The sequence below is a fragment of the Diadema antillarum genome, unplaced genomic scaffold (genome assembly GCF_040938485.1).
Source record: "Diadema antillarum isolate AM-2024a unplaced genomic scaffold, OU_Dant_1.0 scf00000071, whole genome shotgun sequence".
Classification (NCBI taxonomy): Eukaryota; Metazoa; Echinodermata; class Echinoidea; order Diadematoida; family Diadematidae; genus Diadema; species Diadema antillarum.
The window spans coordinates 765,779-837,867 of record NW_027270960.1 but is presented as its reverse complement, the minus strand read 5'-3'; the positions used below and the strand labels follow the sequence as shown (position 1 = coordinate 837,867).

Below are 72,089 nucleotides of genomic sequence, written 5' to 3'. Positions count from 1 at the left end.
AGAGTCTATATATGCTACTCGGCAACGAAATCTCCCAATCGTTATTCAAACGGTGTTTTCGTTTATGGCAAACTATGTCAAATTGTACCTTTTTTAGTAGTAATGTCATGCACTTCTTGTATTCTCAATGTCAATATTTTACATATACATCGAATCCTTTCAACCGGTAGGCTATTTCTTGCGTATGTTACATGAGTGGAAACCATGCCTCGTTTGTCTCTCCGTTTATTTACTGGTAACTCTTTCTCTCCCACTAGTTGTAACCTAATTCACAATGGCAGATGACGCTAATATAAACTCTGTATTCGTGACTGAGACTACAGAATGTGCTGACACCTCTGAGTTTTTACAGTCACTTTGCACGGCCACACCAGAGCTGCAATTTGATTTTGATCACAATGATAGGTTAGTTTATAACATCACCAATAACTATCATTCCGTGAATGAAATGATTCAAATAGCGCAAAAGGATTCTGTTGGCCAACTTCTTCTTTTGCAGTATAATTCAAGAAGTCTTAATGAGAAAATTGATCAGTTGAAAATATTTTTAAATTAGGTGAAATCTGATTGTTCCGTCATTGGTGTCTCAGAGACTTGGATAAACAGCCTTGCGTCCTCATTTTTTTTTTTCTATTCCCGGATATGCCTTTTATTCAAATAATAGACTGAGTAGGAGAGGAGATGGCGTAGGGGATTTTTTTTGTCACAGATAACATGAGAGTTAAAATACTGAAAGATTTAGTTAAAATGTGTGATAGTTTGGAAAGTATTGTTATTGAAAACGAAAGGCCGAAACGAAAGAATATTGTGGTTGGTGAAATTTATAAGCCACCGTGTTCCAATTTCCAGGATTTTTCCTTGAAACATTTTCCTATTTGTTGTTAGTACGTTTCCTAATCAAAAGACTATTTTCATTATGGGGGACTTCAATTTGAATTTGCTTCATTACATCGATAATGTCCATTGTCAAGAATTTTTAGATTTGATGTTATCAAAATATCTTATACCATTAATCAGAAAACCTACCCGTGTGACTGATACATCATACACGTTGATAGACAAAATATTTCCTAACGATATTTCGTCTGTATCATCCGGTGTAATAGAATCTCATATATCTTATCATTTTCCGATATATGCCAAGTTTCCTTTTGTGAAAAACAGTTGTTTGAAGGCTCTAACATTTACATTCCGTGATTTTTCTGAACATAATCGATAGACTCAGGGAGAGATTATTGACTGCTAACTGGGAAGAAGTTTTTGCTATTGATGATGATGTAAAAACTGCTTTTAATAATTTTTTGAAGTATTTATTATACAATATGATGAAACTATTCCTTTACGGCAGTCCATTCGATCTACTTATAAAACAGCACCAAGAATGCCTTGGATCACCAAATCTCTCTTTAAGTCTAACAATCGTAAAAATGAATTACTAAATATAAGTGGAATCCAAATGAAAATAAGAAGAGCATACATGTTCGTTATCGCAATATTCTTACAACTTCTTTGAGATTTGCTAAGAAGAGCTATTTCACGATCGAGGCAGTTTGATCCCTACAAAAATGATCCCAAGAGTACGTGGAAGGTGATTAATGAAGTTCTCTGGTAAAATTTACTTTAGTAATTACATTAGTAAATGCCGAACGGCATCTGTAAGATGATTTAAGATGGGTATGGTTCATTAAGTTTTATAGTCGATCTTAATCCCTTATCGCTCTTTTTGTTTTGTTGTTGTGAGGCAAAGGGGAGCATTATTTACTATTATGTTGATGACTTGCTGAAAGAAACAAGTGCTAACCATAATACTAGATTGTCCAAAGTATCAGGAAGGTCGGAAGGGATGAGAGAAACAATACTCATAGCAGATCATACCTGAGAATTTGAACTTCTCTTGGGTTGAGTTGTCACAGCCTGGCCGGATTTACTGCCGCTGTTGGTTTCCTCATCGCCTCCTGTTTTGGTGGCGTCTTCCATTTCTATTGCCTTGTGATGGGGTGCGTAGAACACTATATAGCTGCAGCCCTGTGTCACAATTTAATGTCAGACCATCATTTGATAAAACGTCATCATAGTGCTCTGTAATCGTCAGGTCAACACTGCAAGCTCAAGAGATACAATTTTTCTTTTCAGGAGGAAGTTGAATGGTATCTGTCTCCAGGATGCAACTATAAGTATAGATAACAATGCGATAATTTTGAATATGCCTCGGGCTAATCTCTAAAAGTAGCAAATTTTTGGCGAGTGTGCCCGCAACATATAATAGATATATGCGGTAATAAAATGAAATAATGGAGATGAAGATACAGAAACTGACATAGGAACAGGGACAGACACGTTTACATTTCCGGTGACATGAATATGAACTTATATAAACATAACCAGGAAGACGTGCATGAAAATGTAAGAGGAAATGAGGGTGGAAAGCAGCTATTAGGCAAGAAAACAATGCATACAACTATAATAGAGTGACAAGAAGAAAATAAAATATATCCATACAGGAGACCAAAAAAAATTGTCATAGGAAATAGCAAACAGTGGTTGTGATAGAAGATGTTTCTTAAACTTTGTTTTGAAATTGTTTATTTATGAGAAGTAGAAAGTCACTCCAAATTTTCGGGCCAGTGAATCTGACATTATGTTGGCATAATAAAGGAGCTATCCTGTGACGTAATATTATGCAGGCGAGAAGATAAAGACGAACGGGTACAAACTGGTACGGTATTGATAATGAAAAATAGTGCGAATAATCTACATTGGAAAATTAGCAGAAGGCCGTCGTTCCAATAATTAATACAGATACCCAGTTGATACTGAATAAGCTCAGTAAGATTAAGAAGCTTCAGTTCATGATGGAACGGGTTAACATGAAATCGCGGATGCGCTCTTGTAGCAATTCGAATTGCTTTGATTTGGATTGGTATAGATTCGTATTTAATTTTGTTGCGGATGTATTTGCCCGTACCAAGTTACAATGCAATAGAAATGGAAAAATTAGAATGCGATCTAAAATCCGTCAGATATTTCACGGCAAAATTTGTGAGAGTTTACTTAAAATAATGCTTTGAAATTCTCCTTTGAACCTCGTTTATGTGGTATTTCCACGATAACCTTGAATCAAAACGTATTCCATAAAAACTTTGTTGCAGTAGCACATGGAAGATTAAAATTATTAACAATAAGTTCGGCAGATCTTATAGACGATTACTCAGTTGTCGATATCAATAGACAGTCTATTGGTATGGAACCACTCAATCACATTAGATAAATCGTACTACTTTACCACGTAATGAGAGTAAATCATGATCAGAACATGCAGAGGAGAAGGTCTGTTGACTGTGTATCGAACATACAGAGATGAAGAGAATTAAATCAGTGGCATTTCTGGTGTTACTGATCTGAATCATGAGGATTAGTGGTCCTTGTAAGGGTCCATGTGAGGCGCTACAATTTCTGTAAGATCCGATGAACTCGACATTTCGTAAAATTATCCATTTTCGTTTTGTTATAAGCCTTCAAATTCATGCGTATCAATCATGCATTTTTAATCATGAATTTCCAAATAAATACAGTATATGCATTCAAATTAGTGCGATGGACGGGGAATGCATTTCGAAACACTTTCAATTTCGTTTTTGAGCGATCGATTCTCACAACTGAGCATTCACCTTCGTAATACACAAACTTTCTTTCTTTTTATCAATACTTTGTGATCTTCAATGTAAGTCATTCTCTTCATCACGGGTCATTACATTATTTTTAGGATCTTCAAGTATAGCATCTGTACTTTCATCATCATGTGTGATCCAAATAGTTCTATTAAAAGTCGATATTCATCCATCTATGAGTTAGACACAACAACGCCGCTGCCATCACCCAAGAGAAATGTGACCGATGGTACCGGCATACCCAGGCCTATACATGGCGAGGTGCTTGGCACGCCAACGCCAAAGTAAAATGAAGATCACTAAAACAACATGATGATCATAATGAAAATAAAGATGCAAAATTAAGATGACTAACACGATACGTTGATCATGATGAAACTAAAGATCACATGAACAATGTAATGCTTACAACTGAATGTTTACATCCGAATTTGAAATTTGTAAGTTTTAACACGGTTGCCTATAAAAGACGAATTTAAAAGCACTAAGCATGAAATCATTCGACTAAAGTCACTCAGCTGCTTGAAACACAGAAATGTGTATGCACATGAAACGAAAATGGTTGATTATTTTACAAAATTGGCTGGGAAAATGTATAGTATATCAAATAATATTCACTGAGATGATTCTGTTGCGAATTTTTGATACAAAATCGTGATGTCAAGGACAGAACAAGTATAGTGGGCGACCAAAAAAGTGGAACTCAAGACTAGACCTACTTAATCACACATCAGGGTGGCAGAATCGCAGACTCTACACATTTTGCAGCAGTACTGCCACAATCGAATGATTCCAGCCCTCGCAAATCTCGTAAGGTCTGGTGATAATCACGAATCTTTTTTTTTTTTTTTTGATAATCAAAATTAGTTTGATATCAGCAACATGTCATTCTGATGAAAAAGTAGCATGTAGACCATATCTCAATGAAACCTTTAATACTTTGAATTTACGTTGACCACTGTATTAAATAAATGCTTTTGCTGTAATTCTACGTAAGTTTAAGGTCATTTTTATTCAGTTGTATTTATAATAGACCAAGCCGAAAAAAAAAAATAACCAGCTTGTTGATTTGTATCCGTCACATCCTGCCTATAGGGCACCGATTCTACAATTGAGCTAAAGCCATATAGTGCCTTGCAGTTAAGTTGGAGCATATCTTCGACTGTCTCCAACTCTATTCTAGTCTTCGTCGTCACTAGATACGTCTCTAGGAATACAAGTGACTTGGATTAAGAAGAACAATGCTAATCCCATCTCTTGTGACGGACAGCATTGTGATACGTTGAAACAAAACCCACGGGTAATGAGGAGGAATATAACTTACTTTCCCAGAGTGACTCCACCAAACTTCTGTAGCTTAACTGTGTCGAGAGCCCAAATCATGAGGCCGAATGGTGGGAGTTAGCGTTTGCAGACTAAGTAGTCAATTTAAAAGTATATCATTGCTCAATGCAAAAAAATTTGATACTAGTTTCACTTTCTCCTTCTTTGTTTGCCTGTCCCTTTGTACCATTCCAAACCATCCCTCACTTGGGATATGGTACTTTCCCAGCAACCACAAAGCAACATCCTCTTCAACCTCACATGATCATCAATTTCATGAATATATCACACACTGCGATTTATACAACAATCCTGCTTAAGCAAGATGGGTAATTCACCAACCTTGCCTCAATAGACAAGACCGTTTAAGGCCAAATTAAGAATAATTCAATTTCTGTTTTTCGCTAATACATCGTCACACGTCATCCTATTTTCATCAACATTTCATTATTATTAAAGGAACCGGGTAGTTTGAACTTTATACTCTTAGAGAGATCTTTCGTTCTGATATACTTGTTTTCGAAACATGTAAAACTTCATCTGATCAATTCAATTCAATTCAATTCAACTTTATTTTCACTTCCATCAAAATCAAAGAAATATTTGTAATACTTGCAGAACATAATTTGACAAGGTACATAAATATGAAAATAAGAAGCAGATGCGATTACATCTTTGTTGATATATACATAAAGCGTATAATACAAGTCAACTAAGGATGAGGATGGAAGTGGAGGGTCCCACTAAGAAGCAGAGCTTGTACGATATGGGACCCTCAGAAAATACACAAAATAGCAATATAAAACAAAATAAACGAACCGATGTCAACTGACATCAAGATGATTTGGAAGGGAAAAAGAAAGAAAAGGAAAAAAAGAGAGAAAAAAGGGGGAGAAAAAGGGGGGAAAATACAGCACGTGCCATCATGGACGCAAGCAATCTAGATTCCATAATGTAAAATAAGTGATGAAATACAAGCTGGATTGAATGTAATGCAAAACATTTTTTATACGTAATTATGTTGGTAAAAATGCAGGAGAAAGAGAGAGTAAACACATCGTTATATTTAAAACACAGACAGGGACTTAATTAGAAAAAGGACTTATGTAAAAAGGAATGATGACTTGACTGAGATGATAAAAGCAAACTAACTCGGTTGGATATTATAAAATTTCAATGAAAAAAAATGATTTTAATTTATTCTTGAAGGAATTCGGAGATTGAGCTGTTGTAATATTGTTGGGAAGTGAATTCCAATACTTTGGCCCATCGTAGATGAATGTGTTTTGAGCCAACAAAGTTCTCAGAAATGGCAAATGGAAATCATTTGATCGCCGTGTTGGATAATTATGAACGGATTGATTTCTTTGAAACATTGTTTCAAATATATTTGGGAGATTTTTTTTCACTTCGCTTGACTCGAAATGACAGCCTTTGCTTGTTAGCAGCATCAGTAGAATAAAAATCTTTGTTTTATCTTCCTCCATTATGATGAGGGATGCTAGGATATCATATCTATTTACAACGGTATTCACAGCAGATTTCTCTTCGTTGTCTGGCAGATATTGAATCAAGTTAAACTGAAAGGTAAAATTTTATAACTTTACAATATAATCGGTATTCAGTGGAACTGGTACTGAGATGCAATGATATATCTTATCAATATTAGCCATGCTAGCAAATAAAGAAATAAAAAAAACAGTAACACCACAATGGTTCTTGTACTCAGCAGGACGAAAATATCGTCACGTTGAAAAGAGCGTAAATGTCACGGTATTTAAGACACCAATGAATAAAACTGTTCAATCTGAAAGGGGGAAGAGCGAACGAAACCAAAAGCTTGACACAACGGAAATCGCGAAATACATTTCCTGCTTGTTAAATTTGCTTTTCATGTCTTGTTCTTACATTTTTGCCTGCACCCAGTTACGGTTTGTGCGTGCGTGTATGTGTGTGTGTGTGTGTGTGTGTGTGTGTGTGTGTGTGTGTGTGTGTGTGTGTGTGTGTGTGTGTGTGTGTTTCGAAATATTCTACATTCGTATTTATGGTGCAATACACATTCACTTTTTGTTTTTAATTCTCTTTTAATCCTACCCACCTGCGGAGGTTATCGCGGTTATGGGTACATTAACACAGAACTCGCAAGAGCGGCTTCACGAAGCTTCGAAATTTAATGATAGTCCTTACATTCTAGATTACGACGCTCTCGCTTTGCTGGCCCTCACTTAAAGGGGCAAATCTCTGTTACAACAACTTGTCATGCCATAATACATAACTTTATACACTTATATTTTCATGCGGCAAATGGAAGATTAGATTTGCGACAGAACCAAATTGCACGCTCATCACTGTTTGTGATTAACTCTCTTTTAATCCTACCCATCTGCGGAGGTTATCGCATCCATAGGTACATTAATACAGAACTCGCAAGAGCGGCTTCACAAAGCTTCAAGACTTAATGCTGCTCACCAATGTCTACCAGTAACGTTCCTTAGGCCGTATCCAACTCCAGGGGTCATGAGCAGTGGAAAACAGAACTTGCTGGAGCGGTTTTATCAATTCAATGTTGCTCGTTCAAGGGGTTCACGAAAATCACATTGCACGCCTTGCACGACTTGGCTTTAATACTTTGTGTTCTGCCACAATTATTGCCATTCATATGAAAATGATATATGGTACATAGCGTACCTAGCAACGCCTAGGGTAATAATAATAATGGCAGGGCCCTCTAATAGAACAGTGACAACACTGAAGAGGCCACCGTGGACGATATAATGTTCTGGCAGCTTAAAGACATCTCCAGCAGCGCCAGCTATACTCGAGCGACTGTCAGTTTAATTGTAACAATCACTCACAACATAATAAAGTTAGATGGTGATAGATTTAGCGTCATTGGTTTACTGAGTTTACCCACATTTTTTGGACAGTGAAACGCTATACAACTGACTCTAATAATTTCACATCAAAATTTAGATGTTAGGATTCGGTCGCTGGTCCCTTCATAGACTTTCTCAACGCTGAACCTGTTCAGTCCGACTGCTGTCTAATACCAGAAGACTGATCCATAATTCTAGCTGTGATAAAAACAGGCCCGTTATGCATCAACCAGGGATTTTTCAAGGGGGAGGGTGCGTAAATAAAAAAAAAAACGAACCTTTTATATAATTTGGGGTATAAGAGGCCAATATCATACTACCTCAGTTTATAATGTATAGGACTACATGTTGAGTGTATCAGCTGGTGTATGCCTTAAATTCCAACATTTGTATGTTTGAATAATGTCTCTCACTAACATAAAAGAAATTTGAAGTATTTTACCTTGTGATGATCAGATACCTTCTATTAACATAGTAGCATTAACATAACGATTTATCAGATGGGATGTAAATGAAGAATACAAGAATGGAGTTCTACTTTGCCGCACCTTGTTAACCGCAACAAGGTGTAAGTCCAAACAATCTCCTTACTCAATACAAGTCGTACATTAAATACTGGGGCTTTTTTGGCGTGCCTGCGTACATTATAATATACGCTTCAAAAATCATAAGTGAGAATGTAGGCCTACTCTGGCTTCGGCTCAAACAAAAATGTCAATCAAAGTATCGTAACATAGAGAAAAGTAAAACAAACTTAGAATATATCGAGAGAGGCAGATGATCATCTTGAACATGATGACTATAGTAATACACACCGGGGAAGCATTTCCAAGGAGCGACTTTCATGGCTTTAAAGAGTATCTACTCCCTACCTCCCCTCCCCCCCCCCCCCCCCCCATTACATCCATTCCTCTTTCATGTCTTTGCTCAGTCACCAATAATAATTTGAAGATAAAGGCACTCCGGTGCCCCAAGATGATCTGCAGTATTTGCATTTTGGCCAGTTGCTCTCAAATTCGGTACAACATTGGCACGAAATTAATAGCCATTTATATTGCAACCGTGTATACGGAATCGAGTGGGAGTTTGTGGTGCACTTTTTCGGTCGGTTACAGTTCGTTAATCCGAAGGTTTGTTTATGAGAAAATAACATAAGGTTCGTTATTCCAAAGGTTTGTTATCCCGAAAATAAAAAATAAGGTCGTTATTTCGAACGTTTGTTGATCAAAAACGAAAAGTTGTTCGTAATTCCGCAAGTTTGTTGATACGCACCTTTCTTTTATTTTTGAATGAACGAACCTTCGAAAAAACGAACGCCGTTTCATTTTCGAATTAACGAATATCTAGGTATAGGGAATTCGTCAACCATAGCTCGTCGTAACGTTCCTCACGATTTTTATTTGGTACGCACAATGTTTAAATATTTTGTATAAAGTGTCGCTATTTACCGATATTCAACAATATACTGGCAAGAACGACGGATTTAAACTACTTCTGTATCTGTAATCATTGGCGATATCCAAACCAAACAAGTAAAGTTGGTCAAGTCTATTCCATTATGTTTCTATGTCCCGGTACTAATTCTTCAAATATCTAGTAACACTAGAGATGCCGTCATTTTTTCATCAGCTGCGAACGGGGGGGGGGGGGGGGGAGGAGGGACCCTATGAGCTCGTTGATACGTGCGACAATCGCAAATCAGAGTTCAGGATGTGGGATAACATGTCAAAATATCCTTAGTTTTCTATTCATTCTGTTTTATTTTAACAGGGTAGCCCGTTCAGTTAGGGAACTGACAGACAAAGGGACCTTGCATAAGAACATAGCAAAATATATACAAGGTTACATACAAAATACAGTTAAATAATCACCACATAATCACAAACTTAATGCGAATTAAGATTAAGATAAAGACATGTACTTGGTTAAGTATCGGAATTAACAGAAAAGTAAAGTGAGTGTGCATGTGGATAGGATTCAACTGGTTGGGCAGTAGGACCTATGCATAATTATGTTACTGAAGCAAAAATATATGATTATAGCCAATCAACGGTGGAAAGGATTTTGCATCTTATCTTAAGTGAAGAAAATGATAGCGCACTTCTGACATTAAGGGTATGGTACCATGGCACTGAAAATACTTTTTCATAATCATAACCATAATTATACTCAGTTCTGGGTTTAGGGACGCACAACGGTTATAATACAGCAAGTTACAACATATCTTTGCAACTATCTGAACAATCTGAACATGAACAAGTCAAATTGGTATCTTAAAATCTCTAAGACACAGACTGCCAGCTTAATTCCCTTATAAATACGATACATGGGGAGTGTAAAAATATATATCCCAAACTAACCAGCCTTGCATTCTTAATTTGAAGGTGTTGTAGTTAAGTCATAAAGTACTGTTAAGATACTCTCCATATTAGCAAAAGAATAGTCAGTATGTGGTATAGTATGAGACCATTTTACAGCATAATCAAGACATTTCCTTGTAAGTATTGTTTTATCTTAATTTAGCAACTAATGGAATTTGAGATTTTACAAGTTTTATTTTTCCTAGTGTGTTTGTCAAAGTTGTGAAGATTATGAAAATTAACATGAAGACATTAAAAATGATAAACTTGATCAATTTTATGAACTTCATTTTGAATCAAAGTTGGTTTTGTATGAACCCTCTTGCGAGTGCCAAAGAGCATTGCCTGACACTGTCTTGTACTCATATTCAATTGTAATTCATTTAATCCTCGCACCCATTGCTCTATCTTATTAAATTCACATTGCAAACTCGTCTGAAGGGATACATCATCGGCTCCTTTACAAAATAGTGCCAGGTCATCAGTGTAAACACAGCTTAGCCTGTTCATAATAATTCAACTCACATATGTCATTAATGAAGTACTGTGGGGGCGCTGTGGCATAGTGGATAAGACTCTCGACTCCCGATCGGAGGACCCGAGTTCGAATCCCGCCCAGTGCTGACGTACTTGGACAAAATATTTTACCCACAATGTCCCTCTCGACCCAGGTGTATAAATGGGCACCTGGCAACGCTAGGGTAATAATAATGGCAGGGCCCTCTGGTAGAGCAGTGGTAACACTGAAGAGGCTACCCTGGGTAAATAAGACCTCATAGTTTATTGTATTATTATTATTATTATGAAAATGACCAAAAAAACAAGTATTGACCCTCTTGGAGATTCCAACAACTATATTACGGAAAGTTGACAACTTTTCATCGTCAGATACACACTATGAGCGATCCATTGAAAAATTTTGAAACTATTTATGCTAATTCAGAACCATTAACATCATAATAATGCCAATTTGTCCAGCAGAATACTGTGTTTTACCGAATCAAATGTCCCTTTAAAATAAAAGAGAGCCAATATGTTATTCCCATGATCAAAGTTCTTATAACCGTAATCACTGTAATACATCAATCAAGGCAGTTGTGTTTGAAAATACTGGTCGAAAGTTAAACTGACAATTGCTTGATATGATTGTTATCAGATAAGAGATGTCCATTAAGTTGCTTATGTGTGGCTCTTGCCATTATTTTCATGTGATGACACAACACAGATACGGGCCTGTAATTGCTAGCAAAGCCTTTGTCACCGTCCTGCACAGAGGGCAGCCTTCTGGTTCTGTCTGACTAAAGAGTTAAGCGGGATAATTCATGTTTGCTTGCTGATAAATATTTGAATTATCGACAGTCACACGCGCGCGCACACACACACAAAATCAGCATGTAGTTCAATTTGCCTTTTTTGTTTATGTTTATAAGATGATATTTTTCGTTTGATATGCAAGAGTTGAATGGTTGCATGAGATGAATATATGGGTTTATCTGTATAGATATGTGGATGTGGATGTGATGTGCATGTGTACGTGTGTGTATGTGTATGTGTATGTGTGTATGCGTGTGTGTTCGTGTGCGTGCGTACGTGTACGTTGATAACTTGATGGTTATCATTTCAAAGTTATATATTTTGTATGATAATTGGAATGAACTGTTCATCGTTTTGATATGATGCTGTATATTTGTTATGTAATCGGTATTCGTCATTGTTGAAATGTTCACACAATGTATGTTGTTTGATGTAATTGATATGTTTTTCAATGTGATGCATTATGAGTTAGCCTTCGGGCTACTACTTTGCATGTTTGTTTCAATAAACCATTATCAAATCAAATCAAATCAAGAATTAAAAATAAAACTGTCACGGACACAAGAACTTGAAAATCATAAGATGTATCCACATGTTGAAAATCATCGATGGGTATCACCATCTGCTGACAAGACAATTAGGACTCGGCCATGTGTCCGGACTTTTTCAAACGTTTCTGCTTGATCTTCTCCACGCATGGTTGACTATTTCCTGTCGCTTCGTGGTGAGGTCCTCCTCGATGAAAGTCTTGGATTCTCGAAGCTTAGACTTGGCCTTGTACACTGACATCCTCGCGTAATAGCGGGGAAATCTCCAGGAATCAACAAAAGTAGTATCAGCGATGGATAACTCCAAGAATAGTGAAAAACATACGGTGGTAGGAAGCAAAAGACAAGACTTTACCTCGATTCGTGGGAGGAGCAGTATAAAGCTTTCCCGAGCTGATGAAGCGCCCTCTGTAAGGTATGAACAAACATTTAAGGTTATAGATGTTTGTACTGGACTTTTTCTTATTCAGGTCTTTGAATTCTTTTTTTTTAAATTCAGGGTTATAGGATTGAATACCTTTATTAGAAGAACACCTTTGAAATGTGATCTTTTTTGAAAGAATCAAAACCCCTGATCTTGACAACAAATAACTTTTACCAAAATTGTTTTATTACACAAGTCCCTTTGTATCCGTTCGTGCGTGTGCGTGTGTACGTGTGTCTGTCTGTGTGTGTGTGTGTGTGTGTGTTTGAGTTTTTGTTTTCCCCTCCTGTCTTGGTGCATGTCAGGTACGCGTACAGTCACACCAATGTGGAACAATTTCCCAGCTAGTGTTATGTGTAAATATAATTTGTAATCTATCTACATTGATAGTGTGTGAGTGAGTGAGTGAGCGAGTGTTAGACTATAACGTCAGTTAAAATAATCATCTGCTTACAACTCTATAATTGGTCAGCAATATCTTTTTGCATGTTTGGTTATCGTTCTCTTTCCATTTCTACTACACGAACTTCATGTTGCAGAAACAAATTTCATCCTCAAGTCGCAATGGTTACAGAACAGGTGAGTTACAATCATGCCAGGGATAACGAATTTCATCTTTGCGCCAGTGTTTATTAAAATTAAACGTGATACAAACCGCTGTAGATACAAGCGACTGCTACATGGTATCTTTATGTACACTATCAACATTTACGGATGTATCTGATATATATATATATATATATATATATATATATATATATATCATCCAATAGTTTGTGTATGTATCATCCATTAAAAAAAAAAACAAATTGGGAACCAACATGTCAATCTCGAGAAAACTTTAAATGTTTGAAAATATTCTATTGAGATCTGGCTCTAAATGGATCTTACATATCTAGTAATGATGACCACACCGGTAGAATCATGATTTTTCGTAACTTAATACTCAACAACACTAAGCAATCCTACCACGATATTAATATTGCTTTCGCAATTAACCACTTTATCATAAACAAGAAGATTTTAAAGTATTCAACGTTGTTCCTATGATCATAACGTATATCTTCTTTGAACTTACATACTCCTTTTGATCGTTTAGATGAAAAGATACCTGCGAGAAAGGCTATACTTGCACAGAAACGTGCCTGAGACATTAAGAACATTTCAAGTTTGTCCATCTCGCAGTTGTTGTGTGCCCATTACTCTCATGGTCCTTCCAGTTTTCAAGAATTAAGCAATCGTTTCGACGTGTTTTCGAAGGATTTCCGCCGAGAATATTTCTTCTCAGTCACCCCCCCCCCCCCCCGTAGAACATCACCACAAAATATATAGGCCTAAATACAATATCTAGCTATCGCAATAACTTTGAAGAGAATTGTGTAGAAAGCAGATATTGGTAAACAGCACACTGCTCAGTATCGTAGAAATGAACCCTGTACCCACAAGAGTAGTAATCCAATAATCAGAGAATGGGATGCTTTAACTTCAAGCAATATAATATTCAAATGTATACTCAATTTTTGTGAACCTAACCATGTTTTTTGATAAGCATTCGTTTGTTTTTAAATACTTAAATGAAATTGGCTATCAGTCTTTATATGCCACCCGTGCATTGTCTTTTTCTTTTTAGAATTTCTCATTGAAACAACGACAAAAAAGTAGTTCTTAGTAAACAAATTGTATTTGTCCGTCATTTTCTTGTGCAAAATACAATGAATTATGGTCATTACCTAATTTAGACCTCATACAGTATATACCCTTCCTCTTAATACGTACTAGCAAGGTGCCTCAAGTATAATATACATATATTCCAAGGATACATATATTTTGATTATTTGTATACTTGGACGCTTACCTCGATGGCTGTATTCACATGTAAATTGATACAATGTTTGGCTTATAATCTATGATGGCTAATGTCAATGTAAGAATAAATGGCGAAAAATTGGAGGCCCTTCACAAAAGCAATCGCATCAAAGATGTTGGGTGGGTGTTACACTCGATATCTGTAATAAATTAAAGGCGGATGCAAACAAAAATATCAGCTTATGTCCTATTGTTGGCATGAAAAGACTGACAATGAAAAACATCCGTAGACATGATACCTAACATACAGTTTGTTTCAAATATTGCTTCATCGGATGTATTGTGATGAATAATGACATTTTATAATCGTTTGTATAGCTAGCATAAGAACCTTCGCATCTAAACACGACCAATTTTCGCATTTTGTCCCTGAACGTTATATTCAACGTGTGTCTAGCATGCAACGAATACGGCGTCATGAAGGAAAATATTGCGCCCCATCAAGCATACACAAAAATGCTACCAAACAATAGGCCTATGTTCTATGTTTATAGACACGAAAAAGAGTGCGATATTCAGGGTTCATAAAAAACACCATATTATTCATTCCACCTCCCTTATCTTACATTTTACAATTCATATTAGATAAAGCTTGCATTACCTTGGATCACTTATATCAGTTGCATTAAGGTTCTGGTAAAAAAGAAAAACAAACAAACAAACTGAAAACTATTACTCCGGTATTTAGAATAATCAGAAGAGAATGGACATTGTTCCCATTATACAAAAATACATAATGCCTCTTTCGCGTACGTTTTGCATGAATCCTACCCTATTGGTAGAGTGATAAGTGGTAATATTTTGATACAATGGGTAGGGGAAAAAAGCTAACAGTGTTCAGGTATATTCCGTTGTTTTAGATGAAAAGCAGAAAGAAAACAAAGAATGCTTGATGAACTGATTCCAATGATATCAAGATAGAGTAATGAAATTTTGTATGTATTGTTAGTAGTGATCTTGTCACTGGGGAAATGCACACTGCGCTATGAACAGGGACACAACTGGTGTTGGGAAATAATAGATAGAAAGCCGAACATTTAAAATCACAGTTGAAGAAACATGTTACTGTAATGTCACTTTTTTTTTTCTCATCCGTCAACTGGACTAGAGCAACCATCGAGATGATCTTAGACGTAGGAACGTTGCAACCAAAATAGTATGACAGTTTATTCAGGCTTTGCATTGTAGGCTATGTATGATACTCTCAATGTAAGGTGACAGCTGGAATAAGTATGCTCTGCTCACTTCTTTCATTGCTATTCACGTTGATAGTCGCGGCACTGTCCGTGCATGTCTATTAAAATGTATCAGAACTAATGATACATAAAGAGCTTTTTAGATATTCACCAAGATCTGAATGACGGGGTTTTCTTCAACCATTTTGCATACTAAGCGAAATTCACATCATTACGATTCAGTTCGTTCACCTGTCCCATTCGCGCGCACAAGTCAGAAACGGCCCACATCACAGAAAGAAATGTCATGACTGCGGGGACCATTTTTGGTTGACGTGAACATGCGCTTCCAGGCCGTCGACGTGATTCGGCCTGTAGTCATGCAGTTCGACGGCCTTAGTCAGGCTCTCGTTGCTTCGAGCGATTTCAGAAGAAAATTCACTCTCGGAGTGACCACTATGCGTACGCAGACTGTGACCGCGTGAAAATCTTCGCGGAGGGCGCCATCTAGGTCCACTGCTCCTTTTCTTCGAAGGAAGGTGAGGATTATCTATCCGTAGAGACTTTGTCTTGTAGTGCTCCAGCTGTGTATACAGGCGTTTTAGTTCCTCCTATCCATGAAAACAAACAAACAAACAAACAAACAAACAAACAAACAAACAAACAGACAAACAAATCCAACCGTTAGTTTGATACGGTTTTCCGATACGATTATATTGACGATTCTCTAAACTGCAGGTGTTTGTGAGCTCAACGACTGCACTCTCAGATCATACATGGTCCTAGTTCCTACCTTTAAAATCGTGCCCAACCGTAGATAGCACGCACGATTTCAATGGCTGTTAAACTTGTACTCTCTGAGAAGATGGTATCAAGACTCATGTCGACAGTTTACAATCGTGCTCGTAGAAATTTATATTTCTTATAATTCCTTAATTGTGGCGGTTAGACAAGGAACCAAATGCGTCCAATTGGCACTCGTATCTTCTCATGTGATATACGTAATCAATAATATAGGCCCTGCTCAGTAAGGAAAGTGAATGAATGGAAGTCGCCGGGAGAATGTTGTACATTGCATTAAAAATCAGACTATAGCATGAATCACATATTATTATATCCTTTCATCACTACTGGCAATTACATTTTCCATGCAGTTTGAAACATAATGTAATATTTTGCAACTGATTGACAAATTGCCGTAAATCGACGTTGATAAGCACCAGTCATTCCTTTTTTTTTATTAATAGCCATGTGAAAAATCTATCGGATTTGATTCGAACCACGACCTCCTGACTGCTACCAACTGTCATATCCACTAGACTACTGAGCTTCTGCCCGATAGCCAGCGATGGTTCTCATCCCATATAGTAGAGGTTACTCGACGCAAAAATTGTGAATTTGAATAATGTACACGCTGTTCTACGGAGGTCACTCCGAACAAAAGACCAAGTCTTAAATAAATCGCCTCAAGCCTGATTACAAGAACATTGTATGCTCTCTATTTCATTAAAAAGTAGAAGAAATAAACGATCCAGGTATATTTGTCGCTTTTTCCCTCAAACTCCGATCTGGAGTGATATGTAGTGTTCGAATAAATTGGTGGGGTGGAGGAGAGTTAAATTGTCTTACGAGGTTCTTGCGTTAAAGGAGACCTCCGGATGATTTTTAGATTTTTACTTTTGAATAACTATAAATTAGTTATACCGAGGACAGAGTTTCAGAATTTGTGATAATTGGGATGAAGAAGAAGAATATTTTCAAAATTTAGAACAAATTGCTATGACCAAGGATGATGACATGGCAGAGTCACCATAAGAATGCATGAGTTGGGGCTCAAGGAAGCAGAACAAAAGAAGAAGGCATGCATAGATTATACACAGGTGAACTCGCAAGCAAGCAGTATTGTAATGGAATTACACTGCTACATTTCTGAAATATGTGAACCTCCTATGTCATCATCCTTGTTCAGTGTAATTTGCTGAAGGTTTTTCAAAATATTGTTTCTCTGCTCAAGAACCACAATAAATTCCACAAATCTATACATGGAGTTGTCGATTTATGTACTATATGATGTGAAATTTTGAAAATCGTCTGGAATGTCCTTTTAAGGATCTTGGTAAGTATTCAGTTAATCTTGTTATTTAATTTACGCGTCTAATTCACTTAAACATAATAAACGTGATAAACCGTCGTAAACTGTTAATGATTATTACTTCCTACTTTACGAGATAATTTTCTCCTACACCCGTCTCACACCGAATGAGAGAGTTGGGAAATTAGACACTTACCCTGACATCGTCGGCGTTGAAGTTATGCTGGTCGCTGGAAGCGTTTGATGTCGAGTTTTGCTTCAAGAAGGTCGAATTTTGCCACTTACTGGCAGCGTCGTAAACCACCCGGGAGTTGATTCTCTCTCGAAACTCATCGTTGTGAATTAGTTTGTGTAAGACTATCAGCTGCATGAAGAAATAGATTCAGATGCATAAAGAGTGACAAGTCTTTACTAGAGAAAGCAACCCTTTTGCAAATCCTCTTTTCCTTCTTTTTAGTCCTTGTCATGATATCTGGTACTGTGATAACGATTTGTCAAATCTGTTTGTAATGTACCCTTGCGACTCCCAGTTGCAATAAAAATCTGCATTGATAGTCCACATCATTTTTTAACGTTACATGCTTTTGGTAACTTCCAGTTCATTTAGGATGAAAGCATCTACTTCCTTAAGTCAATTCTATGCTGACTATAACTTGAGGAAAATAATGTACTAATAGATAATTTATGTCTTGTTGAGCCAAAGCAAGGGTCTCTCCGTCCGAGATCCCTATAGGACTTGTAGTTAAGACGTTTGATTTTATAATGTCACAGATAGTGAAATGAGATTGACAACTGTATTTCCTTAAACAGGTAATGTCAGTAAGTAACGTGCCTCTGTGTTTTTCTGCAGTTTTGATAATCTTACCTCATATTATTACTTTCTGTGTATATCGCATGTATACATTTCTTTTTGAAGAAAATCTATAGGTGACTGGTTGAATATGTACATCAATGAGAGGAAAGAACAAACGAAATGTGTTATTGTTGTTGGTGTTGTGCACAGTTAAAGATACGACGAAGATAATGGTAATGACTAATGGAGATGATTTTGTCTTCGACTTACCTTTGGTATGAAGATAATCGACACCATAACAGTAACTGTCAGCTGAGAGTGAATGAACGTCATCAGAAAAGTCCAGTCAGGAGGAGTCGTGGACCACAGGAAATGTCTGAATGAAGGTCAAACGATGCGTCATATAAAACATGGTTGTCATTTTCCCACTTCTCTGTACTAAGTAGACCTACACATTTAACCAGCCACGAAAAAGATACCCAGATAAATTTCATACATTGTAATTCCCGAATGTATGTTGAACGTAAACACATCTTCGTAAGACAGTGATTACAAGGTGTCTACAAGCCATGACATTGTAATGTCAAGGGCTGTCTTGTTACTCGATTTCACACAGAGTTCCACTGATATATTGTAGCTATGCTTTAAGATAACGTCTGAGGTGATGGTTTGTGGTGTTTTCTGTTGTGGTTTTCTTCAACTCAAAAGTTCCGTTAACGCTCAATGTTTATCGCTGTTGCCTTACAATAGACACTCGGAGCAAAAAACAAACAAACAAACAAACAAACAAACACAAAAACATGTTTAAAGCGCTAATTATTTCATTATATCATGTCTGCGTTTTGATACACGAATTATAGGTGCTAATGCAAACCATAAAACTGAGAGATGCATTATGTAGAAGCCACTTTGCTGTCAAATCATGACTTTGTATTTGATGAGGGTGATTAATGTTGAAATCAAACTCCAATATCAATGGAGATGCTTCCATGATTTTTTGTTGTTGTCTGGACTGCTTTTTATTTCGACCAAATACATACAAATAAATACATTTCAGGACATGTGACCTCAAGGAACGAGTTTGCAGAATGTGTGCCGGACATCCCTCTTAAAATGCTTGCATTACATTTGTATTTCTCAACCTTTCTACGTGGTCAAACACTAATTTTGATCCAACTTATTTGCTTGTTGTGAAATGGTAATTGCACTATGCTCATTGTCTGTCCAATGTGTATCTCATCTTCTAACTGGTTGTGATCATCAGTGCTTCCTAGCGGCAATTTCTCAATATTAAGCAGGATTACAATAAAGCACTGAATGTATTGTAGGATAGCAGATATTGGTATTACTAGTAAAGGGGACAAAGAAAACTTAACACACCTCAACACGTGCAGAAAGACAGAGAGTATGGTCTCGTTGTAGATAGCGACAGTGATGTATCTCGTTTCATGAAACTCGCACGGTGCACCTCTTACAGCGTAACACAGGTAAATGGCAAACAACAGGAAGAGGAACTCAACTGTACAGAAAGGAAAGAATAAGAAGCCAAAGAATCGTGAATAATGATGTAGTAGTCACTTTTCTTTCATAGTATTGGTATGGTAAGTATACCGGTACATAGATCGAACAGGTATGATTTCACTGCTTCATGTTAAGAAAACAGTATACTGAAACAGAAGTGGTCAATGAAAAAGAGAAACACTCTTATTCCAGAGTCATTATTTACTGCTTAATGGTTCCCACATAATAGGATGATAAGTTTCGATACCAAACGCATATTTGGTCACAACACACTGGTATGCATGCACATAAATGATAGGAACAGCTCGTAAAGAAAAGACCGTGGTTTTTCACGTGACTAAAAGACAAGCTTTTACCAAGCTTCACGCAATTCGTTGCAACGTTCTTTGGATCTTTCTAGGAAGACTTTACCTGAAGCAAGAAGATAAACGTCAATACTGCTTGCACCACATCGAGTTTTGAATGCAAAGAAATCAAGGAATAATCCTGTGACATATCATGATAACAAATCTGCCATTTCGGAAGTTTTACTTGCTTCATTCCGTTTCCACTATATCAACGTTTTATCTCTCTATCTCATTCTATACCACAGTTTAGATGCTGTATATCAGATTATGATAATGATATAATATTGTGTATATATATATCAGTCTCTTTTCATTCACACACACACACATATATATGTACGTTCACACTGTTGGTCATAAAGTTGGAATATTTTTTAAGGAAATCTTTATAATCATCACAATGATCTTATTATGATCTGTAATTGGATGGTGTTTTGAGCATAAAACGATAAAGACAACAATGGACAGTAAATTACAGATTATGACACATTTATTTTTAATCTCTGTCAATTTCTCAGAATATACGTATATATGTGTATATATATATATATATATATATATATATATATATATATATATATAAAACATGCTGAGAATGCACGTATTGGCTCCACGAAGAATCAAGAAATAAACTGTCAAGACTCCTGAAGAAGGCGGAGGCCGCTTAAAATTCGAATCGAATAAACTCATTCTTTATTGGAAAAAAATGCATTACCAGTTTATTTCTTGATTATATATATATATATATATATATATATATATATATACATACATACAGAGTCATTGTTGTTACGCAGTCATAGCGGGTGTACAGACCCCTGCATGGACCACGAACGCAGACTTCGTGGCATATGCTGTCCACTTGTGTGTTGACAGCGTCAAAAGGCATCATAGGCATAGCATCACATTCTTCCCTCATAACATCGGCCAACTCCTGAACAGTTTGAGCAGGTGACACGACATCTGGTCCTGTGACAGTTGCTCCGGTCTAATTTTCTAGGGTTAGTATTAGGGTTGTGATAGGGTTCTAGGTTTAGTTTGATGTGAGGATTAGGATTAGGGCTAATGTTATGTTTGTGGGAAGAACTAATGTCTTGCTTTGCATGTTGAATAGATAGTTCATGGAAATAACTGTCGCAGGAGCAGTTGAATGTCATGGAACCGTTTAAGCAATAACATCTCTGTTGTTGATGGCTCTGCCTCGAGTATCCCACGCATGCTTTATGAGGTTCGTATCCAGCAAGCAAGATGACCATGGCAACTAGCTGCTCCACGTCCTCTGCCTCAAGAAATGCCCTTTCTGTAGTGGCCCCGTGCGGTCTAGCGTTGTCGTCTAGCAGTCAGAAATTGTGTAGGGCCTACATACATACTCTCGTTTTGCATGTGGAAGGCAATGGAACTCAAAGACATCCCTGTATAAGACCGTGTTGACGTTTCCTTCCGGAACCACGGATGCGGTCCATATCATCATTGAGCCGCCACTACCGTGAGTGGCCTCGTTGATGCAGTGCGGTTGTCCGCGAAGACAACAAGCGACCAGTGTAGGATGAAGCATTCAGTGCTCCCTCGTCCAGCGAAAGACGAACAACTCCGCGGCGAAGAGCCAGGCGTGGACTTTTTTTTTCAACCGGCGTACTCTGCAACCATGTTGGAGCAATCTCCAATTAACGGTTGACCGGAAATAAAGTTGACCCCATGATGTCTCCTCCACAAACGAAGAAGATGATTCGTCGGCACTCTGTGATGTCATTATAGGACATCCTTGATATCACTCTGTTTGTAGCTGTCCTGCCTCTCTCTCTCCCTCTCTCTCTCTCTCGTATTTTACTGATTCCGTTGGACCAGGGGGTGTTTCATAAAGCTGTTCGTAAAGTTACGAATGACATACGAGCGACTGGTGATCAGTTCTTTTGCTGAATTGTGGAAATTCTGATAAGTATAGCACATCACAACTTATCACCAGTCGCTCGTAACTTGTTCGTAACTTTACGAACAGCTTTATGAAACACCCCCCAGGCATAGCAAAGGGAACATCTCTACCCATTTTTATTGCAAACGGTTCACAGAGCTCGAATAAACATTCTCGTTACAAGCACAACGTTGAAACGGGGAAAGGGAGAACATATTACATACAATGGCTTTTACAGTCTCGAACAAAAGAAATTGATACGTAATACACGTTCTTGCAATGTTATGATGTCACCTATGTAATGGAGAAACCTTATGAAATCACTCAACTATGCTTTTGTTCACACAGACTGTAAAGTGCCAAAAGAATATGTCGATTCAAGTTTGAAATATGTTATTACACCTTGTTATTATCATTATGATATATATATATATATATATATATATATATATATATATATATATCACGTGCTTCTTGTTGTTTCAACCACCTTGTCGAAGATACAATGAATAAAATGATAAATATACTATAAGTAATATAAATGATAAATGAATAAATAAATATAATAACATAACATAATTTCATTGTTCACGGCACTATAGGTACTTACTAACATCAATGACGTAATCCCACCATTCTACCGCGCAGGCAAAGAATTTCATTCCCTGGCTGTCGGTACCAATGGCTGTGATGTCGTTGCCCCGATACTGCATGTTTTGTACAGAAAAAGTGGTCCACGTGGCGAGGTAGCCGGAGAGTACGAGGATGATGAGGAGTAACCACTTTAGCACATCGCGGTCACGCACGAGCACGCGCGTGGCCGAACGCGTCTGGAAAATGGCTAATTTCCTACAGATGCCAAAGAAGAAGAAAAAAGAGGGTTTGGGGATATTGCATGTTTATAGACTTTCATTTCATTTCATTTCATTTGTTGATTGGGTCATGTCTACAATCTCGAATGAGGGGAAATGTAGAAATTGTTTTCAATGTTGCGACTAAAGTGGGCATTGGAGTAAACAAAGGGGTAGAATACATGAATGAAATACATTTATAAATAGGTCTCAACAGAGATTCTAAGATTTTGTCGCTGAAAATTGTGAAAGTTCACGCAGAGAAAATAAATGCGGTAATGAGAAAGTTAAATTTTTAGAATACAATTCCCTCAAAGCAGTACCATGAAAACCATTAATTGCAGAAATCGAACAGTTACAAAAAGAGTATGTCACAATATTGACTTCACATCACGTTCACAAGTCTTCCGAAAGAAACAGACCATTACAGATATTCACATAGTATGAATGACCACATTATTTATCATTGATGTTTATGGCATATTTTGTCTTCACCTACAGCGCATCAGCATTTTTTTTTTACTTTCTTTTTATTTTCTTTTTTTTTAACTTCTGCAATATATCTATCCATGAGGTGTTTAAGTAAAACCTGTCCTGAGACCAAATGTCTCTCGTCCATTGGAATCTTCAAGGCAATTTGTTTGAAAGTAGGGACGTTACCGGTATATTTTTAAGACGAGCATTCCGTAGGCGATGGCAAAGCCCCACCCTCGCAGCCACTTTCTGAGGAAGCAGGTGATCGCCTCAGGCTCAAAGTACATTGCTATGAGTTCCGAGTAGAGGACGAAAGCGCCGATAAGTACGACCACGAGCATCCATGGACTATCGCAACATACTACCTGAAGAATTATATAAAACATGATGTAGATGATGAGTAAGGGGAGCGGGCGAGGAAACAGAGAAAATAATTCATACGAAGCGTTTATTTATCTTTTTTTGAGATGCCTTCCGAACAAATATTCTTTCAACCCTGACCTATAACAGTTGCTGTTGCTGTTGTTGCTTTTATTATTATTATTATTATCATTATTATTATTATTATTATTATTATTGTTATTATTATTATTATTATGAAAATGGTAAGCCAAATTCTTTCAGAGTTAAGTATATTTCCGATTGGGAATATTTTCCGCTGTAGACATTTTCGCGCAGACAGATAACAGACAGATAACAGCGCACAAGTTCGCACCTCCAGCATCTTGTGCCTCAACCATGTAGTACGTATATGGCGTGATGCATTTTAACAGGCGCACGTCCTTCGTTGGCCATTATGCGAGGACATTACGGTCTGTTTTCACGTGATCATAATGCCATCTCTGGCTTATATTTCACTAACCCATGCAATACATACAGATGTGCACTTCATGTTGAGAAAAGCTTCATAGAATTAGTTACTAGCGTGTCTTGACTCGTGACATTGTTTGATACTTACAAAACGCTTAATCTTTCATCTCATTATCTTTATGGCAGTAAAAGTGTGCGCATTTCTACTCTTAGTCCATATTTAGAGGAAGACCAATTTACTGATATCCAAATTTTCCTCAGACTAGTGTATCCATTGAAAAGTTCCGTTTCACATTCATAGATTCTGAACATAACAGGTCTTGTTTCAAAAAGAAATATTCATATTTCCGCTCTTCCTTGTTGGATCCTACCTTTGCTGATCGATTTTTGAGGATGACCACAATGAGCACGATGATGGCAACCATGCACAAAGCCTGCATGCCTAGAATAACAGCTCGTAGGATCACATCGTTTGTCACAAAGCATGGCGAGTCGTCCGTGCATGTCGTGCACCCCTCGCGGCACTGCCGGCAGTCGAAATCAGTCTCATAGTAAGGACCATCTTCGGTGGCGTTGCTGCGCGGTTCACCAAATGACGTCGACCAGGCACGCTCAATCATTGATCCGTTGAAGGTCTTAACCGGAGCAGCCAGAGAAGGAAAGAAGTAACGATCTTTGCAGTGACACTCGTAGGATCCGCTGGTGAAACCATGTCCCGGCACCGGAACGCACTATGGATCACAAACGTTCAAGAATTGTTCAGTCAGCAATCTTCAAATACAAGCCCCTCATTTTCATATATTATTGATCTGCAGTGCCACTCCGTGTTCACGATTCCTCAAACAAATAAAGATAAAATGCAGAAGCTTTGTCAACGACTAAGATGATTGCTTTATTGATATCGTTAATGACTCAATCAGATCAGCGTAATCGTGAACAAAATTGAAAAAGTATGTAAATTTGAAAAAGTATTTAATCAAATGGTCCACAAAGTTTATATTCAGTGATTCATTGTGCACGTCGACCTTTTTAAATCTAAAGATATCCGCCTCCAGTACACGCCGTCATTTACGTAGTACATTGTATTATCCATTCATTTTGCAAACAAAAACCAATGAACATTTTGTTTTTTCCAACTTCCTTTGTCTCTGCAGAGACGAAAAGAATATAAATCATACATGTTCGTCATAGTTGGGAACAGAATCTTTTGAGGACATTGTATTTTGAATCAGCGTTGTTCAAATAACTGACGTCACAGTCAGATGACGTAGACAAGTCTTTGAGTCTTTATTTTGATATATTTGAACACCACTTTGGATGATTTAAAGACAGATTAAATGGCATAAACTCCTAAAGTGCAGACCCTTTTAGCTGAAGTTGTCACCGATTCGTGGTATTCCGTTTCTTCAGTCACGAACATCTTTGCTCCCCCGCGTTTGCTCCTTTACATTTCCCACTAACCGTTTCATGATTTTCATAGCAAATGATAATTCATATAAGAGTTTGTTATCATGGTTATAGAAGGTGGACAACTATTCATCTACCAATGGTCGATTTGAATAAGATAGATTAGTTTCAGGTATTGTCGACGTTACTCATGCGATTTGCATGAGGGCTAGTCCTTCGATAACATCACGTTGAAAACGAGGAAACCTTCACATGCGGTGAAATACATAGAAGCCATTTTAACATGAAATTGAATTGAGGAAGTAGTCCTCGGCAGAGGGCGGCTGTCTTCAAAGCACAACGAGGAAATTTAGGGTTGAGACTTGATGCTCTGTAAAGATTATCTCTTACTATGTTCGGAAGTGTTCAATATTGTTTCATATAAGAATGATTAGTTCTTACTAAGAACAACATACGTAACATAGGCCTACTTGTGATACACTAACGTATATTCATATTATGTGTTGTTTGAAGGTTTCCATGGTGAAGTAATGAGGGAGAAAGATTTGCGGTGACACCATGGTGACCAACATGACCAACATGGTGTCACCGCAAATCTCTCTCCCTTATATCCATATTCTCGAAAGGTATATAGGCTTATAGAGGTAAATTTCGCCTGGTGTTATTCTCTATTTGTCGGAATTGTTCATACTCTGTTGCGAATGAAAATTTGATGAGAATCTACTAGTATTCACATAGCTTGATTTAGCGACACTATTCTGATAGATAGTCATGAAAGCTTGAATGCTACAGTAGTACAGTCATGGTCACTTATTAGTTTATTGTTGCCCCGTTTGTGAAGGCTTGAATAACATCAGACCACTTATCATTCATCTTGAGAAACACGCCATGATCTGCAGTCAGTCAATCTTTGTGTCGTATTTTCTGAGCCGTGAGGTGCTGTCTAGCCCTAATAGCCTTGGCAAAATAATGAATGATTTCAAGACATTCTGGCATGAAGATTTTCAATTCGCCGTTTTGATACAGTAAGGAGATTTGAAATCCAGAGAAATAGAAATAGATATGAATAATAAATGAGAAAAAAAAAGAGAAGTAAAATATGTGAAGGTAAGAATGTACAAAAGAAAGAAAGAATAGCTTTACAAGAAATCATTGAATGACTCATAAAGCAAGAAAGAGCTTTTAGACATTTAACACAGTCCCAAGACCCAACACACATGAGAAAGGGAAGGATCACTGATAGCTGTATGTAATAAAGTATATAAGTGGAATTCTGTGTGCCTGTTTATCCTTAAATGAAATACCAAAAAATTGTATTCTCCGGAGTGGCCTCACTTTAGTAGAGTACGATGCAACTCTTACATTCATAATTGTCAAAGCACATCTATTCTGAAATCTCATGAACTCAATGAACTTGTACTGTCACTGCCTGCCAGTTTGTACATTACTTTGACTCCAGTGCTGATACAGGGATGACATCTCGAAACGAGTTCTATCTAGTGCAAAAGATGCTATTAGCTGTTATCATTATCGATTGCGGGTTGGAATGTCGACTTGTCTGTAGATATACCTGGATTTAAAAAAAAAACCTTTGTATATTAAATTATCACAAATGCAGAATAAGTCCTACTATCAGGCTGTGTTTTCTGAAAACAAAATAAAATATCAGAGCGATGTTATACATTTAAATACAAAGGGTGATTATCGATTTGGGGGAGGGGTTCGATATGAGTGACTGAATGTTGATAACAGGGTGAACAATAGGTCATTTGAATATATTCAGAAAGTCGAAAAGTTAAATGTCAATTAAAGTTCCTCTGCATTGAGTCTCGCGTAAATAATCTAATGAACGCGTAAGCTAATTGATTATTATTTGCATGTTCAAAATCAACTTCTTGCTATTCTCAACTGATTTTTTATTCCCAATATTTGCTCACAAGCTTATGCAGAAAAGCTGATGTCATAAGTCCAGATCATAATTTTATCATTTAACTTAACACGATACTGGAAGATCCGATGACCTCAGGCAATTATAAAAGAACAGCGACACACTTAATGCGGTGCAAGTTATTGTTATATGCTTCTATACACCAAGCACTCACTCATGAAAATACTGAGCCACGCAAGTGACACACATGGACCGTCATTTTGTACTTGCCTAGCTTGCAATGTGTCATTTCGACCTTTGAATAATGTGTGTGAAACATATTGTCTAATACCTGTGGCTCTGCGCGGCCGCACTCTGTGGTTTTAGAAGCCCATTTAACATGTTGTATAACATAATATGGTATATTATGAGAGTATGATTACGTGTAATACAATGTACATAACATATGATATATTTATATGAAATGTCCCTGCTAATGTGAATGGTTGTGCATGAGCAACACAAATTGTTCCAGAGTAATGCACATCACAGATCCTTGGATTACTAGTATCTCATTATGCACTTCACCCTCTTAGTGCTGCCTATATAAGACAAAAAAGTCATTGCTATGTCAGAATGTTCCATAATTGGTTCTATGACAAAGAAACGTTTCAAGCAATATTGTTTAATCATGACGCTGAAGACCGATTCCAAAGAGCAGAAGTCAAAATGACATTGAATTTCAAGGAACGTACGACAGTAATCAGGTCGTAAGATGACTGATCTCATACATGATCCACGACAATAGAATGTTGTAATGTCTGATATCATTTACCCATAACTGTATTTTTCATTCATTTTCTACAATAAATCATTATCCAAATATTTTTACTAGACCGGAAGAAAACATTAGGCGCATCAATGCGAACACACGCAGGACACTACTAATGAATATTACGCTACAAGATTTAAAAACAAAACATAGACGATATTGTGATGATGATGATGAACATAACAATGCAACACTATGTGCCTTACATAGAATGAACGTACAAGAGAGACATTGCCATCCAATTATGCATTGTATTTATAAGGAAACCATTACGCTTATTTTTAGACCTTATTTTTTTTTAGACCTTTATTGTTTCCACAGTCTGCCAGGTGTGAAGTCTGTAACACACATGAAAACACTTTTTACATCATTGTAATGTTGGTTCTCCTTGGAATTTGGAAGGCTTGATATCACATAAAGTTTGACGAAATACTCAACGATGATAAGGGAAAATTCGAAAGAGTTCTTTTGTGTCTTATCAGCTAATCGGGACTTCAAATGTCGACCTCGACACACAATATTCTTGTACAAATTTCAGGAGACTTTAAACCTAAAGATGGGGGTTTATTCATTCCTTGCCGATGACGTGCGCATTCACGTGAAGTAATACCATACCAGGGTGACGTTTTCCACCTCTTTGACTGTCTCCCCCTCCCCCCCCCCTCTCTCTCTCTCTCTCTCTCTTCATGTTATTTGTAAAGAGAAAGCAGCAGCTGCGGGGTGCAAACGCGGTACATAATCAACTTTAACAGCCATTGACGTTTATGATTAAAAGGGCAGGATTTTGTTCATCATGAGACGAAGATTTTAAGGTGTAGATTTCAGATGTAGTTTGCACTTACAGCAGAAAAAGGAAAAGGTGTCAAATGTCAAAGGTGTGCAGTTTCTGTGAATAATTTGCTTACTTACAATCTTTTAGATTCTTGTCGGGTATTTTTAATGGATTAGGGCATGGGTACACTGGGTAAGGTGTAATTTCTATACATCGTACTTACTGTGGTGGTATTCCGGCATTATATGCGTCCCTGCAAAGATCCCCGTGCCATTCTCGCATTGGTTGATGTCCATGGACATCAAGTCGACATCAATGCTGACCACGCCCCTGAGAAGAGATAAGTGACAAAAATAGTTTGGCAATAAGAATAATAACCTGAGTGGATGTTGTCAAATTACTGGGTGGATTATAATATCCGGTTGTTTCCTCGCTGAGGGTCAAAACAAGGTCTGGTGGAGATCTGGGGATCAACGACAGGGTCAACATCTAGAAAGCTAATATGCAGCAAGGTGCGTGTCACACATAATTCAGAAGACCTTTTAACGGGGCTTTGGAAAAGGTTAGCCAAATAAAATATACGTTGATTATGAAAGTAAGATTTGTTGAAATATAAGGACATTTTAATCGTTTCTCCTTGATAGGTGAAGGTATTTGGCTACCGTTTTATGACAATTTCCGTGGGTAAACGGGACGGGGAGTCAGTGCAACCATAAAATGTCTTGAAAGAGATAACCATCCGAATAAAGATTCTCGAGGAACGTTACTGCCTCAGAGTAATGTGATCATTTTTGCATCGTCGAAGGCGGCTGAGCGATGCACAATTTCAGCATGCGGTATTGCAACCGAGGCAACTGTAAGCCGAATATATTACATCGCATGCTTTCTCCACTAATGGGGTGTTATTGATTGAACGGGTTGGCAATGTCGAGACGGCATTCAAACTGACAGCCTGTTTTTCCTGTTTGGCCTTTAGTATACCATTCACGGTGATGGCACAAGGTTTCCTTTTTTGCGTAAATATATATATTCCAATGTGCTCATTCACCGCCACTTCACTACACGAATATGATAATATATTGGTTATATGAGAAGAACATCTGGCGCCCCAACACAAGTACTGAGTGAGACAATGCTACGTACGTGGCTGCTGTACCCTAAAACTTAAATTTGTCTTAAAGGGAAATGCTTCATGTGAAACTGGCGTCGCTGTTATAGAAAGCTTTGCACTTGAATCATGTATTGTCGACTTACCCGCCTCTTAACATGATAAAGAATTGATACAAGTTGCACATACACGAACCACTTTGGTCACCTGTAATAAATTTTGATCATTTAGCAGTATTTAACTAACTATTTGATTGTATTGATAGCAATTGAATCATTGGATGTTCCTTGCAATCATGCGCTCAACCTATAGACCTACATAACTTTTGGGGTAATGAACAACATGAAATCATAGATAAAAGAGAGCCTACATTACAGGAATGATAAATCAGGTATGATTATAGATGATGACAACATGATGAGTTATCATCGCAGCGTGATGGCAGAACACAAGGCAGAATGGTCAGTCTGTAATAGCCTAAATAAAACAAAGTATTAGATAAGCACATTAACTCCTTTTGAACTCAAAGAAGTTATACAAGGAAGAAATGAAGGACTGACGATAGGTTTTATTGCCGTATACATTGAATAACACAATGTACAGTAATAAGAGGTCTAGAAGCCTCAGTTCTTTATTTCTTATGACTAGATATTTTATGGTCGTATTCTATGTCATTGTTTTGGGAAAAACTGAATTAATAAAAGGACCGTCCTTATGTCCAGTATTATCGCATGATCTCTTGGACATGGAGAAACTCATCACGATGCAACGCAAAGCATGCGGATTCTTCAAAGTAAATTTAGTGACAGCCAAAGGCATCTGTGACGTCAGCAGAGCTACTCGTGACGTATGTGTCCCGCGCATATCCAAGTTTAGAACGAGGACATGCGACCTAACATTTATCAATCGCAAACGTGAAGGCAACCTCGATACTTGGTCATGTTCAACTTTGCTGTTACTTGGAGGAATTTCGGATACGTGAAAGTGGAAAATGCTCTTCTGATCACATGTATGCGTATACTGCAATAACGAAAATATGCAACGCAGGCAGATAGTCACAGACATTAGAGCTGACAATGCATTATATGGGAGGATTGAGATATTGATGATTGTTGTATAACACCCTACCCAGTATAAAAAAAAAGGGGGGGGGGGAGAAAGTGTACAATGACAAGAACCATGAATCACACACCTCATGGCAAGTTTTACCCTAAAATCCATAATAAGAAATTTATTTTGATGCGCAAAACAACAGATTTTGGCAAGATATAGGGCCACAACTGCCTCAAATTTCCTAACATTTGCCCGAATTTACTAAATGAATCTTTGGCAATATTTCCTGTTTCCTTATCATTGGTAACATAATTTTTACTGTCATGTGCATCTCTTCATTTCAAAAGATAGAGGTAATACGCAATGCCTCTCCTTTATGTACAAAATAATCGATGCCCTATTGCTGCATATCCCATTTAGAGAAGACGTTTGCCCAAACAGAAACTTCAGTGATGCAAAACGACAACACAGGAAAGCCCTAAACCAGGAAACCAGACCAGCAACAGAGTACATCTGCCCCAACTGTGGACGCGACTGTCAAACCTCTAAGGATTAGACCGATTAGACTCGTTAGTCACGTAAGACGCTGCCCTCAGGACTCTACACCAGCGACATTATAGTCTTCCGAGACTTCCTCCTCTAAAACTATTCTGGTTGCTCGGAGGGAGATTTTGTTTTGTTTTGGTTTTTGTTGTTGTTTTGTGCTATCTTGATATTAAGACTACGATTGTTTTATTTTATCATTGAAACAGGAGATAACAATGGCGCAATATTTTATTTGTACAGTTTTACAACGCAGTTGACTACCCAGATAGAACAGTTTGTAAATCACTTACTAGTAGTTTGCGCATGAGCAGAAAAGGTCATTTGTACAAACAGGCATGATGGTTTGTAAATTCACTGAGAAAAGCATCTGTGATATGACGATTATTCATGTAATCCTTATAAATAGTGCTTTCCAGCACATTCACCTGACGGTAAGCCTGGTATTTGGATGTACTAATGAAAAAAACAACCTTTAATATATTCAGGGGAAACAATGAAATATAATGCTTCCCTAGAGGTTAATAAATTGACAAATCATTCTGGTCACCCGCTCTGTGCAAGTTTATTCTTTGTTTGAATATGAATTCCATAAATTGTCACGTCAGGGCAAGATCACGCATTATGCTGCTTTCAGAACAAGGTAAGTACCTAGCCAACTGAGAAAGGAAAAAGGTCATTGTACCAATGTACACATGAGCTAATTAGGAACGAGTGATACGATAAAGCATTTATGACATGGTTTCTATCCTTTGAGAGTAAAACCTCTTAACATACTTACACGGATAGCCTAGGGCAGCTTATTAGCCTCACCGAACGAAACTCTCTCCAAATAGATTAGATGCTCCAAATACGCATTCTGCCACTGAAGAGAGCTCTATTAAGACAGATTATCTGGCAATATAAGAATCGGACCCAAGCTCAACAAGCGAGGACTTCAGTCAGCTTGTGGTTAGAGAAATAATGAAAAAGTAGGACAACTGCATTTTATCTGTACGTTTATCCCGATAAAGCTTCGATGACGCAAGCCATCACAGAAATTTCGTCGGAGAAAGAAGAAGATAAAGACAAAGAAGAAAACATGATAAAAACGCATTATGACGTTGATAATTTGAGCTTGTTCAAAAGTAATCACCGTAGATCACAGCATCATCTTGTTTTGAAAGGATACTTGTCTTAGACTCCGTAAGTTGTTGAAATTATTGATTAGATACCCGTGCTTACTTATTTGTAATATTGTGATGAGTGATGACTCTATTATGATGTGATGAGTCAAGCAAACAATTTTGACTCTCGTCTTTGAGGTACAATGAAATGCGATATCTTACGCCATCTCACTCCATACGATACAACATCTTAATAGTAGCGGCTGCTACATGGAATAGTTGACATCATAGACGTTCCAATCTCTCCTCGATTAATCACAGCTTGCAATCGCCCTACAGTCTCGACGTCCTTACTTGAGAGTGTGATACAACTGAACAGTGTCAGTGTGACCCGAGCCAATATCAACAGTACTTCGTGTCATCACCAGTCGAGGATGCTCTTGGTTGCTATGGTAACATGTAAATTGATCCTACTAATCTGGTTAGGACGGTAGACGCATGAGAGAATGGGAGAAAGAAAGAGAGAGATGGAAAGAAGGAGAAGTGAAAAAGAAAGTGGGAGGGAAGGAAAAGAAGGGGAAAGTTAAAGAAAAGAAGGGGAAAGGGTTGGGGAGCAGGAGAGAGATTGGGAGGGCCCTTTCTGTGAGCTCAGACGACTCGACCGATGTTCAGGGACAGCGGCACCAGTCCACTTCCATAACAGCGGAGCTTATTACTAGTGGCAGGCGCGAGCGAAACTCAAAAAGAGGGTTGCACATTTTAATTGAATGTGACGTAAGTTCAGTTGTTGTGTCTGTTTTTTTTTTCTTTTAGAGCGAATCGTCATTACATTAATTCGTATGTGAGCCTTGTATGCAGTTTTAATAAACGTTTTCGTAAATTGAACCTGGATAACACGCAAGGCACTGTGTATTCCATAACGTTTGCAATGAAATTCACGTGTTCTCTTTGTTTTCACTTATTACATTAATTTTATTTTACTAGCTGAAAAGTCAGGCGAGAAAACGCACAGCTTGTGACACTTCCAAACATAATCATCCACTGCAAATGAAATAAGGTTTGGATGATTTTCATTTCGTCAGGATATCATTTTCCCATAGTCGTTTGTTACACGCTCATAAGCAGTACAAAAAAAAAAATTACTGAAGCTGGATGTCTTTATGTTGCCTTTGCTTTAGAAATTGTTAAATCCAAGTATTTTCAGTATGAGTATGTGTGTATGAGTGCACTCAGTTCTGTTCATCTTTGTTAGATGTGTAAAGAGTAAAGTCTTCTTTCATTCATAAACTTACTATCAAGTAAATCAAGTTTCTCCTACAAAGAAACAAAGGTTATGTCATCATGAAATGTTTAATTTCACGCAGACTCTACAATTCAAGATGTACATCGTTTACAACCAGAACTATAGTGCAAGAATTGATTTAATTCATGAAAGATAACGGTAAAATATTGGGCGATCAAAGATGAAGAAATTAGACTCGCGTACAGGTGTACGTAATGAATATTTTTATGCGACTGAAATATATAAAGCTGCAAGTGCAATACGTTTTCATATTTGAAAGCAAAGCGTACATGTGTCTAAGACAGTTTGATAATATTGCGTAAGCGAGGAATCATTTATGAAGAGATATCAAAAGCTGAATTTTGCGCCTCATCTGTCCTTTTGTTCCCCTCGAGATATAGGAATTATATTTCATGTCACAGAGACAGATCATTCGTACGTGGACATGGCTCAGATGTGACTGACGTTATTGCGTCAATATTTACAGTTACTTTTATGATGTTAGAAAAAACAAAAGCAAAACAAACAGCGAGCTCTCCTTCTGACAGCCGTAGGATTTGTGACTGGGAGGGTGTGTCGAAAGCGCAATTTCCTCGAGGTCACATGTGTGACATTTCATTAAAGTCGTGTCCGGTGACCTGCAGGTTTCATCTTCTGCAATGGGATCATGAATATTAAGTCATTGTAACTCAGGAAATACAAGCGATTGCCAAGGATGTCATCTTGGTAGTTACCTTGTTTTATAATCGCTTCATTGTCACCTGAATTTCATGGAAGCACACACAAACACGCATGTCCACAGTACACATTATTCTCTGTGGTAAAACCTCTGACGGTTTGCTATAGGACTGTCATGTGTAGCATTTGTGACAGAATGAGGTCACAAGAAGACAGTGATTGGTAAATCAATATCCAACGTATAGATATTGGCATGTAGCGTTGTAACAGTTCATACGGAAATGTACTCTGATAAATGTTTTTGTGCATAAGAAAAACGTTGATGTTTATATGCTATATATATATAACACACTCAGAGAAACATGGGGCCTCTACTTCTCTTTCGTAGTCATTCAATCAATTACGTTTCATTTCACCAGACATTCGAGGACGAGAACCAATCTAGGCAAAATAAAAACTACTCCAATCCCATCCCGATGCATAAAGAAGCCTTGGTGTGTTCACTCGCACACATGCGCGTGTATCAAGGCCCCTTTTTCAGAATCCGCCCTATATAGGGAAATAAAATGCTTTGGAATTGCTGATTTAAAATCTTTAATTCACGAGGTAATTGAATTAGGAATTTGCCGGTCGTTCCAATATCGAACAAGGCTATTCTCGGGTATGATGCACATGTAGAAGGTCCGTTATAAACTGGTGGATGTTTGTTGAATATCCTTGAATGTTATGTATTTGTATCTTCTGATATTAATATTGAAGCCGTATTGCTGTATATTTCTAGTATGTCTACCACATACATTAACATGTATCTGTATTTATTGCTATTATGTATCTATGCAGTATGTACCGATGTAATGTGAATGCGTGCAAACAAAACAAATTTCCATAAGTGGACAATAAAATAGAATAAAATTAAATTGAATGTTGGTTTGTTTTTGTATTTTATTTTACGATATATCGCTGTCGCAATTATGCATGTATGCAAGCTTTATTATATACATATCACAACCTATGATATAACATAATGTAATAGATATCTATACGTATAATCGTTACTGGGGCGACAAGACCTCGTATCTACAAATTGTTAAATGTTCAGGAGAGCAAAAAAACAAAACAAAAGAGCCAAAGCAGTATAACAAATGGGATAGCCTTTCCTTTGACATGCCATGATGGTCTCATTTTGGGGGCAAGACAGCTAGGTTTTGGACAGGACATCACTGAACTGATTATCTGACCATTAATCCAAAACAATCATTTTCACCAAACTTTGAGATGCAATGTCTTGTCACCTCAGCGACGATATATAAACTCAGCAAAAAAAGAAGAAGAAGAAAGTAAACAAACGTAAACACTTTTTCAAGTTTATATTTCTCATAACTGTTGTTTTTTTTTGCTAAATGTTAATGTATTATATACCATATGGTAATTTGGTAAGTCAACAAAAAGGGAAACGTTACGTATGAGTGAACACCTTTGTTTTTCTCTTCCAAGGCACAAAATTAAAAGTTGCAAAAATGAACAAGTTGTTATTCATGCGTAAACGCTCTTCCATGTAACAATAAGCACATAAGACAAATTTAACACAGTGAAAAACATGAATTCAGTTGCAAAAATATACGTATGACCTCTACAATATCTTTGAAGCTCAAAGGATCAATAAAAGCAAAAATAATGGAGGAAAATGAAGACATTTCTGTCAAACCCAAATTTGAATATGGGAGAATTTACAGCAATATTAACAAAAATGGTAGGATTTTTAATTGATATCTCAGGTTACGAAAATTGCAAATTATATTTGGTTCTTGAATTTGTTTCATGAATTCTTAAATTACTAAAATGAATGAATGAAATAAAGATATTCTGTCCATTTAATCATCTTTGTGCCCTTCCTCCCTATGTCATTTGAAGTTTCAGTTGACAGAAAACTCTTATTTTTTCCCCCTAAGTTTTCCAATATGATTTTGTTTGAATTTATGAAGAGATAAAGAGAACTAGAAATTATTATTGCTATTTCATTCATGTCTCTCATTGTGGTAAACTGGTCTTTTTTATTAGTGTTATCTTAAGGGTATTTGCAAACGAAAGAAAATTTGTCAACTTTTGTCATTTTCACTTTATATATATATACATATATATATATATATATATATATATATATATATATATATGTTGTGTTACTTTGTCATTAGTAATCAGTCTTGAAATACTGTTGGCCTATACTGAAGGCCTATTAAAGTATTTATTCTAACAATATTGCTAAATCAATGAGGTTCTTGCTGCATGCTATAAGAACAGAACCAGCACTCCCTGTCGGACGGAAGCTCGGTTGTAAAGTGGATAAGACACCTGTCCTGTGATCAAGAGGGCGTACGTTCGAACCTTGCCCGAGTAGATAAGCCTATGATTTTTTTAATATCATGGTTACCACTTACTGATTGATTTACTCCTTATGTGCTCTATATAGAGCAAATTTGTCAATCAGTCAATCAGTCAATCAGTTGTAACATATGTTCCAAAAGTAAGACCTCTTATCAGTCAGTTGTCATATTTGTTCCAAAAGTAAGACCTCTTTATGGCTCTTACTTGATTCCACTGCTAGTGATCTGACAAGTTTAAAGTCATTGTTGTTTGTTTTTCGTTGTCCTTTCTTTGTTTTGTTTTGTCTGGTTAATATTGTTGATTTCATGTATTTTGTTAAAATTGTTGAAGCGCTTTGCGTCTGTTTAGAAAAAGTGCTATATAAATATTGGTTATCATTATAATTATTATTATCAAAAACAACCCGATGCAAGAATTTCATTAATTTGAATGAATACGCAGTACCCGCTGATTGGGCTAGAACATTCCAAATAATCCATGGATAGAAAAATATATGTGCATCACATCGTTTTATTTCAATTCTAAAGCTGCAAAAGCTCCGTCGCGGAGGACCCCCTCCCAAACCCTCACTTCACACTGAGTACACAGTGATGATGCACACGCAGAACAAGAGTTAAGATACTGCGATTTAGTCATTCACATTTCTCTGATCATTTACTTTTCATACTTTTTTGAAGGAAAAATTCCAGAAATTTCACCCAAAATGTGCACTAGATCTCTGAATTTCAGGTCTGAAAATGCAAAATCTCCCTGGAATTGAAGGGAGAATACCCCCCCCCCCCCAAAAAAAAAATAAATAAATATCGTTAACGTGATATAGACGCCCCTGGTTGCAATGCTTTTAAATTGGCGTGTTCCTTGTTTTATGTCATATTGGGCTCGGCTGATCCAGTTCAGTGACCATTACTATCCATTTTCAGCATCTATGCTAACAAAAAATGGTTGATTTCATTCATCACATACAGTGTGTGATTAAAAATGGAATACAACCACTTCACTGACATTACATCCTTACAATTTTCTCTATATTTTGTTTTACACGTGAAATAGCATGGCGAAAAACCAGCCACGTAGGCCTAATCTGGTGATTGATATACTGCGAAATCAATCAAAGTGATACTTCTCTTTGACGTAAGACACTATTGCTCGAAGTCATAATTTTTCCTTCAGTACCAGATGGACTGAACTCCATTAAAGGCATTACCGTCTTTATCGTCATACGAGGAAGCTTATTGTCCACTGCATGCCTTTTTTCAATATCCTACATGGCTCAAAATGCTCTGTTTGAAAACCGAAAGTGCGTTTCTTTGTGCTTTCTTTATCTTTACAATCAAATATCTTAAGGTATACTTGTAATGATGACCCCGAGCGATGTTCTTTATGAAATACAATGCCGGCATTGTGTCAATTCAAATGGTAATCATCAGATACGCGATTATTATTGATGTAAGCTGGATGAAATACAATCGTAGTGAGTTTGTGAGCATGGGAGATGTAGCTATGTGATTATAAGAAATAGCGAAACCAGTCACAACTATTATTTACATTGGACTAATTTGTTATTTGATGTATTTTATGACTTCAATGTCTAGATCTTCGTTCACAATGCTTGTGACCAGATGACCAAAAAGTGGTATGACTGCAAATGCAGGTCCTTTTGTGATAAGGAAATGGATATTTGGGAAAACATCCATTTCCTTTGCATGCCTTTTTTCAATATCCTACATGGCTCAAAATGCTCTGTTTGAAAACCGAAAGTGCGTTTCTTTGTGCTTTCTTTATCTTTACAATCAAATATCTTAAGGTATACTTGTAATGATGACCCCGAGCGATGTTCTTTATGAAATACAATGCCGGCATTGTGTCAATTCAAATGGTAATCATCAGATACGCGATTATTATTGATGTAAGCTGGATGAAATACAATCGTAGTGAGTTTGTGAGCATGGGAGATGTAGCTATGTGATTATAAGAAATAGCGAAACCAGTCACAACTATTATTTACATTGGACTAATTTGTTATTTGATGTATTTTATGACTTCAATGTCTAGATCTTCGTTCACAATGCTTGTGACCAGATGACCAAAAAGTGGTATGACTGCAAATGCAGGTCCTTTTGTGATAAGGAAATGGATATTTGGGAAAACATCCATTTCCTTTGCATTGAATGTATTAACAATCTCTTTCTATCGACATTGCCAAATTCCACTCTTGCTGTTAGGGGGATGTGCTGGCAAGCTGCAGCATTTATAAGGATTATATGAAAATCATTTCATCACAGATGCTTATCCCAGTAAATTTAAAAATCAACATACCTGTTGGTACAAATGACCTTCTTTTTTAAGCTCTTGCGCAAAGTGGAACTGTGAACTGGCTTATTATTTTCACCCCTAAATACTTTTGATGTTATTTAACTACTAGAACTACTTTTGTTATTAGAACCTTTCATGATTACACCCTGCTAACCATTAATTAAAGAAAAAGGGGCCATTCATGGGATGATGGATCATGCGCTTGGTGATTACTCAGATATGAAGCCAAGCCATTCGGTGATTTCCTTGTATAACCCTAATTATGTGGTTCTCGCTCATTTCCATACTGTGAACATCACCTGTGCTTACGCTTTAATTATTTGATTACAATATACCCTAATTGTGATGATCAACAGACTCATTATCACCCTCTTACAGCAGATGACGCTAGATTATATGTCACTGATGGAACAAACAAGTCGTCCAGGCTTCTTTATTAGTGTGTGGTATCATGGAAATATCAGAGCATTAAAGCTGAACACTGCCACATAATTATAAACACACATAAACATTGTTTGTGAATAAAAACGACAGTGCGCTTGTATTTGCTTGTGTACCTGTGTGTGTTTGTGTGTATGTTTGTGTGTGCTTGTGTGTGTATGCATATATTATACAATGATACGATATCCGTATACGTGTATTGAAGTGGTAAAAACAGAATTCAATGGCCGAAGAGAGGAGAATAAAGAAAACAATGACAGAAGCAACGCGCAGAACATGGGAAGTGTTCATTGCATTGAATGAAACTGGAAATTGCCTTTTCCTGAAAATGGATTGATATTGTTTGTTTGTGCCTACGCATTTTTTCCAAACCTACATTTTTTGTTCATTGTGTCCTACTTGAAATCTCCTGTATATCTTTCTATACTATACACTGTATTTTTCTATTCGATAATCTTTGCTACCTCTTTAAAGGTAAAGGGGAATGAAACCCAACCGATACATTTGGATTGAGTGAATGCAGGACCATTGGCACAACACATCAGTTTGCGAAAAAAAAGTCAAACTGTTGAAAACTTAAAAAGTTGTAACGTTTTGGTGAAGCCATCGCTGGATAAAAAGACTACTACAGTTTGTGACGTCACACATGTATACTAGTATCTATCATAAGGGGAATACTAAGAGAATTTCGCAAAATGTTTTTTTCTTTTAAGAAACGCACACATTCCCTCAACTCGTTACTGATGTAACACTATTTTAAGGGCAATATCATTCCCCCTGCTTTCTGAATGAGCTTAAGTCAAATGCGCTTTCATTATGCTCGAAAGATCTCTATATTTTATCGTTTTTCATACGCGGCGTCAAAAAGTGTTGTAGTCTTTTAATTCAGCTGTGCACCAACTCTTTAAAAATTCATACATTTTGAACAGTTTGTCCCATTTTCCTCAAAATCCACTGATTTGATGCACTAATATTGCTGCTTTTCCTCAATTCACATATATTTGGTTCTCCCTATCTTTTTCATTAAACAGCTCCCACTGTCCGTCCATTCTTAACATTGTTTAATTTACGCTTTTGGAGTATACATGGACTTGACACTGGTATCTTTAATTCCTATTTTCGTTTTGTTTGATGATCTCTTTCAGATTATTTCATATTCTTGGCCAAATTCATATGACGTAAATCTCCACCACAGAGTCGGAAAAGCACTTTATCCTATTCTCAAAACGCAGTCATGGATTTAATACTGCCAGGTCCCCAGAACCTCTTTTATGAGGCAACTTACAATATTATCAACCTGGATAAGCGGTTAACATGCTTTATAGCAGGCTTCAGGCAACAACAAATCCCACGCAACGAATCAGCCAAAGGTGATCGAGATACGCTATAGGTAACATGGCAGTAACTTCAATACCAAATTACAACTTACAATATCTGTAATTCCAATGTACAGTGACCTTGTTCAAATTTCAGTTGCTTTAAGGGGGTTTTCCCTCCTTCACCTATCTGTACGTCCCTGCTATGTACTGATAGGCAATAAAGAGCAAGACAAATGGCTGGATTAATCTCCATTAAGAAGTTTTCAAATTTATCAATTTATCTATCAATTATACTGACGCCCTCAGTACACAAAAACGAAGCCCAAAAGGGTGTGACTACACTATGACAGCTTTCATGTGTAAGCCGCTGCAATAGCCTAAAATGAACAGGAAATTGACAAAGCTTTACCACTTTTTAAAGATAATCACATTACAAGGAACTTGACCAGTGTTGACAGGACTGATTTAGAGTAGAGGTAGTCTGCGTTTCACATTCAGTTTCTTTGCTTGGTCAGTATTTCTTTGTATTTACCTTCACATATTTATAAATCCATCATGTTTATTCATATCTTTGTATATGAGTTCAGTTTAAACTGTCATGATTATGTTAAAACTATTAATTCATTCTTTCGTCTTTATCCTTTGTCACATCCATTTCAACTCAGGAAGATACAACGCTAGACATATAATAGTGCACAAATTTCCCATTCATGTTTATTCTAATCGTGGTGTAATATTCTTCGTTACTTTTTTTTTTTCGTCATGCTCTGTAAATGTCGTTCTTGTGGTCTTGACTTACTGACTTAATTGCACAGGACGTGGTGTCCCCTTGCGCTCCCTCGGGTAACCCTCCTCCATATGCCTCTATCCCTGGCCAGTTCCTCAGCATCCTGTAGGCCTATCCTACTTCTAATCTGGTCACTCCAACGCAATGGGGGGTGCCCCGGTGGTCTGGGGGTGTCAAAGTTGTTCCTGTATGCCCTCAGGGGCAATCGGTTCTCTGTCATCCGAATGACATGGCCGAACCATTTGTGTTGCCTTTTTGTTACTTCATCATTGATGGTGTTAGTGATATGGAGCTGGCATATGATGTCACTGTTCTTTACTTTGTCCATAAGGCATACCCCGGCAATAGTTCTCAGGCATCTCATTTCGAAGACCTGCAATCTGTCCCTGTCTCCTTTCTTCAAAGTCCAGCTTTCAGCCCCATATGTTGCAATAGGTCTTATAAGTGCTCTGTATATGCGTACCTTCAGAGATCTGGTAATGTCTTTGTTAGTCCAGATATTTTTCCTTAGTCTTCCAAAGGACCAGGCAGCAAGAGTAGTGCGCCTCTTCACATCCTCTGTTACTGAGGGTATCACACTGCCAAGAAATACAAAGTTCTGCACTTTGTCTACACATGTAGCATTGATTGTTATGTCATCTTCTGAGGGTGTCATAACTTTACACTTGGAGGTGTTTATCTTCATACCCCATTTTCCGCAGGCTTCCTCTAACTTGGTAGTTGATATTTGGAGTTTTTCAAAGACCAGCTCGACCAGGGTAGTATCATCTGCATACAATGTCCTGATGTTGTTGGTACACATACTACCCATCTTCACTCCGCTAAGTTTTTGACGTCCGTCATTACAAACTCTAGGAAGATGTTGAATAAACTTGGGGATAAAAGACATCCTTGCCTGACTCCTGTCACAACTGTGAACCACTCTGTAACTTTCCCATTAACAAGCACAGCACATTTGGATTGCTCATACATATATCTGATTAGATGAACCAGATCCTTTTCCACTCCTATGGCATAGAGACATTTCCATAGTGCTTCCCTCCATACAGTATCCAAGGCGGCTTTAAAGTCTACAAAGTTCCAGTGTATGGGAATGCGTCTTTCCTTGGCCTTTTCTAGTATCTGGCGGACTACAAATACTGCGTCTGTTGTACCTCTGGAGCTTCTGAATCCACACTGCTCCTCTGAAAGGTGGTTGTCTATTGTATGTTGGATCCTATTGAGTATCATCCTGCAAAAAAACTTTTCCTGGTACAGATAGTAAAACAATAGCTCTGTAATTCACAGGGTCTGATTTGTCTCCTTTTTTATACACCGGTGTGATAAGGCCTTTACTCCAGTCCTCTGGTGTTTTCTTTTGAAGAAGAATTTCATTAACAATCTTTAATATCATTTGTGCCATAGATTGTCCCCCTGCCTTTAATACTTCTGCTGAAATTTTATCAGCTCCAGTAGCTTTGTGGTTTTTCAGGGTCTTAATAGCTGACTCAACCTCTGCCATTGTGAAAGGTTCACTCTCAGGAACTGCAGGAGGTGAATCTGGTATTGATTGCAGGACATTGTCATCTCTTGGGAACTGTGTGTTCAGATGTGTGCTAAAGTGATCTCTCCAGCAGTCCAGCACATCACTAGGGGCAGTTTTCAGGGTCCCTTCCTTGTTCTTTGCTATTGGTTGTATTGTGTCTCTTTCACTAGCCAACTTCCGCACCTTCTTGAAAAGTTCATGGCTATCATTGCGAGCATATGCTGCTTCCATTTCCTCCACTTCCCTCAGTAGATTTTTCCTTTCCCACTTCTTCACTTGGAACTTAACTGATTTATTTAACTTCTTATATCTTTTATTATTAACAATATTGGGGTGATTTAGTTTGGCGATTCTTGCTTTCCTTCTTTGTTCACATACTTCTCTGACTTCTTCCGGGAGCCCGGTTACTAGTTTAGCTCTTCTGAATCCAACTGTTTCTTCCGTGATGGCATTTGTGGTGTCACGGAACTTTGCCCATACCTCTTCTACATCAGTGTCCTCAAGTTGTAGCAGTGGCTCAAAAGCTCCACCAATGCGGGCTCGGAATTCTTCAGCAACAGAGTAATTGCTAAACCTGCTTACATCGAATGGTTTAGGGAGGCTTTTCATTCTTCTTGACTTAATCGGTCCAAACCTAACATTGGCTATGACTAGGTTAGGTTATGATCCGTTCTTGTGGTCCACTACTTTAATAAATCTACACATCTCGTTCGTCTTTTATGACTCCACAGTGTCATCTATGGGACTTACCACCTGTGGCAGTCAGTTGATCTTCACACATTATGCACCTGGCGCCTTTTGACTGTGCAGACACACCGCCTTTGGTCATAATCCCAGCTTGCTTGGCGTCTTTGTCTGTGTGTGTGTTGGTGTGTGTTTTAATGTAAAAATGCATACACTTTATTTTTATATTTGAACTATAGGGGAGTATAAGATGTCGAAGAATTATAGTATATGTGTATAATGTATGTGTATAAAGGGGCGGCCCAAAAGGCTACAGGGTGTGTTCAGTTCAAATATCTTCGTTTCCATATCAAAAAGAAGAGTGCACAAGTCATTTTACATTAGAGGTTTTTATGATCTAAGAATACACGTTGTTTATTAGTGGTCGTGATCCGGATAGGCAACTACTGGAATGGGATATGAAGTTGAGATGCTATATACCCATTGGATGAAATCGACATTTTCATGTAATCCTTTTTAATGCATGATCAGGTTTTTACAAAAACGTTAATGTAATCCTTTAGAATGCATGATCAACTTTTTCATCCTATTAAAGAATCCCCTTCTGTGTCTAATCGTATTCGTCTCTGTCTACTCCAGTTACAACATATCCCCCTTTTGTTATGATACTTGGCTTTAATGTGTGAAGAATATGAGTTGTTCATGGCATATGCAGTGGTGGCCCGACACCTGGAGGCTGTATGATTGGGGGTAATATCAAGTTGAGGTTATACCAATGGGTTAAAATTGACATCATCACTTTCTGCCTTAAATGCACAGACAAATTTTGGCGAGACTTGGCAGAAATCATGCTAAGGTATTATTAAGTTGTTCAAATTGTCAGGTTACCCTAAGGACTTTTTCGGGCCCGAAGAACGGAAAGACGAGTTGTGACAACTCGTCTTTTCGACTTTTTCCCCCGACAAGTCACGAAGATGAGATCTCATACACACTGCATAGTCAATCTAGCCTTTTGCCTTCTCAGACCCGAAAAGCTGAGAAGGCGATATCTCGGATCTCGCCTCAAGATCAGAGATCTTGTCTTTTCGTCTTTTCGGGTCCCAGAAGTCGAGAAGACTATATCTCACATCTTGCCATCTTGCCTTTTCGGATCCGAGAAATCAAAAAGAAAATGTCTCGCCTTTTCCCCTTCTCGATGGCACTCACAAGCTTCCATAGTTTTGAGAAGTGCCTTTTCCTCTCCTTGCCCTATATGCAATGCGCCTCAGGTAGCGTCGATAAGTTCCTTTGCCATTGCTTCCAGAAATATGGACTCATTCCGCACACGTGTCATTCCTTATGCATCATTCGACATTATAGCTACTGACGACTCCTTTATGACACCATGGTAATCTCTTGACAAGTGATATTCTGCTCATCGTGTTCCAAGTTGTTGATATCTTGTTTTATTCAGGACAACGCAGCAACAGATGACATCGTCATCCCGAAATATTCTCTGCTTTGACGAGAGTGATTTATTTCACAGGAAGCTGAAAATTTTACAGCTTCCCACCTAATTCACAAAGTGACTATCTTGAATCGAGCTTTAACCTCTGTTCATGATGTGGATGCAGTCACAAACGGAACTCACGTTCTCCGTTTGATATCCTCCAGTCACTCATTGTGCTGTTCAGAAAGTATTTAAAGTTCTAAATGGTCTACTGAATAACTCCCTAGGATTCACGCAAGACCACATGACCTAGCCACGAAATTGCGTCTTTCTGTCATTAGAGAGTTAAAAAAGAAATCGAGATTTTCTCGAGGTTCATGTAACAAATTGCATCTCAGGCACATATATCCTTGACAAACTTAGGTTCAGTTTAGTCTTTTCGCAATGGTCTATTTAGAAGTCTTTCGCAAGGTGTTTCTTAGGGTTTAGGTTTTACTTTATCTATTTATTCACGGAATTAAAATTACTTGCTCTCAGCTTACAGCTGTTTTTCATTAAGTCCGTTAACAGGTTGAACACGATATTTGCAAATGAATAAATATATGACGTTGTATATACAAAGCACATACTTCAGAAAAATGCAGTAGGAATAGTAAATAAAAGGTAAATTTAGATGAAAGTATCACAGAGAAAAAGTACTGAGAACAAATGAAGATGAAATGAAGAGATATGTTACTTAGGGTTTAGGTTTTACTTTATCTATTTATTCACGGAATTAAAATTACTTGCTCTCAGCTTACAGCTGTTTTTCATTAAGTCCGTTAACAGGTTGAACACGATATTTGCAAATGAATAAATATATGACGTTGTATATACAAAGCACATACTTCAGAAAAATGCAGTAGGAATAGTAAATAAAAGGTAAACTTAGATGAAAGTATCACAGAGAAAAAGTACTGAGAACAAATGAAGATGAAATGAAGAGATATAGCGAATATCAATCAATAAAACAGCATTGTGTGTACATTCAAAATTCGACTAAAGACATTTAATAATTTTTCTCAGCCACTTCTGAAGTCGTTGCACTGGCTTCCTTTGAAGCAACGGATAATTTTCAAATTAGTTTTGTTTGTTTATAAAATCCTTAACGATCAAGCTCCGAAATATTTAGACGCCTGTTTGACTTTATATACACCTACTAGAAATTTGAGGTCATCTAGTGATCCGCTTCGTCTCACATACTCTGTTACTCGCACCTTAGCCGGTGATAGGACATTTACTGTGTCTGCTTCAAAGCACTGGAACAATTTACCACTTACCGTTAGACAGTCTCCATCAGTCAGTGTGTTCAAAAAAGCCTTGAAAACACATCTTTTCAGTAGCAACTAGTTCGTAGCTGTATATATAACATTTATCCAATTATACATACTGTCGTACATGTTTTGAATTGATTGTAAGCGCTTTGGGCCTTGTGGGAAAAGCGCACTATAAATAATAGTAATAATAATAATAATAATAATAATAAGACCTGAAAATGAAATTACGGTTCCGAAAATGAAGTAAAGCTGGTTAATCCGAAAATGTAAAAAACAAAAGAACCCTCAAGATAAAGAACCCTTTTTTCAGTCTCGGCTTAACGAACCTTCGGAATAAAGAACCTCATTCATTTCGGATTAACTAACCTTTGGAATAACGGACGTTATTCACATTTGGATTAACGACTTTAGGAATAACAAACCTTCGGAAAAAGAACCTTCGAAATAACGAACTGTAACCCCATTACCGCAAGTTCAAAGTCATCTAAAACCCAAACCGAGTACCTTTCTAATCCGCAGATTTTAGTTATAAAGAAGGTACACTATATCTGCAATAGCAAAAGTAATATGGGAAGTCATACGTTTAAATCCACTCAAAATGTCCTGCTTTGTAGCCTTCGTCCGACATTATATCTGGTATAAGAGAAGAAAGAGAATTTATATAACAGGGAGACATTAAAACTGTAGAATCCAATAGGCGCATGCTCTTAAATTTCGTTATTCGCCTGTTATATCACTATATTTGATACTTCTCGTTGATTTGATGATTGTTTTGCATATGCTGTATATCTTAATGTTAATTTACCCCGAAGCTTTTATGTCTGGTGCCCCGTTTGGGCCACTAAAATCTTTACGTCTGAAATTTTGGTGGCACTACAACGATATACATGGATAGTGGCCCAAAATAACAGCAAAAGTAATAATACATTTTGAATATTCAGATCTTAGTTGCCTGATCGGGCCACCAGGCCACCGCTACACCGCTAATGTCGAACCCTGGTACAATTATGTATGTATAATCATCAAAAAGAAAAACTACTAGTATATCGAACAAAGAACAATAACACGATATTGACAGAAGATTGCAAATTGTGTCAAAACATTTCGATCTCGTTCTCTGTGTGTAAACACTGGAAAGGCTTGTATTGAAAGAAAACTTAAAATCATATTTTCTTTATGGTAGTAATTAAACTTTTATAAACGTTTTTTTTCCCACAACTGAACATAAGCTTTAATATTTGGTCGAATTCATTATCCCTTTCAGAAGTAAAAACCTACTTTAAGGTTTTGGGAACGTGCGACGAATTGTTTTCTTTGTAATTTCATACCAATGAATTTCTATACGCACTTCACGTGATTTTTTTTACGCAAATAAAAGGGCGTTTGTCATAGAGTAATTTATTCTTTCTCTTGCACCTTATATATTCTATTCTGTGAATATCGAACGACAGATGATTTTTCCTATATCTGCTGTAGTCAGACCACAAAGCCATGAATTAATCGACAGGATACGATATCTCTTTTCTTATGATATTCAATGTGCAGGTAAAATCCGCGAACGGAGTGATAACACTGCCATGAAGATATAGTGTTTGTGTTCATACATAGTTACTTCGTTTGTTAAATAACGTGGCCATAACAGTAAATGATGACAACTGAAACTTGAAATATTTCAAAATATTGTTTTGATCAATTAATAAGATAAGAATCCTTCGAAGACTTTTGTTTATACATAGATTATATGACTTAATGTATTTAGTGTTCAGACAGATTTTCATGAGAAACCTGCTCCAATCAATATGCTAGCAATATTACTTTGATTTTTTTTTTTTCGACTAGCCAGCGCTACTGGTAATATTTGACAGCGTGCAACAGAAATATCACCAAGGGTGAAATACAATGGCATTCATCATCTCGAATATTGTAATGGGTTTTCATCCATTCAATCTAGCAGCAGAACGCAGGGAAGAAGTAGCATCTGAATGCAGACAAAATATGAAATGCCAGAATAATTAGATTGGGGAATTCTAGAGTACGAGTATGCTGATACGTTTCCTATACACACGTTAAGAGAAACGAGTAACAAAAGAGATATATTTACGAGTTCGTAATGTATGCTCCACACTCTATTTGCGTCATCTACGCTCTCAATGCTTCAATATTTTTATACTTGAATTTAAAAAACTGTCAGCTGAGCCGTATTCGCTTGAAAGTGAATTACCAGCTACTCTCAGATGTCCATTTGTCCTCCCATTGTCAATTCAAGTGGTAAATAGATGCTGCTTCGGATATCAATTCAATGGTGCATTCTAATTTGTGTGATGAAAGGGGGTGCCATTCCTCTTGCATAGATTGATGTTTTATGTTCGAAATGATATACCTCCATGCGCATTCTTTAAATAGCAGACTGCAGATTGACTCAATATATTTCATCTCTTCGGACACCCTGCCAAAACTTAAAGGGTCTGTAATTTGCAATGCAAATGCATACTGACTTGTATTGAGTCATAATACTCTGATCATCACTCATTACGTGGCCAAGACGATATCAAAATATGTGCCATATAACTCACTTTTAATGATTTCCTACTAATTATCTTCGGATTACTTGGATACGCTGAAAAAAACAAACAAACCAAGATTCCGTCAGTGACATCATGGATCGACTACACACATATAAGCCATGTTCAGACGTATTTCTAGTCGGAGTAAAATTTTATGGCGCAGCAATTCAAATTCAAATTTATACTTATCTTACCACGACCCTGTGTCCACACGACGGTCGTGGGAAGAAACTCCGACCAATTTACCACGGCCTTCGCGGGGATCACCGTGGAGGGTCGGTGTAACTTCTGGAAGTGGCAGCGCCTCGCACGTCAACCATACGATTGTTTTTACCAGTGGCATTTGTCATCCCCATTCTTCTTGATGGAAATTTCTGAGCAATAGCTTCTTTGTCGCGATCGACTAGGTTAGAATTGCACTACACGCGCACGTGTACTCGCAAAATGTCAACATTTCGATTTAACTCGGAAGTTTTACCTAGGTCGTAGGGTATAAGTTCAGAGATACTCCGAGGGCTTGTCCCCACGGGCAATTTACTCCAACCGGCTGGTCGTGGTAGCGAGATACTCCTGAGAAATTTAGCTGTGTTCAGACGGAGGCAGTTTTGGTCGGAGTAACTTCGGAGGAAGGGTCGGAGGAAGCTTGGTCGGAGTAACTTCGGAGGATAGGTCGGAGTAGTGCCCGTCTGAACAAGGTCGTGGTAACTTCCTCCAATCGGAGGAACTTACCACGACCTCTTCCTCCGAATGAGATACTCCTGAGTTTTCTCAGGAGTATCTCGCTACCACGACTAGCCGGTCGGAGTAAATTGCCCGTGCGGACAAGCCCTCGGAGCATCTATGAACTTACATGCCGTACAACCTAGGTAAAACTTCCTGGGTCAAATCGCAATGTTGACATTTTGCGACTACACGTGCGCGTGTAGTGCATATTTTAACCTAGTCGATCGCGACGAAGAAGCTAGCGCTCATGCAGAAATTTCCGTCAACAAGAATGGAGAAGACAAATGCAACTGGTAAAAAACAATCGCATGGTCGACGAGCGCGGCGTTACCACTTCCGGAAGTTACACCGACCGTCGCACATATTATTGGTCGGAGTTTCTTCCCATGACAGTCGTGTGGACACACGGGTCGTGGTAAGATATGCATTAATTTGAATTTTAATTGCCGTGCCATCAATTTTTATTCCGACTAGAAATACGTGTGAACATGGCTACTCAGGAGTATCTTGGTCGGAGGAAGAGGTCGTGGTAAGTTCCTCCGACCGAAGGAAGTTACCACGACCTTGTTCAGACGGGCACTACTCCGACCTTTCCTCCGAAGTTACTCCGACCGAGCTTCCTCCGACCCTTCCTCCGAAGTTACTCCGACCAAAACTGCTCGTCTGAACATAGCTACTGAACGCGTGGCTTTCTTTGATCACATCATTACCGCCGCCACCTGATTATGTGCATCTTAATGAGTACATTCAGATGTTCGGACAATGGCGATCGTGTAACTTGGCATCGTTACTGACAAAAGAACCGTTTCTCTCATTTGGTCTTATTTGACTGTGGTGCCTTTTCAGACTCAACTGCCTTTGAATAAACACCAATGACGGGGAGCAGCAATCCTCAAAACATGACAAATTCTGTGTCGCAAAATTGGCATTGGGTAAAACATACATGTCGTCTGCAGTTGCTGTCCATGTATAAGCGGGGTTCCCACTATCGTACGATCTATTACGAACGCCACGATTGGACATTCGTAACTGATCGTGGAGGTTTCGTTGAACTCGTCTGAAATCTCACGTTTGGATACGAGGTTATGCGAGCCAATACGTGTTGCTTCGCTTGGATGCGATATGGTCACGATTGGTCTTTTTTGAAGCAATACGATCTGTCACGATCTGGTCTCCCGTTCAAATACGATCCGATAGGATTGTCCCAATTGAGTCCATGATTGGACCCGATCTACCACTATCATTATGATCGGGATCCCCGTTTCGGTGCGTGCAGCTACGTTCTGATACGTTCCAATACGAATACCGCGAACTAATGCGGGTTGTTGAGATAAGATACGATATCTTTCACGATCGGGATCAAAAGCGACCCCCATTTAAGGTGCGACTGGACCCGAATGGGAATATTGTATCCGGCTGACGATGGATTTCATTGTTTCCTCAACTTCTGCAGAGTGATTAGGTCTACTATCTACAACCATTGATGATGGCAAGGGTGTCAGGTTGAGGATGATGAGAACGTGACCTTTGCAGTATTGCGAATGACGATTACATTATCATCAGATAGAAAGCATCACCTTAGCCAGCCACAACCTCAGATAGTCCCTCCTCTAAGTTAACCTAAAGAAATTGATAGATAATTGAATCGACGTGCTCATCCTCCCCCACCCCCCCCCCCTCCCCCCAAAAAAAGAATAGGCCTACACAAGATCAAAGCATTGCCCCATCTTCTCAAGAAAAAAAATATCAAGACAAATGTTTTCACCTTTCTTTGAAATACATGAAGAAAATAATTGTGTATGATGAAATTGAAGCTAAAAAAGAGGATGGGATCTTTTTGGATGCTAACATAGTATGTATTATATACGCTCAATATAAGAAAGTTGCCGAACTGATAGCATTGCTTGTGCGTTTGATTTCATATTCGCGTAGTATGTATCATATGCATTTTTATTTCAAAATGTCGTTATCTCATGGGGTATTGAAAGTTTGGTTGGTTTGGCTTGATTTATTGTTTTATTTAACAGTGTTCATCAAAACCGACATAGACACAACAGAAAGGTAACTCCCCTAAAATAATGTCACTTTTAGTAACAAAAAATAAAAGTCTTAAGCAAAATTATTTCGCAGGGGTATTGTTTCACTTATTGACTAACTTCTATGTGAAAAATAATGATAGTGACCTTTATAGTCATGCACGAGTTTCCTTACATCCACGACAATGGTCACTTTTCAAAAGTCACAAAAGTTATTTTGTGGGGTATGTTAAACATTCTGCTTCTGGTGGATGTTTCAGTGGTGTTGTTATTTTATATCACAAAAGTTATTTTGTGGGGTGTGTTAAACATTCTGCTTCTGGTGGATGTTTCAGTGGTGTTGTTATTTTAAATTACATTGTGCCATCCCTCCCTTATTCAACCTCGCGGAATACAAAATATATACGATTTGCGAGTAAAATAAGGGCAAATGTGCAAAATAAGCAGAAGGAAAGTGAAAAAGTCGATCCCGATCAACACGATTAAGAAGCACGAATAGATAAGATTTGCTGCGTTTTGACACGATCCAAGACAATCTGATGCGATGATCACGATCAAAAACTAATCATGTTAATCGTAGAAAATTTTTGAACCGTCCATAAAATTTCTACGATTAACGCGATTGCCACGATTGACCTCAAGATCTGATACAATCTAATACGATCTGATAAGATCACCACGGTTGTTTCACGATTAAGACCACGATATCAATCGTGGCGCCAATCGTGATAGTGGGAACCCCGCTTTACTCTGAAACAATGTGCGAGTAATGGGAAAAATCAGATCACAAATCACACGCGCCCTGCTGAAATATTTTCTTTCTCTTTTAATAGGGGAAATCCAGTCCAAATATAAGCTAGTCTGATAAGAAAGAGTAAAATATTACGAGTTCAACGGTAATTTTTTTTTTTTTTTGGATCGAAATCGGGTGAAAAATATAAGGAAGTTATGATATTTTGAAATTTCGCTAATTTTTCAGGAAACAGTTCTTGAACGGTCAATATGAATATGCAAATGGAGTGAGCAAGTTATCCCCTCACAACATTTACTTGCCATATAGTTTGTACATACAATTTCGAAATTTCCAGTTTTTCATTCAAACGCAATTAAGCCCGAGGCTCAAATCCTCGTATATCTAACTGATCACTATTCTGAAGTTATTCAACCAGGAACAACATCATGTTTTAGACTTCAATGACAGAAACATTGAATTTTCGTCATTTTTTTTTTTTACACGATCAACGGAAAATTGGAAAGAATGCATTGTGTCAAAATGTTATTGTAGCGCTTCTAACAGAAAAACGTGCATGAATTGATTAGCTAAAGATGAACGCCCATGTATGATATCATCTGTCAATCACTGGTGAAGTACTAATATAATCAACAAACTGAGCACACTTTGCATTGCATGTTTTGATGCAATGTCGTTAAAGGGTATCGTCCAGGCGATTTTCATAATTTCATGTCATGTAGCACATAAATCGACAGCTCCATGTTTAGATTTCTGGAAATAATTGTGGCCCTTGAGTAGAGAACTCAATGCTTTGACAAACCCAAAATAAATCACAATGAACAAGGATGATGGCTTAGCAGCTTATGAGTAGGAGGCTCACATATTTCAGAAATGTAGCAATGCGATTCTATCACATTACCCCTTGCTTAACAAGGTCAACTGTGTACATAGAATTTTTGCATGCTTTCTTCTTTTGTTCTGCTTCTTTGAGCCCCCACTTATGAATTATAATATTTTGAAGCTGCTATGTCATCATCTTTGTTCATTGTAATTTGATATAAATTTTGAAAACGTTCTTATCCTTATCCCAATCACTATCAATTCTGAAACTCTGTTCCCAATAGGCCTGTAACCAATTTATAGTGGTTCGAAAGGAAATGTCTGGAAATCAGCCGGAGTTCTCCGTTAATGTAGTTAATCATGATTATCAGTAATATGAAAAGAAAAAAAACTGCTGACATAGACGTATGTGAAATTGGATCATTACGTAATTGAACGATAGCTTTTAGAATGTAATTACTTATTTCATGATGACTTGACTCTGTTCTCCAGAGCATTACCAGTTTCTGCTCAGGCCCCTGGAAATATTTTTTGTTCGTTTGTTAGTTAGTTTTTTTTTTTTGTTGTTCAGTGGAGTGACGATCCCGGTTTGAGCCATCTTAAAGCCACTATTGATTGATTGATTACTTTATTGTCCACTCTGGAAATTCTTTGTACATTGGATATCACACACACACACAAATAAACATAAAAGACATCACAGGTACACCACAGACAAATCACAGAATGCGAATGAAACTAACTCATATTAACATACAATAACATATGCACCATAGCAACATAATACAACATTTGCAACTATACAAAAACTATCAATATATATCACTTTTATACAATTATTCAACTCATTAATATATTCATTAATTTCCTTTCCTGCAACTCACTATACACCAAACAATATCTCACCTACATAACCCAATTTATAATTTTGCGGATGAAAAAGACAAATACCTTTAGTGCTTCTAACTTGTTAGTCAGAGATAGAAACAACCACCCTTAAAAATGTTCATCAGTGTAATCAATGTTAAGTATTGTTAGATATACAAAATATGAACAATAATTTTGATGAAATCGTCTCTACTATAGAATAAACGGTCTACAGTTATGGTATATTGAGAAAATAAATCATATCTCCTAATATTTCCGGCTTTATTGCCGAATCTTTATGGTAGGATGTTTTGTGATACATCTGAACTCCACATATGCATGACAATTATGTCATACAAGTCATACAGTAATTCAAACATTTCTTAATCACTGCTCCAAATGGTCTCGACTGCAGGCCGCGTTTTGAACAGTATTGGTTGGGGGTTGGGTTGGGGAGGGAATATGCATTTCATATGGCAGGCACTATATGGTCATTTGCAGGATTTTTTTTTCCAGTGCGGGAGGGGGGGGGGGGGGGCAGGAACATGCTCAATATTGGGAAAAAACTCAAGTGAGGGAGTGCAGCGACCGAGCGTGGGGAACTTATTGTACGGGGTCTCTCCCTCTAGAAATTCAACAATCTGCTGCACACTTTGTGTGGAGTGCTTGGCAAATTTTCCATCAAAAAAAGTAAGACGATAAGTTTGCTAGTCATTAAGGTTCAAAAAAAAACTGACTAACGAAATTCTGTGATTGCTGCGTAATTTCTCATTTACTGATAAACTTATTTGAAAATCTAATATCTAAACTTAACAATCACCTAATACGAGAGTTTTTGCATTTTTAGATTTGAAATTCAATGATCTGGTACCGTACACACTTTTGGAGGAATGTTAGAAAACTTTCATTCTGAAAAGCAACAAATAGATATCAAGGGAAATGTGAGTTGGCTAAATCGTGTTATCTGTCAAGTCTTGTTCCGCACATGCGTCTTCACTGTGTGCTAAGTTTACGGAGGTGGACCTATAACGGGCAAAGGTGTTGCAGGGGTACCTTAATCAGCAAACACAAGAAACAAAAAAACCGGAAAAAACACAAAATAAACTCTTTAATTGTTACGTGATTTGCTCATTCAATGATCAGCGATTATCTAAAGGTATAATATCGGAGTCTGAAGGAGAAGGGGGTATTTTTTTTTTTTTTTTTGGGGGGGGGATCACTGCAATTTACACCAAAATGACAGCTATTTTCTAGGGAGTACAATCTTGATCCAGTATGTATTGTATACGTAACTGTAAGTTAGATGTCCACTTATACAAAATATTTGTTCAATGTAAAGTGTTATGTAATTTGAAATTTTATTGCCGAAATGTAGTTGTTTTTTTTTTTTTGCAGAACTTCAGGTTAAACGCTGGTTCATAGTTGGAAGAATAACAGTGGAAACTTCAGTGCTTGGTGCTAATCATTGAGTATAATCGGTTCTGAAACTGTTGTATTCAATAAAATAAAAAAAAAAGAGAGAGAGAGAAAGAAAACTTGATGAGTCGAAGGTCAACAACGTCACCTGTAACCGTTTTCACCTGCATGGTTTATGTTATAGGCTAATCATCTGTGTTACACAATATGTTTTAGCGAAAATTTGGGAATGCATGCTTCAGCTTTCCATAATCAAAAGAGATGGACAAGCTCTGAGACCGTACGACAACATTGGCCTAATCCTGGTCAAGCCATCCATTCACGTAGATATCAGATTAAGTATTTATAGGTATATTAATATGTTCACTCCCTTTTCAATGTGTAATGTCTCATTTTGACATTCTTTTTTTTTTTTAATTCAAGTTCCATATTCTACATTCCATATTCAGGTTTCATATTCCATTTGATTTCGGAGTAAAATATGTATAACACAACATTCAATTTTAGACATAATTTCAGAAATGTATATAAGGACATGTAATAAAATGATGTGTAAATATCAGGAACCTACTAAAAAGCAATGCTTGTAGGATGTAGGTTCCAAAGAAATCATCTAAGCGTTTAGTACAACATGCTAATTACGAAAGATGACGAAACACAAGCGAAAATCGGTATGTCGAGATTATGATAAACTTACGGAATGTACAAAATAGTTTATGATTTGACATAAGTGTCAAACCATAAAAGATTTTACTCACAGTCTTTAACTTTCGTTAACATGTCTGATACCTTCACACGAGCAGACTAAGACCGTGTAGAATGGAGCGATGTTACATTTCTATCATGAACGTAAAATGTTCAGGAAGCAATTTATTTGAAACACATAATTATGGTTTGCACCGAATTTCTGCAACCAAAAATAGAACATATTCTTTCAGGGGGTTGGATGCTCGTGGCAAATATTACAGTGTAATTATTTGATTTTGGACGCAAGATCCATTATGCTGAGGCCACCTGCTTTCAAAACATTGTTCCTTACCCTTTTTCACCTCGTCTTTTTCAAATTCCACAAACGAAAATGTGAAGAGTTCTATTCATTTCGGTTACGTACTGTAGAGGTACCGTGCATAATGTTACTATTTTCACTTATCTCACTTACTTATCTATAAATCTTGCCACAGTAAATAAGATTTCTATTTTTCAACATACGCGTATCAGGTATTCGTTTATTCTTTTTATTTAATAAACAAATTCAAATGTTTCAGACTTTAAGTGCTGATATTGACAAGGACCCGAGGGTATTCAAGAGGTTCTTTCGAGCATTTTTCTTTGTCTACACAATTTTGAAAATCAGAGTAGCTTGACTTTAAAAAAAATACCTGTAGGTCCTACATACGTATAGGCCTACCAAATTTGTTCGTTTCTTTCATGGCTCCCTTATCAGACTGTATTAAATAGATGAATAGAATGCATTGTATTATCTGCCAGTTGAGAGATTTTGAGATTTGTTTAACTTTGTTTCTCACATCGTGAAAACATGTAGGCCTACCTTTGACATCATTGTCTTTCCGCATTTTCATTGCCAAGATGTCAGCAATTACAGGGAATAGAAGTGAGGAAAGAGGATATCCTTGCTGGACTCTTTTGGATCGGTGATTTTTATTAATCACTTACGATTTGCATTATTTCATATTGTCTTCATCAACTGCATGAACTGTTAAGTTGTATGTCAGAACTTCAAACAAAAGGCAGTGACAACCGATATTAAAAGCTTCTTGTGTAAATCAAGAAATAATTATGACGATTTGCTTGTGTAAGAGCAAAGATCAATCAAACAGTGGTCTAAAGTTCGGTTTTTGGAAGCAAATCTTTTCTTGGTGTATGGATCAAATGTTATTATCACCATTTATATACAAAAAAAAAAAACAAACGTATGGCTGCTATTAGATGTTCCCAATAAACTATTGACGGCTGTTCGTGCACTGAAATTATTTAAAGTCATACAAATCATATAAATCATACAAAAAGAAATTTCTACAAATCTTAAGTCATGCATTGTTTAGGCCCTATCTGAACTTGGGGTTGAATTTGGTAACAAGCGAGAGAGAAAAAGAAAAGAGGGAAAAGAAATATGAACAGAATACAAGGATTACAAAAGCAAGTCCTCATTGTCACTGGAGGGTTTTGACATCTTAACTGCTGTTGGTTAGATTCTCAATCAATGTTAGTTCCGTGAGTGCTTTTTCAGACACTGTTCGTGAATTGATGTTTGTGTTTGTTTTGGGTTTGTTATTGTGGTACAAAATGACGCCCATTCATTGAATTCGTTACATATATACTTCTTTGTTGTTTTTGATATTATTTTAAACAAACTAGTTCTACCACTTTAACACTCTGTGTTTTAGAATACAATGGGCTAGCATTTCAAATAAATTGATCCTGAATTTAAACCTGATATGAGGTTCGTCCACTTTCGAGGATACCAGCGCATGTCTCCAATTTAGCGTTCTGTCAATTAACGACCCAGGCCGGTGTAACAGCTGCCGGTGACCAACCAAAGTGATAATCGACTCCCCTTAGAGTTGACTGCCATGACGCATTGTGTGCATTTTTGTCCCCCCCCCCCCCTCAAAAAAAAAAGAAGTAGAAAAGATGGTCACTTCCCGTAGCTTCTCTCATGCAGTGCACAATTGGTGCAACTGCAAGAGAAGAGCATGTTACAGGAAAGGTATAGTCCCACCTTTTATTAGGATCCCTTTGTTATGGATGTCTAAGTCATTTCAAAACCAACTTTCATCATATAGACTTTAAATCCCTCTTCGAATCACACATGCTCTTTCAGATTTCATATCTAAAGAGGATTCTCATTATCGCACACACAAAAAAAAGTTAGAAACATGAAGCTTCATCACAACCAAAACTACACCATCCCTTTAAACGCCCCAAATACACCTGACACTCTCCCTAGCCTGGAGGATCAGTGAATTCTAGTAATAAAAGACGAACAGGTCGACAGGAGGATCCATTTCTAGCTACAAGGAATGCTGGGTCAGCACCCATAACTACAAAATCATAGGTAGAAAACGGGCAAGTATTTCTCATGGGCATTTAAGGAGGTTAGGTCCTTTTCCCTTTTATAATATCGACGATAAACCGGACAAGACGGTTTTCTTGTATCAACGTACATCCTACAGAGCCTCTCCTCCCCCTGACAACTTGATCCTTATGAAGAACACCTCATATTTTACATTCCAGATTCGGGTCCAGAGCGATTCGTCCTTGCGTTAGATATGCTTTGGGTGAAGCCGTGCGGACTTACAAGCTACGATCTTTTCCACTGTACTGTACAACTTAATAATGATAAAAGTAAAAATCTTTCAGTGGAATATAAATTAAATGTTCATGATTCGTTGATGTGATCTTATGTGCTGTAATTTATACGATAAACAGCGCACAAAACAAACCTGCTCCCGCCAGAGATCTCCGGTGTTGGTCCAACACAAAAAGGAGACGTCATCTTGCTCTCCAGAGAATCAGTCAAGCATAAATCACCCCCCTTTCTTTCCATCTCTTTACACATGAACAGACGCTCTCATATTCCTCTATTACTCCTAGATATTGGATTACGGAATGCAAAAGCTATCATCTATCCATTTGTCTGGTGCGGGGATGGCAATAGTGAACTGTGATAGTGGCGCCGAAGGTCCCTTTATTGTTAGCAACTGTCCTTTGAACTGATCACAGCCTACTGGAGTCTTTTATTTTTTCTAAAGCTGTTTGTGGATGAGCGATCATCCTGTGGAACACACATACTTTAAGTCATCATGTTCAACAAATCGAAAGGCTGTTAAACAGTGATACCTGACTGGAGAAAAAAAAACACACAAAAAAGCACCTATTTCCACATTTTCGGTGAAGAAAAAAAAAATGTGTGCCTTTACAGAACGGTGCTTCTGTTATACCGAATTATTTTCCAAAAACTGAACATGATAGCTTGCTGAGATATAAGGTAAGCTAGACAATGTAAATGAACAGAGTATACAATGGTAGTGAAACCTTATAGTAATGATACATTGTTATGAGTACTGGAGTTATCAAAGTAAACGATATACAATGTGCGAAAAATGAGGAAGCCACTGGTTGTAGAATGTGGGGCCCTCTGGAGAAGAAGATCAGTAGAAAATAGGTTGAAGCAAGTTGATATTTGTAAATTTGTCATCCACATTGCATTGTATTCAGCATAAGAGATGTCAACATTCCTCCTACTTCATTGATATTTGTCCAGATTTTAAAACTTTAACTCTTAAGCCTTAATTCACAACTACGAATTCCTCATCTAGACGCCACTTTGGACTTATCCACTAACTTCTGTTCAAGGCGTTTCTTTAATATCGGAAACTACAATCTCTTGCCGACTGCAACTAGAAAACAAAACGGACATATTTTCTACGTGTACTCATCTTTGGAAGTCTGCAATGGCTGTCTACATTGACATCTTTCTGTGACTGCCTCACACTGTAAACATGAGCCACACTCACTAGCACCTGGATATCAGTTATGATGGGCACACAGTGCTAGATTGTGAAACGTAAGCTATTTTGTGTCACCTAATGGCTTTGGACCTTTCAAAGTTTCTCACTTATTCATCTTTTGGTATAGAAGATTTTGGTTCATGTGATAAGAGATAAAAGAAATTCCGATCCATCAACATTTACTTAATAATCCAGCTGGAATTGTTGTGATTTATGCTTCACATTGGACTTTAACATGACATGACACAATTTACTGGCGCGATCATTAAATTTTACTGTTAACGACGCCGTTTCCTTTGTTCATATCATTGCGTCCCTCTATTAAGTTTTACCGGGTTGATGAAGAATGAAACGTTCATTAGATTGCATGAGGGTTTAGCACAACTTCCTCTTGCCTCGAGCAATACAAACATGGTCCTAATAAAAATTGGGTCCCACCTTTTATTAGCACCAAATTGTTTTACTTTGTATATGGATATCTCAGCCATTTCAACATAGATTTTCATCAAATAGACTTTTAATTCGTATGCTGTTTGATATTTCATATAAGTTATTTCTAATTATCTCAAGTATCAAAATCTTAATCCCGTCTCAACCAAAGCTATACCATCCCTTTAATGTTATGGCCACAGTCTGGAAGCATACATTCCAGTTTTTGACAAGCTTTAATTTGTAAGAAAGGTCTCTAGCCAGCAAAATCTATATCGAGCGTTCCGGTGTTGTCCTCGGTTTCTAGCGTTCACTCTCGTTCATACTGGGTTATCCTTCTTTCTATTCTGCTTTACTTACATCATGAGTGAGGGACGCAAAATTATTCAAAAACGAAAATGAGGCAATCGTTTTTATTATAAGTTTCCAATCCGTATTTTCTATTGTCCTTTCTCCCTCAACATTGCTTTTAGTGCGAGATACAGAGTTGACTCTCCTGTTTTCGATTTTGTCATGTTAAATACCCCCGTTGTTTCTAAGTTTAGGTTTATTATCTTCTTTGAGGTGGATAGTCTATTGTGTATGCTTCAACCAGTCACTCTTCACATATCCTGATCACTCTCCCACTCTTGGCGCCCGCTGCAAAGTGCATTGTTATGAGTGACAGTCGGCCTTATGAATTGCTGGCCCAGATTTGATTGATTCCCCTACGGGAGGGAGGCAATGAAATGCGCCTTCTGATTGGCGACCTCCGGGGGTCGAAGCGACTCCAACATGTCTGACTTTCTATCGCTTCATGTTATGACAGATTTGCGTGAAACAGCAGGACGATCTTGCGATCTTGTGTAGACGATGGGTTCAGCAAAATTGTAATTATTATCTGCACGTTTTTGCAGATCAGCTGTATATTCTCATAAAACATGATTCAAGGTTTACTTTGAAAATTTTGTTTGAAGATTTCAATTTTGTTCTATAAACTATACCCGAAGGGAATATGCCGTCATTTCCAGTCCAGTGAAACAGCACATGGAAGTCTATGATGCGAAATTTACATAGTATTTTCTCTGCTTACACAATGGACGCCCTTCACCTTTGTCAACATTATTAGATTAAAAAGCATTGGTCTGGAGGGGCTTCTTAAAGATTGACCCTCAATTTAGATGACAGCATTACATGATGCACACATAATGTATATATCAATCATTAAATATTCAATTCAGTTAAATAGCCAGCAGTTTATTGCAGCGCGGTGATAAGGATGAGATCGCGCTAACCTTCTCTATTAGCTGTTGGATGGGATGCGGCTGGGGGATTCAATCATGTGTTTTATTGTCCTGGAAAGAATGTGTTGCTAGTCTCCCTCACCCAGTTCTACCCTTTACTTTTCCCTCTCAGAGAATTTTTCCTTCTTATATATAAAAGGAGTCGCAGCTTCCTAATTATGTTGCTCCTCACCAGAACTAATTCCCAGTCAAACTTGTAAACAGCCCTTCATCGTCATGCTACAGTATGCATTCTGTAAAGCCTCGAGTTTGATAACTCAACTGATAAGAGAGATTCATAATGAGGAAATAGAAACTGGAATACATTTACACTAGAAATAACATTGGAAACTTGAAGTAGTTTGCAGTTTCGTTTGACTATTAGTATTGGTTATACAAGACGAAAAATTGAATTTGGCTAGGTTCAACGAGTCATGAAAATCATAATTACATTTAAAGAAAATTTTGAAACATGGGTGATAAGACATTCGTGAATCGAATTCACATATCTTGTTAATTCGAGTTAAGAAATAGCTTTTGAATTGAATTAGATTGAATTGGAATAAAGTCTTACTTCGGGCCATATAATCTGACATCGTTGCAGCATCGTCATGTTTTACTTTGAACGAAGTGATGCAAATTTGTTGCAAAGTTCAAACCTAATCCATATGGGTCTTGATTGGGATAGGTCTTGTTATGTGGTAAATAATGATGATACAATGGCTAAAGAGCAATAGCGCATGCAATATCAACGGTTTTAAAGCAAAGTGCTGTAATTTTTGTGGGTTGCATAAATAGACGTGTGACACTATATTCTTGCTTTTCCATTATTGAATTGGCTGTATATCACAATTGCTTAGCGCTGAGGTTTAACAATTACAGGGATATTCTTGGCTACTGACACGACGGCTTGCAGTGGTTTAATGATTGACGCAAATCTGCTCATTCACCTCGGTAACTCGCCCCACAAAAGTTATCTGAGCACTCAAACACACACGCTCGCGCAAAAACACACACACCTAAGCTGAGAGCGATGCCGTCAATCTGTGGATGAAATGCTTGCCATACAATTACAATATAAAATACAATGTAATAGACAATCACGAGATGAATCATGTCACACATAAAATGAGACCATATATTCTTTCATTAATGATTTCTTCACTTTGTCTCTTTAGGGAGTGAAATAGTCAAACACCTAACGAAAAAAACATAATTCATATGGGCCCGGGTAAGACATTTAAGAACATGATAGAGAAATCAAATATAACTCGCGCAGAAAGTGATGTCATCATTCATTTTTCTTTTGCCATAAATATTTAAGCCAGTCCACCTTGATATATATATATATATAAATCACTTCTCAATGCGTGTTACTGTCCATCTCACGTTTAAGCCTGCTGAAAATAGTTATGACTTAGCTCACATCAAAAACTCACGAAGAAAGTTATGTCATCATTCATTTCTCATCTGCCACAAAAAAAAAATATCGCAATCGATCCCGATTAGAAAAAAAAAACCGGTCAGTTCCCACTGCGTGTAACTGTCCATCTCAATATTAATTCTCACTGTTAAACCTGCTAAAAACGATTAAATTTGACTCTATGCATTTTCCTCTGGAGAGAAATCGCTCCCTACGAACCACATCGGTTCACATCCTTTTCCCTCTCCAGGTCTCCCTTTCGCTCTTTCTTTCTCTTTCTCTGTGCATGTCCGATGAAGTGCCCGTTACACGAATGGGAAATATTGATTTTCCGCGGAAGAAACTAACCAGATGCACCTGGTATGTTTCCGGGTGCCGGGCGGTCTTGCAAGTGATTTCGCACGGTTTTCGTGGTGTCTTACATCGTTCTCGCCATTCCTGAGATTAATTTTACAGACGAGTAGAAGCTTGCCGTAGATGTTTTGAAATCAATGACGAAGGAGAGAGGACGCCTGTACTACAGCACTGGAACCTGGTACCCAAAGTGACCAAAACAGGGTCCTTTCTCGCCGTCCTCTGCCAGGAGTGTTACTTTTCTTTTTATGACTCTGAAGCATGAGGTGTAAGCCTCGATTATCACTGAACTGCTGTACTTGAATTTTATATATAGTATAGTGTAAATTTTCCAAGACATATTAAATTTATCGTATAGACCCATGCAGATGAATATAAGGTGAAATGAGAATTGTTCTTTTCCCCCTTTACTCAGCAAACAGATTGTAGGTGAAATATTTTCAAAATGATACTTTACCTACATAACGGGAAATTCATTCTATTTTTTTCATCCTCTATCATCTGTCGATTTCCCCAAACACTTTTAGAGCTCTTAAACTCTAATGTACACCACAAACAAAGATTTAAAAAACTGTTTATCTGATGATGCTCTTTAGCAGAAAACCTTTTGAAACTGATTTGTGTCAAATATCATTTGAGTCGCAATAATACAAATTAAAGAAAATTTTTGAATAGAGTATAATGATGATACATAAAAACAAGAAGTAATGCTTATTCTACCTTCCATGTGTGTCAAGGAAAGAATAAGTCAGAAATCTAACACTTGACTCAAGGAAGCAAGCGGAGCAAATGATGTAACATGAATTTTATTTCAAAATTGTTTTTCATGCCTTGTATACATTGTTTCTGCTGTTTATAGTTCCGTTCATCCACGCAGAAATAACTTGATATCCCCTGGACAGATGTATTTGTGGACGGGTATTTGCAGGAACGTGTATACTGTGCCTGTGTGTAGTGGCACAAAACAGGTCCTTGTGCATGACCGCTTATTGTGTGTGAAGAGAGAAATGACATTGTGATACGGGAGTTGCTATAACGCATTTCGATATTTCTCGAAGATACGTACATACACACACGCATGCATGCACGCACAGAAATGTATTATGTGTGCATGTATGTATACATATATTATATACGTGTATATATATATATATATATATATACATGTGTCTTATTGTCGTAAAGATTTTATAACAAGTATTTGCTAGTATTACTTTTAATGTCAGAAAACTTGCTGAATGAAGGGGTAAACAATGCTCTGTCGCTAGCTGCCAGTCATGAGAAGCTATGAATAGATCACAGGGATAGTCTCAGTCTCCCGCTCCACGAATGAAATGGCAATTTTGCACTTGGTATATGGTAAACATCTACCTCTATAATTATGTGTGAGCGAAATTCACCTTAAAAAGCAGACGAAGGACACTAAAAAAAGCTACATGATGTGGTATAATGGTAGTGATGATGATGATGATGATAATAATGATAATAATAATAATAACAATAATAATAATAATAATAATAATAATAATAACAATAATAATAATAATAATTATTATTATTATTATTATTATTATTATTATAACAATGATATTAATATCATTATGATTTTGTATCGCGCCAAATGCATTATTTCCACCCAGCACTGACAGTGGTAATATAAATCATTCTTCACTCCCCAGAGAGCATTCCAGTCTTTTTGCAACAATTATCTGTTAAAGAAGAGCAACAGGTGACTGTCGATTTAGACAATGATTTAGATAATGTCGAGATAATTATCATTGTTAGCACAGGTACCAATGTTATCATTATAGCTATTGTTATCGTTATCATAAAAATGATGAGTTAGTTCAGTCGGTAGCGCGTCTGCCTCACGATCCTAAGGACCACGGTTCGATTCCCGGGTCCCACTGGGCATTGTTGTGTGTAATCATACCGTCCCCTGTAAGAGGCAAAACACTCTGTCCCTCGGATAGGACATAAAATGGAGGTCCTTTGTGTGAGAGAGTCACAACTCATGCACGTAAAAGATCCCGCTCCATATTAATCGCAAAGAGCAGGGTATTAACCCGGTGAAGTGGTCCCGCGTTATACACCCATGCGGCAACTGGACCCCATGGAAGACCAGCTATTGCAGCTGAATATGGGCTATCCAGTCATCTTCTCAGATGGAAATGAAAACAAGACAAAACAAATCAATCTAATTGCTCCATTGTTGCTCTTACTACTATAAGTCACATATTTCTATGAATTGAATATTCATTTTATTTCTTTTTTAATTAAAGAGTGGGATTGGGCAAATTGTACACACCTTCCCCCACCTAAGCAAAATCTGGGGAATGTATAATGGTCCCTGCGTGTGTCTTCTGTCTGTCTAGCTATCTTTGCGTTCAACAGTGAAGTCATGGTGAGTCTTGAGCCACCCGGGAGAAGCAAAGGCAATCCCTTCTCTTTGTTGCTCAACAAACTGGTCTACGCTGACGCACTGATGTGACTGGACACAGGCATCCGTCTGTGCTGATCCGAGCGAGAGCAACAGGTTACTATGACAACCACAAATGCTCAAAAGGGGTCATTTGATGCACACAATAACTTCAAATTTTGAATTGCAATGGCAGGTATGATCTGTCGGTTTAATAGCAAAGACACGCGCCTGCCTCACCGACATTATCTTTAAAGGGCATGCCTTGGTCATCACACTTGGAAGGCTTTGCAGTGACATTAAAACATCACCAGTCATCAAAAGAAACATTTTCAAGGTGTGCTTACGAGCTTACCAAATTCTTGGTTACCTTTGCAACGAAAAGTGAATATTACCCAGCCAATATCTAAACCGTATAATGGTTTCGACACAAACAAACACTTGATAAGAAATTGCAAAATTTCATTTTACGAGAACTAGTGACACGTTAAATACTTAGAACCATAAAGTTGTTGTTTGTTTTTTTTATTCCTCATTTAATTTGTGTTGACGATAGACTTCATATTATGTTTTATATCTCTGATATCTTTTATCATGTCCTCTTGCAATTCATCTCGATCATACATCGCTTGTTATATTGCTTCAACTCGGTGAATAATTAATGTTAAAATAGTATTTCGATATATCATTTCGTGAAAGTCGCAGATGCTGAATGTATGTTTCTGGTGCCCGTACGATCCATGGAAGATGTGAACCTCCTACGTCTCGCGTGGTGTGTACACATATCATTAAGCCCAAGGGAAGGTACTTTGTGTGCGTACCTGCGCGGAGTTACGTGACCCGTCTAAGTGCAGGTGTTGTTTATACGTGTTTTTTGTGTGTGCGTGCGGGGGTAAACCACAGAGGAACCTTGTTACACGTTACTCCTGCAAAGTTTATTTTCCATTATTGAAGTAAAATAGTAAAATATCACTAAAATAAAGGGGACAACAGTAACTTAATCATGCTCTAATTGAAGTGATCTGCTCATGCAACTATAGCGTATAAACACGATTAAGAATAAGGTGAGTTCCAATGCTAATTTTTCACTTTGCAATTTACCATCCTAACTTTTGATTACTGTATGCGTTTGACACGAGTTCTGCAACTATAGATTATTGTATCATTTATAATTTCGTTAGTTTAACTAAAGAGAACAGCTTGTCAACTGATGCAAATTTCCAAGTTGAATATCTGATAACATTTAAGTAGTAGTTGCGTCAATATGGCCCTTAAATTCAATTGCGTTATAATTATGCATTAGTGCAAACAGGGAAATCATTGCATCATATTTTTCGTAATTCCATCTACATCATTTGAGAAACAGAATGACCGCTGTTATATTTGCTAATGGTATTGCAGTCTCATTGAGAGTTTGAGACAAATATTTGTTACGAAATAATACATATATAATGCGCGCAGAACCTGTGTCATGAAAACATTACTTTCGTTGTTTCCTCCGCATAAGCACCTGGATCATCCGATTGATGAGAAAATAAGTCAAGGTATCAGATGACGCATAATACGAGCATGCACGAAGCTTATACAATATGGAAACACGAAGACTGCAAAGAGCAAGTATTGTCCATAAGGCAGAACAGTTACAGTCACAGAATCTAATGGTCGAAAACCAGTGCCAGCTGCATCATTCAACCTAATCATTGCCCGAACCCTTTCCCTTTGCCTAACCTTCCTTTTTTATGAATTTGTTACGTTAACATTACACGCAACAGAGTCTTTTAGTAGGCCCCTACTATAATCGCCGTTCAGAAGAAATACATGCTCGACTGGATGACGCATTTTTGAAAGGGTTGTATATGTTTCATTAAGTTTAGGATTTTTTTAGTTTAAGAGAGACTGAAAGTGATCTCAAATATATTAAGTCAATCTCTGAACAGATCAACGTCTATAATTATCATAGTTGAATAACTCTATGGATAAGGTCAAAGTGAGCTAAGTGTATCAAAGGTGTACTTACATTGACGACCAAGAGGAGTTAAAAAACGGGACAGTGTAGGATATCAACCAGCGATTCGTCTTGTTGCAATCAAAATACGGATCTGACCAAACACCGTGATCACTGGTGACAAAGGGGTCAGTCGAATTCTCCAGTATTCCGTTTGTGCTCTCGTTAAACCTCCGAATGAGGTAGTGTGGTTTTGTTACGCCCTCAAATAGGCTGTCAAAATGTCCCTCCCACTTTTTGGAACTGGGAATCGGTTGATCGGTGGCAATTTCATCAAGGGTCGAACTGCCCGGTGCCACTCGGAGCGCACAAAGGGAGGATGATCCTACATTCTGGTACCATTCATACGAGAAGAAATATACGCAGGATCCCACAATGGCGTCATTGTTTTCCACATTATTTCTCACGATAGAGAAATACAACTCCTTGTCGTTAAACACGCTGGTCACTGAACGTCTACCGGGACCAAAAAAACTGTTAAGTAAGTTAGCTGTGTGTACCGCAGTTACACTGTTTCGATCAACAGAATCAAAGTCCATTATCTGGGATAACCTCTCCGACTGTTGGCTAAACACCTGTCCTAGGTCCATTATGTGCCGTTGGCACGGTTCTTCAGCTTTTTGGTATCTTTGTAGCTCCTCAAGGATGCTCGTTATAGGATCGGGAGAGTCCGCAAGTCGCTGAATGGATAGTTCGTCTCGCTTAACTCTGGAGACAACGTCCTGCCTTCCAACGCCATTTTGAATCATTTCCCCTGAACGGATGTGTAAAAATTCAAGCAATCTACCTGAATTTCGGAGATTTCGGTCATACTTCTGTTCGTCTGTCCTTTTAACATGCGGCTCCATGCCTTCTTTTGCATCAACACTTGAGCCACCATTCCAGTGTGGAACACTACCAAGATTGGTAGACAATATGCTTGTGCCGTTTGAAGTCAGTACCCTGCCGAAACTGTGGAATTTAAAGGCTCGCGCTGCGTGCGGCTTACAACATAACAATACAGAAATGAAAATCACCATTAAAAGATGCACGAAACAACAGCCTTCCATCGTAGATAACTCGAACGTAGTCGTGCGATGATATATCCCTGTACAAATCCTTCCTCCTCGTCCCAAGTAAAGACAAACCTTTTATCCCTTTAAATACACAATTCCAAATGGATTCGAAACCAGACAGCAGAAACTGGGATTCCTCTTTCGAAACTGAAATGTTTTAACTTTATACGCTAAGCCTTCGGAGGAAGCTGTGGGAAATAAAACACAAGAGGTGCCTTCGTATGTAAATAAACTCCACGAAATAGATTTTGGCGATTTCTACTGGGATATTCCGGAATAATGATACAAACGAGCGAGCTGGGGGCCTGAAACTGCATGTAGATATCCCGTCGCACGCCAATAGATTCGCGTAAGTATGCGCGTGTGTGTGAGTGTGTGTGTGAGAGTGTGTGTGTGTGTGTGTGTGGAGCAAGGGTATGCCAGAGCTGCTGTGGATGTGTACCAGGTAGCGATGTATTTGCACCAGTTTTCTACGCATCCGTGTAGGCACGGAGCGACCGTCGCGCACTTGTGCTCGCCATCATACGAACGCCAGGCAATGAAATGCAAATTAGATTTCTGGAAAACTGTGTTCCTCCCGTGGATTCATTAAAGCTCAGTCTCCGCAGACAGACTTGCCCCGGAATACCCGCCAACATCGACAAATTTACTTAAGGGTGAAGCAGAGAATCCGGCACATGACTTTGGCGTGCCGCAGAGCTGACTATATCCACATAATTCCAAAGCATAAATGCATTGTATTCAATGCATCCTCTACTCTCTCTCTCTCTCTGTCTGTCTCTCTCTGTGTCCATCTCACCCTCTTAGTTCCTCTACCTATGTATAGGTCTTCTAAAAGATTCTGAAAATATGTCCTCCGTCTGCGTCCCGTAGTCACATCACAGTCAATGCAGTCCTGTATACATGCCACCACGTAATAAGGCCGTCAGAAATTAGAGAAAGCATAATACGTGATGCTAGTTTGATCAGCCTTGTCAAGCGTCAAAATGTGTAATATTGGCCGACAACGCACGATTTGATCAGTGTTAATTAAGGGTTTTACCAAAATAAGTCGGAGGATAACTCAACAAGGAGCTCTCGACAAGCACGGCACTTCATTTTTTTTTCTTTTTCAATCATATCATGGAATATGTATGTGTAATGGCTATATTATAGTCGTGATAATAAGCATGTGCAAGTACGCATTATTCAAAGTCATGTTCAAAATTGCATTGTGATATGTTGATAAAATATTCCCGATCAACTTAATTCCCATAAGTAATTATTGATGAATTGAAACAGTTACAAAATTTCGAACTCTGAAAAAGAATGGGTAATACGTTGAGAATCAATAATTCCAACGCTGTCAGTGGTAGGCTGCAAGCTAAACATGTCTGAGTTGCCCTCTCAAACTCATATCGTTTTATGCTCGAGACGACTTTTGTCCTAATTTCTGCAGAATGTTTATAGCAAATGATTTAATACATATTGTAAAAATAATTGTTTTTTATGAGAAGAAAATGACTACAGAACCAAAAGCTCATCAAAGTGCAAAATGACGCTGCTCTTCTTTTGTATGTGGATTCAAGCATTACAGTTGAAAATTCTTATGAAGACTATAGTGATTAGTAATTCTGTGTCTGTATGTTTTCATATTTTTGTTTCTTTTTACTAGATTGCACTGTTTTCGGGAAACCCTTTGCCATCTAACACATTATATTACTCCTCCATTAATTGACTCGGAGAACATCAATATCTCTCTGCGTGTTTGCTGGAAAGTCGTAACAGCGACTCTCGCAGGAGTCGCATTAGTTATGGTCACTTTCCTTTCACATTTCAGCTGTGATCGATGACTATTGAACGCCATATAATGACATGGCTTTCCATCTTTCTATTGATTTATTTGATTGTCTTTGTCGTGTATTTTTTCAACAACTTGATTTAGTTTGCTCATATTTTGACCTTCCTAATGTATTTTTAATCTAGTAACTATTTTATATATCTTTTTAAATGGATCACAATATATATTCAAGCATGTATAGTTCTCATTGTGAACCCATTACTTCACATTTCGATGATATGTATATCTTTTTAACACAAATGGGCGCCATACAAATCACGTGAACCATCATCATCATTATTATATTTTAAAAAGTCGGCAAGATGAAGTATATTGAACTGTATTATCTCAACACAATTATACACTAGCTTATACCTCATTATATCGATGAATCCTCGATTCTGATTGGTTGAAATC

The 72,089-nt window shown here is 37.6% G+C and overlaps 1 protein-coding gene and 1 pseudogene across 2 annotated transcripts in view; both read right to left on the bottom strand.

The window, feature by feature from the left end:
- LOC139716875 (uncharacterized) overlaps window positions 1-7,526 on the bottom strand; it is a 14,218-nt gene extending 6,692 nt beyond the window's left edge. Inside the window, exons 1-2 of one of the 2 annotated variants that reach the window (XM_071628402.1) lie at window positions 7,461-7,526; window positions 1,876-2,025 (exon numbers count right to left, since the gene is read on the bottom strand). In XM_071628402.1, coding sequence (XP_071484503.1) covers window positions 1,876-1,977 — 102 coding nt within the window. In that variant the 5' untranslated portion in view covers window positions 1,978-2,025; window positions 7,461-7,526. Of the gene's footprint in view, window positions 1-1,875; window positions 2,026-4,992; window positions 5,066-7,460 lie in introns of those variants that run through there. The other variant, XM_071628401.1, reaches the window with a different exon arrangement.
- An 8,084-nt stretch (window positions 7,527-15,610) lies between these two features.
- Window positions 15,611-69,547, bottom strand: LOC139716963 (metabotropic glycine receptor-like; annotated as a pseudogene).
- Between the last annotated feature and the right edge of the window lie 2,542 nt (window positions 69,548-72,089).